Source organism: Polyodon spathula, chromosome 6, assembly GCF_017654505.1.
Source record: "Polyodon spathula isolate WHYD16114869_AA chromosome 6, ASM1765450v1, whole genome shotgun sequence".
In the NCBI taxonomy this organism is placed as follows: Eukaryota; Metazoa; Chordata; class Actinopteri; order Acipenseriformes; family Polyodontidae; genus Polyodon; species Polyodon spathula.
Genome location: NC_054539.1, coordinates 62,858,007 through 62,930,095, shown reverse-complemented (window position 1 = coordinate 62,930,095; position 72,089 = coordinate 62,858,007). Strand labels below are relative to the sequence as shown.

At 36.6% G+C, this 72,089-nt stretch overlaps 2 protein-coding genes across 14 annotated transcripts in view; both read right to left on the bottom strand.

The window, feature by feature from the left end:
• The window catches only part of LOC121317446 (putative GPI-anchored protein pfl2), an 18,961-nt gene extending 7,578 nt beyond the window's left edge, over positions 1 to 11,383 (bottom strand). The window contains exons 1-2 of one of the 2 annotated variants that reach the window (XM_041253398.1): positions 11,160 to 11,383; positions 5,198 to 5,248 (exon numbers count right to left, since the gene is read on the bottom strand). In XM_041253398.1, coding sequence (XP_041109332.1) covers positions 5,198 to 5,248; positions 11,160 to 11,225 — 117 coding nt within the window. In that variant the 5' untranslated portion in view covers positions 11,226 to 11,383. The remainder of the gene's footprint in view (positions 1 to 5,197; positions 5,249 to 11,159) is intronic. The other variant, XM_041253399.1, reaches the window with a different exon arrangement.
• A 13,487-nt stretch (positions 11,384 to 24,870) lies between these two features.
• Positions 24,871 to 64,971, bottom strand: LOC121317441 (pumilio homolog 2). 12 transcript variants are annotated; one of them, XM_041253378.1, is made up of 23 exons: positions 64,753 to 64,971; positions 62,113 to 62,500; positions 56,615 to 56,683; positions 55,185 to 55,290; positions 54,624 to 54,811; positions 52,487 to 52,644; positions 50,131 to 50,401; positions 49,055 to 49,148; positions 47,881 to 48,006; positions 47,316 to 47,470; positions 46,174 to 46,309; positions 45,527 to 45,607; positions 43,113 to 43,256; positions 42,031 to 42,384; positions 40,551 to 40,787; positions 34,816 to 35,083; positions 34,321 to 34,450; positions 33,706 to 33,840; positions 31,719 to 31,856; positions 29,988 to 30,113; positions 28,312 to 28,433; positions 27,729 to 27,936; positions 24,871 to 26,741 (listed from the first exon to the last, which is right to left on the bottom strand). In XM_041253378.1, the coding sequence occupies exons 2-23, from the start codon at positions 62,485 to 62,487 to the stop codon at positions 26,610 to 26,612; spliced, it is 3,753 nt and encodes a 1,250-aa protein (XP_041109312.1). In that variant the 5' UTR covers positions 62,488 to 62,500; positions 64,753 to 64,971; the 3' UTR covers positions 24,871 to 26,609. The 12 variants fall into 12 exon arrangements, with proteins under 12 accessions (XP_041109312.1, XP_041109315.1, XP_041109314.1 ...); XM_041253381.1 differs by having other exon boundaries at positions 27,744 to 27,936; XM_041253380.1 differs by having other exon boundaries at positions 33,712 to 33,840.
• Positions 64,972 to 72,089: the final 7,118 nt, after the last annotated feature.

Genomic DNA, 72,089 nt, shown 5'->3' with positions numbered 1-72,089 from the left:
ACAAAATTCTGAGGGCGGCAAAATTGATTTTTTTTTTTTTTCTGGTTAACAGAATTAAAATGTAGACTATAGTATATGAAAAGGCCAATTACAATTTTGAACATGTCTGAAGGAAGACGATGGCTTTCAGTGGAGGAATATCGGAAAATAAAATCTGAAAAAGAAGCTTTTGAATCAAAGCCAAAAAGGATCTCCTGAAATGTGTTGAATATCATGTCAATCAGAAAACAGCAGAGATTCTGTCGACCTCCAAAGGGATCAGGTAAGAAACCCCAAAGTCAGGATAAAGTTAAAGATGATAACTTAAGTAGTAATGTGGGTGAAAACATAAAGTTACAGCTTAGATGCTTCTGTTTTAAAGGATCCTGCAAAATGGTTGAAAAGTGGACTGTAAATTTACAAACTGTTTGTGCAAAAAGAGCAAATGTGTGAAATTAATGGGGATGTTTTATGGTGTGATGAAAGAACACCTCAGAAGAATTACATCACACGAGATCCATGAACATTACTTGGGTAGACATATGCAAAATCATCCAGTTATTGGCAACACAGATTACAGAAATTGTACTGTCAATGCCCAAAATATCACTGAGTAGCATTTTGCTTTTGGATTGCGCACCTGACAAGTATTAAAAAATAAATAAAAATGACTCTGATATTTAGATTTCTGTCAGTGATCAAAACTTGAGTTAATGTGGCTGGAAGTGTAAACTGCAAGAAAATGTTTTGGAATTTCTGGAATTACATTCAAGTGGGGCTGGAATGACTTACTTCTGCAGAAACTTGGAGCGCTGGGACTTGACATTGCAGATATGAACAGGACAGGGTTATGACAACGGAGCCCAACATGAAAGCTAAAAACAGCGGAGTACAAAAAAAAAAAAGATACAAAACCTGAATCCGCAACCTTTTTTTTTTTTAGCGTGCAATTCTCATTCACTTAACTTTGTGCTAAATGATGCAGCCACTTCTTGTGGGGTTGAGTTTTTCAGCCCGATTCAAAACATTTATAAATTTCTCATCTTCCACAAATCGTTGGGATGTTTTAAAAGAACACAAAAAAAGTCTTAGTGAAACCACTCAGTGAAATGAGATGGGAAAGTTGAGTTGAAGCAGTGAAGGTGTCAGCTTTGGGAAGTGTACAATGCCCTGCTCTCAATTGCACAGGACAGTACCTTCACTGGAAGCAGCGGTGTCAAATCACGGGTGATAGCAAAATTTAATCACAGGTAAAATGCTGAACTTCACATTTTTGTGCAACCTAAAGGATTTGGTAAGATATACTCTGAAATTAATACAACGAGCAAAAGCTCCAGGCAGCTAACTTCAACCTCTCTCATGAAATTGAGCAGCTGGAGACAACAAAAATGTATCTCCAGAATTATCAAACAGACAAGGGCTTTGGAGAGGCACTGATAAATGCAAGGGAGTTAGCAGAGGAACTTCACATTTGATGCCTGCTTTCCACCAGAGCTACACATTCGATCGCGTCAGAAAAAGAAACGCTTCCACTACGAGGCAGAAGATCAGCCTATCAATTACCTCACACAGAGATTCAAGAATCAGTCAAAGAATGTTTTTCACAGCTTCCGGAACACAGCAACGAACTTTAAATCCTGTACAACATCCAAGGTCCTATTGCAAGTGACTCTGCAACAGCAGCTGAAGCATAGTTCATCACCTAGTTTCCGTAAGTCATTTTGGATAAAAGCATCTGCTAAATGACTAATTAATAATCTTGCCTATGATTCAAAACAATGGTAACTCTCACCAGATGTTCTATTGATGTGACAATCAAATGATTCAAGCAACCAGGAAATCAAGAATACTGTACAATGTATGGCCAAGTGTAATAAAACAAAAGTGTGTTCTAGAAAGTTCTAGAAATGCGTTCGAGTTCATCTTTGCCCTTGCCCTATAATAACCCCATATCTTATATAACTTGTTTTTGTCACCTTTATATAACTTGTTTTGGTTAGAATGTTCTAGGGAAAGGAATAGTTTATTCAGAGGGCCGAGCCTCGAGGGAGTGATCTGGCCAATGCAAAAGCCTAACTTGGTAAGTTATAAAGGACGGGGTTCTCCTCTGCTCTGATGAGAGTCAGCCGTGAGGATTAGCGCGCAGTCCTGCTCGGTAATTTCTTGGAGACAGCTGCTTTCTCTTACCAGGGTCGAAGGGCTCTCCCGATCCGCTTGGAAGGGTAAGAATTAGTTCAGTTGCGTCTCATGGATTGTATTGATCTGCGATTAATATAATCTTTGTATGTAACCTTGTTGGGTTGTGTCCCGTTAGGGATATCGTTATTCGCAGTATAGCATCTGTGTATGTAACTGCATGTGTGTGTGTGTGTGTGTGTGTGAAATAATAAAGGACCTTTTAAAATTACTCTGTGAAGTAATTGTCTTATTTACTTCCACATCAACTTCCTTTTAAATTTAAAGTAATTAAATTTCACACAACACCAAGCTAAACAGTTACTTAGAGCAGTGACAGGCAACTGAAATGAATTGAAGCAGCACATGTGTGGCCCTCAACATCCAAGGGGCACATCCAAAAGCCAGAAACTACCAATTAAAATACATAAATCAAATAAAATTCACTGACTGAAATACAAGCAATGATACGAGTTCAATTGAATAACAAATATAACTAGAACTGCCAGGCAGTTTTACGGCTCCCAAGCCCCAGTATCAGTACCCGTCTAAGCGTGTTTGGTTCTCAATGTGCCAAGTTTAAAATCAGCAACTTCAACTGTTCCACAGAAGATTTTGAAAGTTTTTTTTTCAAAAATGCATCAGGCAGCCAACTTGATGCAGGTTTGGATGATGATGATGATGATATATGCCAAGTTTCAGATCAATCAGTTCACCGGTTCCCAAGAAGATGATTTCGAAAGGTTTTATCGAAAAATGCGTCACGGCGCTAATTGCAAGGACGCAGCAGCAAATTTTTTTCAGCATCTGACAGCCAATGTATCCAGTTTTGGGAAGAAAAAAAAAAATTAACAATAGGCTTCCCAGCCTTTGGTTTGGAAGCCTAATTAAAAATAATAAATGTGCAGTTCCTACCATTAATGTGACTTTTGGGAGATCATAGTTTCCACCAGCTTTTTGGAGTCCAGGTTGCTCAGCAGAGAGATTTTCCAGTCAGTCTTTTGCTAATTTTTCGCTTATTTATTCCACTGCCCTCACCACTTTTTGAACCAGCTGGTGCGATTGACTCCGACACTATTTCCACTTACTCGTCACAAATGTATCCATTTTAAACTCTCTTTGCGATCACTAACTCAAACTTTCTCTTCCCAATTCCACTGTAGTAAAAGTGTCGCGCAAATTAAACTTACTATCAATAACCATCTCCTAGCAACGCAGCAGTCATTCTCACAGCGAGACCTGACTATTGAAACTTGCATTTTTAAAAGATAACCAATGTTTTTTTCTAAAATATAGTGAAAATGTTATTTTTGTGATATTGCTTGCAATGCTTTTAAAAGGGGCCCGAGTAAAGCAAAGACACCACTTTGTATGATGTTCTTAAATTTTAATAATCTGATTGGTTTCATCAGTCCAGGATATTTTTTCTGTTAAAATGTGTGATTAATAAAGCAGATTGCTGGAGCAGTGCTCTTTTAGTTATGTTTTTATCATTTCTTCTTACCGCTGTTCATTATACACTCCCGTGTGTTGACAAGCGTGTCTTAAAATCTTGATTTTTTAAATGTATTTATTTTTTTTTTTTACAGTGGTTTGGTATAATAAAGCTAGATTGCCACAATCACATAGATTCAAAGAGACTCCCCCTCCCCCTGCATAATTATCCTAGGACTAGTGCAGAATCACATGAAAATGGGAGAATTTTCTTCCACTGAAAATGTTACAATGTTTCATTCCTGCTTACCATCAACAACTTGTTTTTCTACACAGATCTGTTCCACGGCTCTGTATTAGAATTCCAACACTCTATTATTATTTTTTTTATAGTACAAGTTTGGCAAGGTAGCGAGGACTGTTACAGCACCCCCAGCGGGTGCTATAATGGCCAGTATTTACCTGGGAATATGAGTCACATTATTATCCTTGTGATACATTCCTTTACAAATCTGCACACGTATCGATCTGTTATGCCCTCTGCCCACATCTACCCACAGATATTTCGAAAGTTGTTTAAAGACAGTATTCTGGCTACTGTTTGTGTTTAAGGGATGATCTGCAGAAACAAGAGAGTACATTGAATCTCCTTCTCTGGCACCCAAGGAATGTGCTCTCATCAAGACTGGAATTATCCTGATGACAGAAATAAAGCCCTCTATCATCACAGGTGAAGTTAGCTTGCTGGACCTCAAGTCATGCTCCGCGCAGTCTGGAAGGCAATTAAGCAACTTCCTGTAAAATTCAAATAATAGCCTCATAGGAATCCGACAAGGAAATGGGAATCAGACAAAACATGTGCTGCCTTCACAGCACATTTCATATACACAAGTATTTTTAATCTCCTAATGGTATGCAACACATTTCATTAAGTCTTGAAGCACAAAAGTTGATTTTAAAATATAAAAAATATATATATATATATATATATATATATATATATATATATATATATATATATATTGTATAAAATTATATCGTTATCGATATACTTCAAGCATTTGTCAAAATATTCTTTGTCAACAGTTTTTTATATATATGAATTTGTAAACAGTTTTTAAAGAAACGGGTTAAACAATATAATCTGCTCTAAATTTCAGCAATACATATTTTACTAAAAAAAAAAAAAAAAAAAAAAAAAAAAATCCACAAAGAAAGGCTATAACCATGCCTGGCTTTATCTCTGTGCTACTTTTCAGAAAGCCGAGCGTATTTTATTAGGTCATTCCCTTTCTGTCCTCAGGCCAGCACCTGTTGAGACCTGATACAACAATATCAATTAGATTTTTGTTGGCATTTATTGCAAGGTGTGCTTGAGCACAAGTCCTCTGGTGTTATGTTTACCAAGTCTTAATTTGCGAGATTTCTTAGCTACCTAAGCAAACACAATCAAGGAGAACCAGCTCACTTACAGCATTAAGACTTCTGTAAAATGTGGACAAACACCTGGCATCTGAGTCATTTTTGCATCTGAGTCAGCAATGTCACAGTTCAAAATCTGCCGTCAATAACCTAGATAATAATCCTCCCCTACACACACAAAGCCTACCTTAGAAGCCTGGACTGCACTTGAACGCCTAGGGCCTGTCTTATCTTGGTGCTGTTTAAGTTAGAAACACAAAATTAGGAACCCTGTTCCTGGAGACGACCATATAATCGTGGGATAGTTATTTATTTTCCCCAGTGCCATTACATTGGGGTTCTATCACCACTTGTTTGACTCAGATATCCTGTGCTATAAGGATGTTAACTTGCCACTGCTAAGTTATCATGAAGCACCATTTAATTATAGTGGGTTTTTTTTTTATTTCTTTTTTTAGGAATGCATGCCATTTCATTTTTTTCTTTCAAAAACACTTAATGTTACTTACATGGAACATCTGCACACAACAGAATTATAAAGTCTAAAAATTACTAATATTTTAAATATTTTTTAATAACATATATTGGAAGATATATTTGACTGAAATATTTCAGATATACATTGTTTGACCATTGTACATTGAATTTGACCCAACAGCTATGACACTGTCCTGGCTTTTTGAAGCTAACTGAAAAAACTTCAGGCTTCAATCTCAGCTGTGGTTCATGATGACACAAAGGTTTTATTCTAGAAAGATGACAAAGCTTGAGAAAGAATTATTTAGGCGTTCAACCATCAATTTACCATTAAACACAGGAAGATATAATTTGAGTTGGTCTTAATTCTAGTTCTGTACATATTCCATGAGGTTCAAAGAGTGTGCTTGTTCCCAATACCTGTGAACACAAAGGTGATGTGGTCATTTTTGTAGTCTCTCACATTTGTAACTGATCGCTAGTCTCACCATGCTGGATAGAATTAATGGTCTGAGCTCCAGTTTGAACCAAGACATTTCAGTAAAAACAGCTGGACCTCCAACCACTGCGTTCATCAAGCCCCCTTGAAATGATACCACACAGTGTATCACTACAGAAATATGTGTGCTACCACACCAGGCGATCTGTCATTTTAAAGGAAGCAGTGGTAAACAGTTTTAAATTCAGATTTGAAAGAGTTACCTCAAATTACTAGTCTTACTAGTTAATTCGTATGGTTTTGCTGGGTAAGTACACATGTTATGACACAAAAAGAAGACTAAACAACCTTTTAACAGAGACTAAAAAAGATAAATAAAAAAATGTTAAGACAGATTGTCATAACACATCCATGATGCAAGCTGCCAGGTCTACTGTCTGGGAGAAAAAACATAAAGTACAAACTAAAGTATAACTGAGGCTGAAATTAATCTCATTCGTTCAGCTTCAGGTCACTGACTCTGTAACTGATAGAAAACAACATTAATATATTAATTTCTTTTTATTCCTCAACACAACTACAGTACAGTAAACAGTAGGTCCTAACTTGAAGCAAATGCATGTCAAATGGTACGTAATGGTATAAAATTACCAAGAAATAACCTAGTACATGATGGAAGTCAAATGACTAAAATTAAAAAGTAGACATTTCCTGCATAGTCACTGACCAAACACATCAACGGAGGTACACTGTGATTAATACACACAGACCTCTGATTCCTGAGAGTGGGGTGTGTGACAGATTACTAAAGCAATTCAACCCCAAGTAAAGACAACATTAATTAATGGGGTCCACCAAGTATGTTGTAGTCAACTGTAATCGTGAGATGTATTGTGTAAACTGCCACAATTTCCTATGTAGGGTTTACCACAACTACACACTGTCCGTGTTCCTGTCTGGGTCTCAAAAGCATGATGATTCAATATTAGTCATTCAAATAAATCAACTATCAGAGAGAAATCATCCTTTTTCTATGCAGGAACAAAAGTCTGGTCCATTATGGCCTTCGTTCAGTATTTTCATTAGCATTAAAAATTTTAATTTTTGTAATTGTACGTTGCTAGCTACAGCTACTTTGGGCTTAATCATCTCTGGTGTGTTTTTTTTAAACTCATAGTAAAACCAAGAATGGATCAAACTGCTATGCAATGGGAGTCTTATTTCTATCACTGCACTGTTTGTTATCGCATTTATTGACACATGTATTAACATTACTACATATAATAAATATACAGTAAAATGAGGTCCTACAAAAAAGTAACAAAAAACTGGTTTATAACTTTAGAAAAAGGGGGGGACAGCAACCCTGGTCTTGTAGCGCCACAGACACTTCTGCTTTTTGTTTTATCCAAGCCCTAACTGATTCAATGATTGGCTTAATTAGTTGGGATTACCATGTGTTCCAGGTATTTACAATTGATGATTAAGAGATACCTACAAAACCTACAAGATCGTGGCACTCTAGGACCAGGGTTGCCTACCCCTGGTATAGGTTATTAAAATAGGACACTCTAGTCTACAAGTGCTGATGTTGCCCAACCCTGGAATTGTGAAGATACAGCCAACAGTTGAAAGGTCACAGTCTTGCATTGCTTTTTAGAATGAGGAACTCAAAGGCAGTACTCGGCATGCGAGAATTAAACTGCAAAAAAATGTACATTAAAAATATATGGATGTCAAGTCTCAAGGTTTACCCGTGAAACTCACGGTTTTTCACAATTTTTCAGAGTCTCACGTTTGTGCATAAAAGTTTGTTATTGTTTGTGAGGCTGTGAAACCCTTTATTCCCGACACAGCGATAAATTCAATACAACTGTCCAAGTGTATTATTTCATTTTAGGGGAGTGGGAGTCACCATGATGAGGTGTACATTACAATTTTATATTCCTGTAGCTGCTACGCAAACTCCCCTTGTTGTCTCAAACTGACAGTTTGTCTGCACGAGCCTTCTGTTTTTGTACACAACACATCATTACTCGGACAGAGTTGAAGGAGAGGCTTTCAGACTGTCATTGTCTTGTTCACGAAGAAATTACCACAGAAATGGACATCAATGAGAATTTAATTATTAAAGTCAAAAAATATAATGTTCTTTATGATGCCAGTGTCAGTGGTTACAAAGACAATATAAAGAAAGATGCCATATGATAAGAAATAACAGAACAATTGGAAATTGATGGTATTTCACCTTAATTTTAATCTATGTGACCAGGAGTGCCACACACTGGTTTTGTACTTTTGTAAAATTATGCTTCTTTGTTTTAATAATGTTGACCAATAATAAAATAGATTAAAGAAATTCTTAGTATTTACAAAGAAATGTAGATGTATTCTTTTTGAAAAATTGACATGTTAAACCAGATCACATATAAACATTCACTGTTAAATATCATTTTTAATGTGTGGTGTACCCAGACTATTTCTTAGTTTTATTTATTTTATTTCATCTCCACAAGAGGAGCAAAAGCAGACAGTATTTTCTTTTCATGACTAGCTACAGTTGTGTTATTTTTGTTTTATGTACTCGTGCTGTATTTGTGGTTTGCTTCACTCCCAGCGTGCATAGCCCTTAGGTCTAGGTCAGTGGCATAGCAGTCAACAACGTACAAAAATCTTGACCAGTCACCAGCACACACCCGCCCCCAAACAAAATCTAGTGGTCTAGGTTAAGGTTCTTCAGCAGGGGTCTCACTGCTATGAACACTTTGAGGTTGACATGTCTCAAAATACCAATTCATATTCACCAGAAGTTTCAGTGATAAGGTAGATACTCATGCAGCAATGGTCAGAATATTTCACATGCAATTGGATTTCTGACTTCACGCAAGTGTTGCAGCAAAAAAAAAATATATATATACTTTACATTAAGTATTTTAATAGGCACTGCTTTTTGAAGCCACATTCTCATCTGTGTGTAATGGCAATATATATATATATATATAGTTATTCGTATATATAATATATGTATATATCATATATATTATATAATATATATATATATATATATATTATTATATATCACAGTTTTAATCCTAACTTGTTGCATCTTATTTTATACTGTATTTTAGTAGTATAATTTGCACTTACTGTAAACTATACTGTATTTAAATACTGTTTTGCATTGTAACCTTGTATTGCCCTGTAACACCTATAAGTCATATTGGATGAAGGTATCTGCCAAAAAAATAAATAAATTTTGAGTACATGCTCGGAAACATAAAACAATAACTACGTGGCTTATCTACAAAATTTAATACAGCTTTATACTGCAAAGAATGTGCTAATAACAGCTTGTCTGAACAATTTAGGAGTTATATTATATACCAAGATGCTATTACTTGAGTATTTAAGTTTTAACCAGACCCCACAATAAAACAGGCATTCTTTCCTGTGTACTGAAGCCTTTTAAAATGAAGCCTTTGTATTAAAAAAAGAAAGAAAGAAAAAGGCACAGTAAACAGCCTGATCAGCCAAAACAAAAGATTTGTGCCACTTTATACACCGTCACTAAACTAGACGATTTTAAACTGGGAAAAATTAGTGTCTGGAATGTCAGCTAATAATCAACTCCCTAACTTCAGAAATCTGGAAAAGGCAGTTGGTCAGATAGTTGTTTCTGTGGTTGTTGCATTCAGACACCCATTTCAATGTGTGTAAGTTACAGCAGGGATGAAAAAAAGGCTCCCATTCCAAAGCAGTCTGATCCATTCCTTATTTTACTTTGGGTTTAACAAGACACTCCTGAGCTTTTTACCAACACACTGTGGCTAATCAAGCTTGTATTAAAATATGCCTTGGGTGAACTCCTCTGCAATAGGAGTCTTATTTCCATCCCTGAACTCAGTATTATTGGGGAGGGAATTTGGTGGCTAATCCTCCAGATATCACGGTCAGGTATCTCAACCACTGCTTTTCTGGCTTAGAGCTCTCCCTTCTACCAAATACCTTTCACAACCACCCTGACTGCCTTGCTTGAGACCCTAGAATGAATAGACTTAAGGTTAGAAGACTGTATGGCAAACATACTACTGCACAGAGTGCCATTAGTAAGCCTTTTCCTTGTAAAATAACAATGACTGCAGTTCTGTCAAGACAGGTTTTTATTTCACTGAAATCATGCATGACAGATTACAAACTCAAGACCCTGTCATTCTTTTAATTTACCTCTGCAACCTCAGTTTTTCACAATACTGCAAGTTCAACCACCTCGTACCCCGTTGCTCATTGTGTCAGTATCCTCACACACTATATAGATACAGATGTTGTTCATTTAACACACACACACACATAACTGGGATTCATAAATAAGGGCAGTTATCATGAAAAGTGCTACGGAAATCAAAGAACTATGGGTTTAGGACAGAATTTTTTTTTATTTATTTAATTATTTTTTTTCCCTTGACAAACAGTCTACTTCTTGTGGCACAACTGGGCAGTTTGACTTATCCATATCTAGATATTTATTATCCCCATACTTTCTGCCAAACTGTCACATCGCGATAAACACAGCTGCAGTCATGATTTTTATTTTATTTTATTTTAAACTCTAATATCGTCATGTATGCACTATCTTTAAAGTAAAGAGTAGTAATGTCTACCATGCGGCAGTGATGAAAGCAATAGAATTATCTGGCTTACTCACTGTTCTCCACCTTTCTAATATCAACTGACATCATAATCATCATCATAATACTACTACTAAACCATAAGTAAACACAATAAACACACAAAGCATGTATGTTTGTAAAAGGTGTTTTGACATGCTCAAACTTTTGTCACCAAAACTCTCACGCTTGTTTCAATGTCTTAACGATTTAATTGTCTTGGCAAATTAAAAATGTTTTTACAGTGCTGTACTGTGCAGGTTGTATTTACTCTACTCCATCTTTACTTCGGTTACTTTTATTTCTTAAACCTGCTGCGCATATTACTATATAATACAGAATACCACCACTGCGAGTATTTCAGTATTAACACATACACTACTAAATTCACTTTAACCCCTCTGTGATAAAGAACATAAGTAAACGTGGTTTCGCCCTTTGTTGAAAAACACGTGAACTTCAAATCTTGGCTTTATTTTAAACCATTTCCTGTTTTACAAAATTATAGGCTACATATTTAAAAAAAAAAAAAAAAGTTCGACAAAGACACAAAACAAGACAAAACTCACCGAAAGTGCAACAGAAATCCACAAGCCGATACAGTAAAAGAGTATTGTGGTGCGCGACATCCTCATTATGCTTTATTTTGTTTAAAGGCTTTATTTTCTCGAAGTGGAAACTGAATGTGTATTCTTTTCTGAAACAGCAGCAACCAAATGTTTTCCCTTCTTGCCAACCTAGTCAACACACTTTATGTGGAGACTGGGTCTATCTTGCCGTTACTAAAAAAATTACCTCAGTCGACTCTGCCTCTTTATGGGTGTCCACACCCGATTGCCTAAGGTGAGTTTATGTTCAATAGCCACCTAAGACTAAATATGGGTACATCCGCTTTCACTGGGAACTATAGGGAAACAGCAGCTTGAGAACCACTTAACATAACAGTGACATCCAAATATACTTAAATAAAACGTTGTTTCTTAAAAAAAAAAATTAAAAAAAATAAAAATAAAAAAAATAAAAGCTTTTCAGAGTAGTCATACAATTTTAGTATGAATTTATAATGTGTTTTTAGCCGCATTTAAGGATATTTGACATTCTGTACATTTATATTATCGGTGTAACGTACATTTTTGCTACTTCATGAACATTTGCTACCGGTGTAGTGTTATTTTCAGGTATGCGCTAAAAAGTGGTACCCAGCACACTGCTAGTGCATGCCTGGGGGGAGTAATCATTAGTTGTAGTGATTGAGATTAAAATGATTAAAAATGAGCAGCATACAATATTGTTGAGCTAGTTTTTCCTGCCTCTATTTCTTCAAATAGGTTTATTTGTAGCTTTTATTGTTGTGGACTATTTTGCTGTCACTGTAGTTGCTGTTCTGTCTCGATGGCATCGCCATTCGTTTACAAAAAGGGAAACGCAGGAATGAACAGAAATGCTGCACTCTGACTGAAACACTTTACAGCATGTTGATGCAGAGTCGTTATCGGCATGAGATGAGATAAGATGTCGGTGTGGTTAGTTGTGCGTACCATGTGAAAGATTTCTGAGAGCGCGCCTGGATAAAAACATTTTTTTTATTTTTAACTGGCGAGCGAGCGAGTGTCGGACATTGCAAAATAATGCGGCAGGGGCGGTGCTATGATACGCTATAATTCCAGATATTCTATGGTGTGACTGGCGCTAAACTGTATGATTATTCTGTGTCAACGAATTCAGGACAAATGCTGTCCCGGGGGCATTAAGCCCGGGACCGGGACGATCCTTACATTTCGGGACTGTCCCATCGAATTAGGGACAGGAGGTCACCCTAAATGTATAGTGTGCAAGGGTATTGTTTTTTGAAGTTTGGCTAAATATAAACTTTTTCATGTTTTGTTTCCCTTTTTCTTCATTTTCAGTGCTTGCTTTGTAGAAGGACTTTAAAAAAAAAAAAAAAAAAAGCATCGATATTCTCTTTTTGATGATCCATGCTTTCCATTGTGACCAGGAGCATCTAACAGAAATTGAAGATGTGTGTTTCTGGAAATTCTGCCTTTAGCTGTTTCACGTCCCTTTATAACTGTATTATTGTGCAATGGTGATTGTGCCTTAATCTTCAAACCAGTCTTTGATCCCAGTATGTTGGTGGATACTAACCCTTTAAACTCATTTAAAAATGTCCATAATCCCGGTAAGACCAGCTGAGGATAGGCAGATAGATACCAATGAAGCTGAACTCTCTTGGCATCATATACTGTTCTGGTAACAAGAGACTATTAGCTATCAAGCTGAGGTTGTTCATATTTGTTCACCTGAGTTGGTACATCATGGGTCGCATTGGTGAGGTGACCTCAAATTAGGCATTAGGAAAATGTACCTAAAAATTGGGCAGCCAAAACTAATAAACTAAATACTAATGTATACTAACTTAGATCAGCAAGTATATCACTAATGTAAATTCTCAATTAAAATGTGATCTATGTGTGCTGTAGGATTTTTAGAAGTTTTTACTTTAAATTCCTAAAACAGACATTAAATAAATAAATAAATAAAACTTATGCAATTATTGTTAATAGGGCCTACCAAACTTTTTGCCTGATGCACAACAACACTGGCAAAATACATACCATTAAGCCAACATGTTTACTGTTGAAATAAAAACTGAATACATAAATGTAACTTTGTGCTCTACTTTGTTTTATTATATTCTTCTTATTATTATGATTTATGGTATATAACGACGAGAAGCCGGTATTGGTGTTTTATTATTGTACCACGGAACGAGCAAGGTGCCGTCCTCCATGTTAGTGTGTTGTATTGTTTTATTTTATAATTACCTCGCGGGAATGCGTGACTGATCAGCTACTGAGTATTTAATGAGCTGACAGTCACGCATCCTTATTAAACCTGTGCAAAATGTGACCGAATGATAGTAAGATAATTGTTAGCCAGTTAGGCCCTCGGTCTCTACTACAAAGATCTGCAGTTTAGCTGCACACGAGGATGGTGTTCGAGAGTGAAGAACAAGTGTGGAGTTAAGAAGTAAAAAGATTATAAAAAGAAATAGCAATTGCTACGCGTAGCGGCTTATAAACCAGCTTGTTTTATTAGGTTGAATGTGCAATCTCTACAGTTTACAGACAACTGTAAGGATTTTGTATGGAGTAACTGGCTTTTAATAACTCAGAGTGTAGCTGTGACCATGGAGGGATGATAAAACCTTTATTTCTGCTTAATAAGCTAATTTGAGCCTATGTGCAAACCATAATCAAACCAATTAAAACTTGTTCTAAAATCATTTACTTTTGTTAAGAGTGACTGCTATAACTTGAGGCAAGTGTTACAGAATGCATAATAACATACTATACAATTGGAACATGTAGGCTTTTTCTAATAAACACACACCTTGTGTGGGGCAGTGAACACATTGTTCCAGTTAAATGGCACAAGCTCTTATTTTTTCATCAACCTTTGTTCCTTTTCATTATGCAACCTGTTACTTATGTTTCCCATTTAAATGGTGAAAGAAGTGAGAAATAATTTAAACTGTCTGTAAACATGGTGTGATTTTCCTCTGTTTAATGTAAGCTGTGAATCAATGCAGGATTAATGAACTCTTCAAATTAAGATGTACATAGCTGGTGCACATCAGTAGTTTGCAATCGCCAGCCTTGTCGTTCGACCTTGTAATGCGTTCGCAATAGTGTGTTATGCAAAATGAATACATCTGTGGGTATTATATGAGAGAATATCACAAGATGTAATGGAATTCTGTGCAGTTGTCTATAGAGAAAAGGAATTGCTCCCAATGTGTTACAAATAGTTGATTGGGCATGCACATATTATTTTAATACTTATTCAGCGTATAGTGATCATTTTTGTAATTATATCTCCAGTTTTTAAAAGATTCTGATCTGCATAATAGAACTGGTAATGTAATGAGCATGGGGATATTAAAAGGAAATGGATAAAGTTTAATATACAGATTAGTTAGACCCGATCTCCCTTTCCTAAAACCACGCTGACTGTCTCCCAGGACACTGTTACCATATAGGCCATTTTCCACAATAAACTAAAACAATAAAGTGAACTGAGAGATAAGCAACCAATTTATGTAGCTTTTACACACGCTTTGGCTGTGTTAATGAGTTTGTCAGAGCTCTGTGCTTTGCTGGACAGCCACTGTTTATTGCAGAGGTATGTATCGGTGACTTTGTGCGACAGTACTGTCTGTTCATCAACTAAAACACTGCCTAACACCGACAATCTTAATGGTTAATTTTTGACAGAAAACGGTGATGCTTGGTAAGCTTACGTGGCACGCATGGCTTCATGTGCAGCAGGTATTAGGACCCCTAGTCCCACATAATTCATTCTGCATAGAATTTGAGTGAGGGGCACAGATGGAGGCCTAATACTTGTTGCAGAGGGAATTCATTTAGTTGTAAAGGCGGTGTTTAAGTGTATAGGTATTAGGGCTCATAGGCCCACATAGTCCGTTCTGCAAAGTGTATTCTAATTAATTACATACATGATAATTGGAGGGGGGGGTTAATGTGCTCTGGTAGTTTCAGTATCATTGCATCACGTGGCTGGATGCACAGGACTGCATCACCACATGTTGTGCATAACCAACATGAATTTGGTACTATCCCTGATATATTATGTATCTGCTTCATGAATGACGCTGAGTGTTTTTTTGTTTTTTTTTTGTATAGCATGCCCACTTTCGCTGTGTATCCCAAGCGGATGTGAGTAAAAGGCTCATTTTTTTTCCCCAAACCAACACTTGGTGCAACATAATCTGAAACTATATTGCAAAAAATAACCCCATATACATAACATGCACAATAAAAAAAAAAAAAAAAATCTTGTTCCATTACTTAAATGAGAAATGTGTACTGTAATGATATATTTTAAGATGCAACATCTATGACTAAGAACATTTCTAGGTTTTGTACAATCTAAATGGTGAAACGCCAATTTCAGATTAGTCAACCCGGCATTGGTATTGTTCAGTCTTGAAGAGTATGTTAATTAAACATGGCTAGGCAAAGGTAGGCATGCAGCTGCCAAAACCAGCAAAAAGGCACGGAAGTGATCCACAAGGAAATGAGAGCATGAAGCATATGTGAAAGCTACATTAAATCAAAGTCAGTCTAAAAACAAAACTGTTATGCCTCTTTCTTAATTAAAAGATCCGGTACGGTTTTATTTACAAATTAACCCCTGAATTAAGAGCTCTTGCATGCATCATAGTTATTTTTTTAGCTAGTTCTGTTTCATTAGATAATTTTTTTCCATAGAATAAGCAAACTTAGAACTATGGTAAATCCAGTTATACCTTGGTGTCACAACATTCTTTATTTGTCCTGCTTTTCAATTTTGTGAAACATCACTTCTCTCATTTGTTTAGGTCTGCTCTACATCCGGTGACTCACTGATACTGTCCAGACTCTTTTTGATGATTAGATAGTGACCTAATTTTTCTCACATGAACTCCGACAATATTTTGTCGAGTGGTGGGCAGACTTCACTCTTCTAATTCATTCCATTGCAGGACTTTGTTCTAACCGAGTTCTTCATTATTTAATTGACTGATGAAGATCAATTAAATATTTAAGGACCAGGCTGAAACAGCTGAAAGGTTCTGCAATTGAATGGACTGGAAGAGCTACAGTTTGGGAAAAAAAAAAAAAAAACACAGACTTATTCAGCTATAAAATGTAATATTTTATTATATCTTATATCCCACTGAGATAATTCACAGATGAATTTTTAGAGCATTTTACAGCACAAGGAATCCTGCTGGATTGGATCCATCCCTAATTTTTATCCTGGGATAACAATCAATCAAGGGTGATTCCCTGATGCTGTGAAACGCTATAAACACAGGTTGATCAAATAAACCCTAGTTTTTACCTCAGAAATTATGATCAGATATGTGACATTGTAATAAAATATGAATTTCCTGGATGCTATTTTAAGCCTACGCGGTTAACCTGAGACATTTTAGAGCATTTTACAGCACAAGGAATCCCGCTGGATTGCATCCGTCCTTAATTTTTTGGGGAGCAATCCTGGGATAACAATCAATCAAGGGTGATTCCCTGATACTGTGAAACGCTCTAAACATAGGTTGATCAAATAAACCCCTTAGTTTTTACCTCAGAAATTATGATCAGATATGTGACATTGTAATAAAATATGAATTTCCTGGATGCTATTTTAAGCCTACGTGGTTAACCTGAGACATGTATGGATTTAAAGGATCGTTATAATCTGTATTCTTCTTTCAGGGCATGTAGATAAAAATGGTTAGTTAGACCACTGGATTATATCTAAATCAACACTAAAAGTTATTTGGTACCAGATAGTTTGTAGAAAAAAAACAGGAGAAACCTAGCCCAATAGAATATGCCCTGCGATAATGTTGGCTAACAGGAGGTAAGTACTGTATTACTTTTAAGATCCTTATTTTTCTGGCACTAAAGCACAGGGAAACTGAAACCCATTGTGTTAAGCAATTGGCTGATATATACTGTACCTCTGAACAGAATGAAAATATTCTAAAATGCAAAGGAACATTTTATCTAATATTATGAGTTATTATTATAGATTATTGTTAGTTGAGAATTCATGCATGCCTATTTTGCTAGAAAATATTGGCCTGCTTTTTTTTCTTATTCTTGTTTATCCTTTGTATGATGCATGTTGTGTGAAATCTTATCTCCCAAATGCATATCTTTACATCAGTAAGTTGTGGCATTGCAAAAGAGCCCATATGCTTCTATTCCAGTTATCCAACCTAGAACAGATAAGTTACTTGATAAATGCTGAAAGTTTTTTCTAACCAAACAAAAAAAATATAATGAGATTATTTTATGTTGTTTATTTAAATACAAAAGTTTAGTTAACAGTTTTGTTTAAATATACATTTTTTTGAATACCCGAGGTTGCAAATTTGCAGGACCTGTGTGGTTTCGTACAGTGCTGTGACACTATATACAGAAATATAAGTCATCTCAGTCAGGAAATGCAGTGCTCTGACAGGCTTATTTTTTTTACACAACAACATGTGTATCTGATTTTAAATGTAGTTTGGCAATCTTCCTGTGACCACTGGCATCACATATCTGCAACATGGAGAGATCGATCTCATTCTGTGACAGCGCAGTAGAGCAAGACAACAAAGCCGATCTACATGGAAGATCTTGTCACAGCACACTGACTAGACTATATACTAAATACAAATAAGTAGCTTTTTCTTTGCAACATGCAAATTCAATATAAAATATTACAAGAAAATAAGAAATGTAGCAAACTTGAATTTGAACTGTGATGTAATTATCCAAATACTGAGAAGACAAGAGTGCTTGCACGTTTTGAGTGATCAATAATAAAAACACATTCAGTGTGTTGACATTGTGCTTATTCAAACCTTGCAATAAAATGAGGTTAATCAGCTTGACAAGATGGAGAAAGTTTAGCTGCGTGACTTGTAAGCACAACATAACCCTAACCATAATCAGTCGATTTGATTGGCTGTTTGGCTGGGTTCTGACTTTATACTGATATCCATTGCATGAGAGTAGGTGTTAAAACTTCATGCTGATATTGGACTCCTGTGACAGGGTGCAGCCTGTCTTTGTGTTTTGTGGTGTTTAAAGGGATGTGAGTCTGCTATGTGGATCTGAGTTAATCCGTTTGTGTGAGGAGTGTGTGAAAGATGCTGCAGCTGGTGAGGTGCGACTTGCCCAATTAGCTGCAGCACCTGAATAAAAGGGAATGTTTGTGAGAGTGAGTGGGTTGTTGGTGTGTATTTTGTGTTTAGAATGTGTTGTTAATAGTGTTTTGTGTTTGTTCTTTTTATTTGGCCATCATGCCTTTTGTTTTGTGTATTTTGTTTAAAGTCTTTTATTTTCCCTGCCCTTTTTGACTCTGAGTCTCCTTACCATGACCAGCCTGTCGCAACTCCATACACGATAATTGCATACCGATATTCCTGTTAAAGTGAAGCACATTTCTTATGAAAGTGCACATGCAGTAGATTCCTGTGAATTGCATATCATGTGTGCCTGTGACAGAGATAGAATGATTCTTGGTGATAAATCTTCCTCCTGAACTGTAAGGTTGCAGTATAAAGGGAACAGAGTGCCCTGGACTCGGTGGCCTGACAATTCTGTCAGGGTTAGGTGGAAGTCGGCTGTCTAGAAAGAGGGCACAGCTGCGGTACATTGAGTCATTGCTCCAGAGGGAAAGTGATGTGGCAACTGCTGATTGCAGGAGAAACGATTGCACTCGCTAACCAAGGGGGCATGACTGAAGGCACCAATAGGGGAAGTGACTAGGTGATTTGTTCCCCTGCAGTCCTCCATGCCAGCCCAGAGGACCTCAGCCCTTCCCTGGGACTCTAGCTGTCAGGTATGGAGACCCTCCTCTTCCAAGCCCCCATCAGTAGTGAAGATGACCGCGCCAGCCACTACCTCGCCTGGCTCAACCCCAGCTCCACTGTTGCCACGGTGACCGCAGTCTGGCACCAGAAGTGTGAGGGGCTTTGCTCGGAGCAACAGGCCCAGCTGTGGGAGCTGTTACTGACCTACCTCCATAGCTTTGCTACCAACGACGTTGGCCAGACACACATGGTCCAGCATTCCATCGACACAGGAGAGGCAATTGCCCATCAACCTACCTGGGACGGGACCCAGCACAGACTGACCCAGCAACCCCTGACAGTTCCCTTCTGCTCCGCCAGTCCCTCAGATTCTATCCTGGTTACTGACAGCCCTTTGCCTGGGGACTCCACACCCATAGACTTCGTCAGACCCCAGCGGAAGCGAGAAACATAATAATAAAAGGGTTTATTATTTTGGTGGTGAGTTACGGCCCCTAACAGGAATTAGCTTGGAAGTTGGAAGTTATTCATGATATTTCCATACTGTCCCAGTTTAAGGACTTAACAATCTGGCTACCTCAAATAAAATAATTAATAATAATTGTGATAATTAATGATGTGTTTGCATTATAACAGCACTACTTAAAATGCATATATATATATATATATATATATATATATATATATATATATATATATATATATATATATATATATAGTAAGATGGCAGGGAGGGGGTTAAAATCCTTCCCTGCAGAAAACATGTAAGAATGCACATTTGGGTGTTAATGGGTTAATTGTTTTATTCCCCTGCACCTGGTGTTAATTGTAAATTGGAGCCAGGTGCAGGGTATTTAAATAATGCAGCCAGTTTGTTTGGGGCTGCTGAGGAGTAGAAACAGAAAGTGTGCTCTGGTTCCAAGCAGTCAGAGAAGGTACTGAGATAAACTGTGTGATTTTGTGTTGTTGGTGTACCGGTAAACAGCTTAGATGTCGGGGGTGTTAGTTAGGGTGATCCTGACTGCATAGTTAGTGCTCCAGTGGGAGCTAGGTGTTTATTTTGTGTTTTGTTTGTTTCCTTTTTGTGTTTATTAAAAATAGCGCGCAAGCGCTTTAAATTCCATTTCTGATGTCCTGGGTCTGTCTTAAAGGGGCAACGAACCGTGTGAGTGGCGTGGATCTTTCACTATATATATATATATATATATATATATATATATATATATATATATATTAGAAGCCGCCTTCATTCTTCACGTTATCCGCTGGAGAAGTCTTAGTTAATTGGAGGTTTCACTTTTAAATAAAAATCTGCAAAAACATACTTAAAGGCAAGTACATTCATAGGAAACAAAATCCCAAAACCAGAAACTCTAGACATAATTTAAATACCGATATTAAGATATCTATATAGGCCTAAACTCTTATCTGCCACAAATGAAAGGAGAGGAGGGGGGGTTGGGGGCATATACATACAGATACTCGACATACGTAAATAGACGCAATTTAAGCATACAGCATGTGGAGATGAACGAAATGGCCATTTATACACCCAGTTTCATCTGTGTATTGACCTATTCACGGAGCCCAATTTGTGTGTTCTCGGGAACCAGCTTCACCGCAAGGCCCTATGATATGTATAAGGCTTATAAAATGTGTATTTTAAGTACTCTATCCCGATTGGTCAAAATAGGTCACATGGGGGTGTTGATATTACAGCATATCACCATGGGTTTGCACTTTTTTCAAAAACGGGCAAATCACTGGTAGATATCCATACCTCTAGAATTTAAAAACAAAAGGCACTGTATCTTGTCATTATAACCCAGCTCGGCTTTTGGTTCGGGTGTATTTCTTTATGCAATTATGGATGGAATATTTTTAACATATTAAAATCAAAAGTAATACATGAATAGTTTTAAATCTTTATTTTAACACAGGCTTGACCCACCTCATAGAGCTCACGTTCCTTTCATCTATCTGGAAATCTGAAGGCTAAATGGCAGGTCACAAATATCAATTTACTGGGGTTCTTTGCTAAAATACCCATTTCTGATATGTAAAAAGATTATTTTTGCATTTGTAATTTTATTTGAACATGTTTGTTTAGGTTGGGGGTTCCCAGATTGCAACAGCAAAACTGTGCTCTTCCCATGGTTTTCCCTGAAAAATGCTTTTTTTGTTTCCTTTTATAAGGTCTAATGGCAATGCTTTAAATTGATACAGCCTGTTGGTAGTAAAATGTAATGCCCAGAGAAACATGGCTGTTAGTGTCAATAACAAGCTGCTTCTGGGGCATTGATACGTGCATTCTGTACTTGCGTCTATCACCCAGGTCAATCCTGCTTTATCAAAAGCTGTGTGAAATCACGTAGCCAACCCACATGACACAGGGTCCTGACCCAGGTAGAGCATTCCATGTGAAAGGGGCTCAAGGTTGTGGCCACCATATACCCTGTTGAACTTCCTGCACACTGTTCAACAGAAGTCCTATTATCATTTTCTGTCACATGGTTACACTTTTACAAACATGAACATTTGGTCCTAAAATATCCATTACATACAGATCACATTTAATTCTCACAATTTTCCTCACCGCTTTTGTCCTAGGTGTGGTACTTTTGAGCACATTTAAGAAAACATGCCTGCACTTGCCCTTCGATCAAGAATTTCCATTAATTATGTTCCTTAAGGCATATTCCTGTGCATCCCATACACCCACCACATGACTAATATTTGAAAGCTAGGTCATTTTATTGTCAAAACTACTATTACAGAAACCCTAGATTCTTGAGTATCTATGACCCAGTTAGCTTCTAAACCCAATGTATATCTTTAGCCAAACAGACAGAGGGTCCCCTTACTAAATGCAATTAAATGATTTAATATGAATGGGCAAAAGGCCAGCTGCACTAATCTGTGCCATTGGGAGAACAGTGATTCAAATTTTCTAATTTTGGATAAAATGATGGTATAACATTAACTAAATAAACACAATATACACCAGTATTATAAGTTATAATAAACACAGTATACACCAGTATTATAAGTTATAACCCAAATATGTTTGTCAAACGTTTCTGAAAAAGGAAAATGCTTGGTTTTGTTTCACACACTTAAAGTTTAATGAGCATAAGTAATCCAGTATTGTTAAAGGAGCAGGAAAAAGTAGGCACATTTCAGTTCTGTCCAAATAATTTTAAGTTATTAAGCTGACAGTGAGTATTTTCTAAGGCAGATTTCAGTACTCCACTTTCTAAATGCTCTAATCATCGTTTTAAAGATAACAGTGCCCTCTGTTGGTGTCAAAAAACATCCACTGAATTGCAGACACATGCAACACAGTACTATAACATTTTGAAATATAGTTCTTTTTTTCCCCAGAAGCAAAACATTTCTTTTTTTTAAGGGGTCTAGATAATGATACTGAAAGAAAGGGTGATGCTGTCAAGTAGTAAATTTGATGAAAAAGACTGCACTTCTAAAATGTTTTTTAAACAATAGTAATCCTCAAGTCAAACTGTAGACATTAAGCACTCAATACAAGGTCTGTTATTCTGTTAACAGCATCACATTCCAACCAAGACCCATATATGTTTATCAGCAGATGAAGGTGTAACCTTATGAAGATGTTGCAATTAATTGTCAACATGTGTATTGCAGGCTACAGGCCAGATTTACAAAGTTTTTGCCCGAGACGCACAATTTACCCAACCTTGATGTGGGTTCTATAGCAGCTCTTAAATGAACACTTGGTGAAAGTACATAGTTTTGAAACATTAGCATAGGAGCAAAGTTTGCACCTTTCACAAAACCTTAAAATAAATAAATAAATAAAACACTAATACTGTATTTTAATAGTATAAGAACATAAGAAAGTTTACAAATGAGAGGCAGCCATTCGGCCCATCTTGCTCATTTGGTTGTTAGTAGCTTATTGATCCCAGAATCTCATCAAGCAGCTTCTTGAAGGATCCCAGGGTGTCAGCTTCAACAACATTACTGGGGAGTTGATTCCAAACCCTCATGATTCTCTGTGTAAAAAAGTGCCTCCTATTTTCTGTTCTGAATGCCCCTTTATCTAATCTCCATTTGTGACCCCTGGTGCTTGTTTCTTTTTTCAGGTCGAAAAAGTCACTTGGGTCGACACTGTCAATACCTTTTAGAATTTTGAATGCTTGAATTAGGTTGCCGCATAGTCTTCTTTGTTCAAGACTGAACAGATTCAATTCTTTTAGCCTGTCTGCATATGACATGCCTTTTAAACATGGAATAATTCACCTTCTTTGCACTCTTTCTAGGCAGCAATATCTTTTTCATAGCGAGGTGACCAGAAATGAACACAATAGTCAAGGTCTTACTATTGAATTCCAGGCATCAATAGACCAAATAACCTCCAACACACTGTATTTTATCATTTAAATTACTTTTAATATAGTTCTTTGGTTATCTGGTTAAGACACCTAACTGATCTAATAATTTTTTTACCCATCACTTCCATGTTGCAAGGTGTGCGTGTGCTTTTCAAATGTACACTTTATACTGTACATGACAATAACCAACACTTTGTTATGACAGCATGAATTATACTGATATCCTTAATACGGCTACCACTTCATCTATCTTTGAAATAAAATTTAAAAAGCATTATTAAAAAGTTGTATCTATTTGAACCTATACAAGTTCGATTCAGTGAGTACCCTCACTATTACGTAGACAGTGGAGAAAGTATCGGTCATCTTCATGGAGAGTATGTTTGGAAAGAAACTGATTGGGATTAATACAGTTAAAGTAATGTGGGTTTAGTATTTACTGAGAATTTGAACTGTTTGTATAACTTTCCTCCCTGAAACACTGCATGTAGTAAACTATGCTAGGTACGCACAGAGGTGTGCAGTTTTTTGTCTAGTGATTAATATTGTGTGTACTTTTAGAGCAAAAGCCATAATAGGCATTGATCCTACAGAAAACACAGACAATGTTTATTTCATACAATGTTATTCACATTTCTTTTCTTCTTTTGTTTATACAGCATATACAAATAACTGAATGACAATACTCCATCAGAACTGCCAAGGAGTCTGGTGGCAGACTTGATCAAAACAGAAGAGACAAATAAACTGGTCCAGAAACCATCAGTCTCTTAAAGGAAACATCAGCAGAAAGCTTAGTGGTTTTGTCACAATTTAACACAATTATCCCCCCTCCCCCCAAAAATATATTCCTGATCAGTACCACCATGACTCCTGTGCTGCCAACTGAAAAACAGAGCGCTTCACTCTCACAGAATTACATCGTCTCCCCCTCCCCTCCCTTTAAGAGCAAATAATTGCCATGAAAAATAGGGCTGTGCTGCTTCACAAAACAAGAAACAATGCGGAGTACAAAATAGCCAAGAAAATGCAAAAAACTGGACTTACTGCATCTTTTGTTCTAGGAAGGTGAATACTAACAAAAAATAAAGTCTGAACTATGAAAACAATATCCCGTTTGCTACGGGAAGCTGCATGATCAGCCAGACCTGTAATATATCCAAGACGAAAGGGTTAAAGCTGAACGAGGTCCTAAAATTACACTTAAGGCAAAAGGATTAATAACTACGTTTACTATTTTCAAAAAACTTTTTTTTAAATTCATAAACTAAATGAATATAATTTTGTCTGAACAGCACTAACAAAACAACTTTTTACCTTGTTAATGCCAAGGACATCATACCCAAGGGCTTACGGACCAAAAGACTCTGATCACATTCAGAAGTTTGCAAGTTTGTCATCTACACACACACACACACACACACACAAAAAGCTAACTACCAAAAGTCAGCGAAATACAAAACACTCTTACATCTTTCAGAAACTGAATATACAAAGAATGTTTTCAAAATATATCCAGAGGCATAGATTACAAGGGTTGTTTAATTATACATATCTGGTCACAATTCTGCCTGCAAAAACAACAAAACAATGCTGTCTGTAAATGTACATAAGGCCGCCTATAAATGTACATCATCTTTGTTAGTGTTACAACCTCGTATGTTCATATGAATATAACCGACTATCATACATACTTTCACTTGCAAGTCTGCAGATATTTCCAAAATACAGTTCTATTCTGTACAAAGATAAAATCCTGTCGCACAAGATGGAGAATACTGGTTTCTGTGGTAACTAAATGCCTGTCTAGTCCTTTCAATTCTAAGCGCAATGTACTAAAAGAAGTTTATACTTTGTCAAAATGACCATATTGACAGTATATTTCAACAGCTACAGGTATAAACAAAAACTACTTTTTCTAACAATAGATAAAAGAATGTTGTTTTGTATTTTTAAAGTCATATAAAGATAGAATTAAAAAAAGAAATCAATCTTGATCCAAAGTAATAAATGTACATTATACAACACTATATGCCAGGTCAAGGTGTAAGGTTGTGAATACACAAAAATGCAAAGTTTTGCTTTTTTTTTTTTTTTTTTTTTGCAAAAGGGTAAAAGACATTACATTTACAGCATCAAGGTTTACAAATATACAACTGTACAACCAAAGTGTCACTACTGAGTTAGCAAGTCTTGTGATTAACATTGAAAAAAAGATTTTTTATTATTATAAAATTCAAACTGTAAACTAACACCTATATAGTTAATTAGACTTATACACTACATATTTATATGAAGCAAAAAACAAGCTATTAGAGTATTCATGCATGCTTTATAAGGAGTCAAAGTTTACCCTTTGAAGGCCCCCTGTTAATTATCAGCTCTGCCCAAGACCACAGCTCATGTTTTAAAGCCAAAAAATAAACCACCAACACCATCACAAACTTTCTTACAAACCAATAAAGAAAGAGAAATTGTCAGCTCTTTTTCACTGCTAAACATACTGGAAAGTTGCTTTAAAAATACCCTCCATATTTTTTAGACTGTTACTTTATGTATGGAAGTACCATCATGATTCCTCCCCCCACTCCACATCCACCTTGTGCAACGGTTAAATATATACAATGCTTCTATACATCAAAAGGATTTGTTTGAGGAAGAAATGCAGGGCAGTGGTCATCTCAAAACACTGAAGATTGAAATTTCATATGAAGCGATGGAAGTTACATTTTAAAAAACTTGCAAAGTTTCTTTATTTTTTTTTTTTTGTAAAAAGTTACAAAATGTGAACTACCAAAATACAACTTAACCTTTTCTTCTGTATGCACAATTTCCATTTTACCCGCTAGTAATCTCTAAAGTTATTTACAATAGAGATGCACATAAATGAAGAACTTTTTTGTTGTGCTGTAATGCCGGCAGACTTATCAAGTCACGTGCTGGTGTACTGTACGAACACAACATTTATTTTTTCTTAAAAACTACCCACATTTTTACAGTTAATTTACAAGGTAAAAATTTACAAAATATGTGACAACTAGTTTGATACAATTACATCATATACACGCATTCTGTGCTTTACCCAGCATAGCAATCTGATAAATCGCTGGAAGTGTAGCTATATATACCGGAAAATGACAAGCTTACAACAGGAAGGAAGTAATCAAAGCATTCTTAGGTTAAGTTGGCTTTTTGGTAATTCAACTTAATTTCTTGAAAGCATCAAACAGCTGAAGGGGCTGTATCAATTTCTTCTGCATATTCTACATCAGTCCATTAGTTGGTCCTCCAATTGGCCCCAAGTCAGTGCTGTTTTTCATGTAATACTTCTCCAGTTTGGCCAAGATGTGTTTTCCATATGTGTACTTGCGCAACGTTGCAATGTGAGGACGTATCTGAAAATAAGGGGCATGGTTAGTTTTTTTCCCCCTAAATCTAATATTTTACCACAAATCAAAATAGCATTTTTAGCAAAATAGCATATTACATCGGTACAATGAGCTATTGAATGAGCAAATCGGAACAGCATATAAGAGATCAAATATGAAGCAAAATGAAAATAATTACATCTGTAACATAGTGCCCTGCTAAACTACAATGTAAACTGTAAAAACTGCTGTAAATAGTTCTTCAGCTACAACATAAATCAGTCCTAAGAAATAAAAAAAACACAAAAAAAACCTCACAAAAAGCATTTGCAGCATAGCAAGAAATCAAGCATGAAAATACTTCCAATATCAATTATGAAAGAAAAGGTTTAACTGTTTATTCCCAAAAGATATGTCTAAGATATCATTTAAAACCGTGCATTGTAATACCTTTAAGGAATGACCAAGACCCCTTATTTATGGTGTTTATAGTAACAAAACAAAAGTAAAAAAAACTAAAATTCAGTGGAAATCGCATTTCCCAGTTTTACAAATACATATTAGGGGTAAAACTAGGAGACAGAAAAGCAGCTGAAATGCTTCTATTCTGTGTTTATGCGAATTGACAGTTATCTTGATCTAGTGATACAGTATGTTAGACAGCAGCAACTCAGTATTTTCAGATACTTACGGGTCAAATTCAGAGTGAAAATTAAATGCAACCAACACCTTTAACAAGATTTTTTTGTTCTCATCACACAGGGGAAATATATTTTAAAAAAAGTGTTTTGTATTCAGAAAACGCAATAAAATTGAAAACATGCAGACTCAAATGGTATTTTAGACGACATACTGGTTGCCAAGAACATTGCAACATCTCAAAACTATGATTTAATTACAATGTTCTTGCTCCCAGCCAGTGGTTAATGAATGTTCAACCTGCAAATTAATAGCACACTGTATTATTCATTGTAAATAAAAAAAAATAAAAAAGAATAAATAAAAAGTACATACATAATTAATCCCTACCTTGTGCATGATTATCTTGCGCTGGGCCGGCTCTGCCATGTCAATCATCTTCTGCACTACATAGTTGGCATATTGGTCCTTCATCATGGTGTACAAGGCACTGTGGGGGCCATCGTTCTGACAGCAAACCTCGTCGATCAGCAGAGCCCTCTCCGAGCGGGACGAGTGGGTCACACACTTCTCCACCACATTGCTGACCAAAGAATTCACAACCGTTAGAGCAGCGAAACAACGAAACTTCAAAATGAACTGCTTTTATTGTTATTTTTTTTATTGTATTCAGTTATTGGAATGCCAGTTTCATTTAATTTTTTTGCTATGTTAATTAACTGAATAAAAAACAAAGATGGTGTTGCTATGATTTGTATATTCTAGGTTCATAATTTCACTGACTAAATTTACTATCAGGCAATCAATATATCTGACTAAATGTATTACAGTAGTCATGAACTGTACCAATGTCATTTACATAAATATTAAATATATTTATCCAGTAACACCTTACTAAGTATGCATAAAGGAACAGAATATACATATGCAGGATGCAATAAATACATTTTTTGTTCACCTGGCAAATTTGTGTTGGCTCAAGGCCAAAACTTTCCCTCTGATCTCAGCAACTATTTTACTTTTATCTTCAGGGCGCCCATGCTCAAGAACATGCTGAATGACATAATTGCCATATTGATCCTGTTGAGTAGAAGAGCTTTATGAAAATCGACAAGTAGCAAAAAGAACATGCTATAACTCAATTGAAACTCTGTTTCACACAAAAATGCATGCACACAAGGTACACAAAACAAACACAATCCGAAGATTTTAGGCATAAGTAATGGAAAATTAAATTACTGTGGGGTCTATTTAATTGATATTAACAGCAACAGACCTAAATACCACTATCACTTCCATGACAAAAAACAAAAACTCAGTGGTACTATTTCAATCCACTGCAGTATAGAATATACCCCACTGTGTTTAAAATGACACATTTAAGAACACCTTTGCCTTGTGAGAAAAGTTGGAGAACTAATCCTCCATATGCTTAGAGAACATACTTGTTCTGACCTTGTAAAGGGCATCACTTCACATTATATAAAAAGGTTTGGATGTTGTCTCCAATGAATCTCTTTGATATTTCTAGATAAGATATAAGGTATGTTTTTAAAACAAATTGTATTTGCCTCTTCATTAAAACACATGTTCCGGCACTATATTCCATTAGAAATCGACATTATAGGGACAACAATACCAGTATTTTCTTTTTATATTTATTTTTTTCTTTAAGAAAAAAAAGACAAGTAACTGTATACTCTGTCTAAATTACACATTTCTATATCTACATTCATGAAACAACAATGTAAAGGAAATACAAACATACATGAAAATAAAATTTAAGCTTAACCACAATAAATGTAGCAAATGCCTCAGGGAATAAAACCAAATTCATTTTACAATACTTTTCCTTAAGAGTTAAGCTAGTGAAGGAAAATCTTCAGCATAAAGCTCCCTCCTAATGCTCTGATTGAATGACTCCTGAAGAAACAAATTCAGAAACTGTGTCGACGTAGGAGGGATCTTTAGTTTGTGCACAGGATAAATTATGCCCCACCGAACTTGAGAAAACATATTGTAAAGTCTTTTTTTTTTTTTTTGGTTTTTCATAAGTGGCAAGTGACCCGAGATGGTTAAAACTGTGGAACAGGTTTACCTAATGTTTCATATAGAGAGCAGCTATTGCACCAACAGCACTCAGCTACCGTAAGACACTTGCGTTAGAGCAGGGGTTCTCAAACTCGGTCCTGAGGACCCTCTGTGTCTTAACTAGACCCTTAATTGAACTAATAATTTGCTTAATTAGACCATTTAACTGGTTTTCAGCTGTTAAATAGTTGCAGTTCAAGTTACTTATAAAATGTTATAGCTAACTTAAAATATGCAACCGTTCAAGATCTTATTTTTTTTTTTTTTTTTTTTTTTTCTTTTTTTCTTTTTCTTCTTTTTACGTTTTTTCTTTTATTTTTTTTTTTTTTTTTATCTTTTGTTTATAGGCTACTAAAATATTCAACTGTTTAAGAGCCCCCCCCAAGTAAAAAGGTCTAATTAAGCAAACTATCAGTTCAATTAAGGGTCTAAAGTAACTGAGAGCTCGGTTGGAATGAAAACCAGCAGCCACAGAGGGTCCCCCAGGACTGAGTTTGAGAAGCCCTGGATTAGAGTGTTAGTCAGTCAGTGGTTTGGGCTCACCTGCACAAGTTGCTCTGTGTGATGATGGAGCTCCTCCAGGATAGGCATGGTCTGCTCTGGGGTACAGTGTTCCAGGATGCGCTGAATCACTCGACAACCATAAGGGTGAGTCGAAAGCACAAACACCTTAAAGGGCAGAGCAAGCAAAACACTTTAAACATATTGCCCTGTAATGTAGCACATAATAACAACATTTGAGGTCTTGAAAGCTTGTGAATAATTATTTAGTTAGTCCAATAAAAGGCAAAGGTGCTAATGATCATCAATTCAATATGTAGGTTGAAACACAATCATTAACTGAAACAGAAACAGCTGTGTAGGAGGAATAAAACTGGGTGAGGAACAGCCAAACTCAGCTAACAAGGTGAGGTTGCTGAAGACAGTTTACTGTCAAAAGTCGTACACCATGTCAGGACTGAGCACAGCAACAAGACACACTGCAGTTATACTGCATCAGCAAGGTCTCTCCCAGGCAGAAATTTCAAGGCAGACAGGGGTTTCCAGATGTGCTGTCCAAGCTCTTTTGAAGAAGCACAAAGAAACGGGCAACGTTGAGGACCGTAGACGCAGTGGTCGGCCAAGAAAACTTACTGCAGCAGATGAAAGACACATCATGCTTACTTCCCTTCGCAATCGGAAAACGTCCAGCAATGCCATCAGCTCAGAATTGGCAGAAAACAGTGGGACCCTGGTACACCCATCTACTGTCCGGAGAAGTCTGGTCAGAAGTGGCCATACCTCCGACGTGGAAACAAGGCCAAGCGACTCAACTATGCACGAAAACACAGGGACTGGGGTGCAGAAAAATGGCAGCAGGTGCTGTGGACTGATGAGTCAAAATTTGAAATATTTGGCTGTAGCAGAAGGCAGTTTGTTCGCCGAAGGGCTGGAGAGCGGTACACAAATGAGTGTCTGCAGGCAACAGTGAAGCATGGTAGAGGTTCCTTGAAGTTTGGGGCTGCATTTCTGCAAACGGAGTTGGGGATTTGGTCAGAATTAATGGTCTCCTCAATGCTGAGAAGTATAGGCAGATACTTATAGATCATGCAATACCATCAGGGAGGCATCTGATGGGCCCCAAATTTATTCTGCAGCATGACAACGACCCCAAACATACAGCGAAAGTCATTAAGAACTATCTTCAGCGTAAAGAACAAGGAGTCCTGGAAGTGATGGTATGGCCCCCACAGAGCCCTGATCTCAACATCAAGTCTGTCTGGGATTACATGAAGAAAGAGAAGCAACTGAGGCTGCCTAAATCCACAGAAGAACTGTGGTTAGTTCTCCAAGATGTTTGGGCCAACCTACCTGCAGAGTTCCTTCAAAAACTGTGTGCAAGTGTACCTAGAAGAACTGATGCTGTTTTGAAGGCAAAGGGTGGTCACATCAAATACTGATTTGATGTAGATTTTTCTTCTGTTCACTCACTTTGCATTTTGTTAATTGATAAATATAATCTATTAACATGTCTATTTTTGAAAGCATTCTTACTTTACAGCATTTTTTCACACCTGCCTAGAAACTTTTGCATAGTACTGTGTGTGTGTGTGTGTATATGTATATATTATATATATATATATATATATATATATATATATATATATATATATATATATATATATATATATATATATATATCCAGCAATAAATGTGACTGACAAACATTAGAAACATGCACACTTAGTACCTTGCCCCTCCACATGAAACCCATGAAATAAATCACTTATGTACCTGGCCCTTAAAAGCATCAATGATGAACTGTAGAGCCTGAGGCTGCACACATTCAATACACTTCTGTACCACGTGGTTTCCATTCTGGTCTTTTACACACTTTAGGACATGTCCATCCAGCTCCCTGACCATATCACTCTGGAAGGGAACAAGACAGCCACAGGGAGTTAATGACAAGTAGAGAGACATTACAATTTGAGTAGGATTCAAAATGTGACCATCGTAAAAAGTGTAAATCACAGGTGTATTATACAAATGCAGGGGTGTGCAAATGGTACAGCCCGACGCAACAAGATTTGTGTGACGGATGACAAGTTTTGCTGTTATACTTTGTCCACCGGACAAGTAGTTTTTATTTATTTACTTGTCCTGTTCGTTCTGTTGCTAGAAAGACACTCCGGGTAGACAGCCATGCAAGTTTCCGAAAACTGAATTGCGGAATTCTAGCACCAAAGCACACACATTTTAAAAATGTGTTTACATCCCACCCCTATCACTTCTGATTGGCGAGCTGTGGAAGAAGCTGATCTTATACTGGTTATAAATAAATCAATAAATGGCTGGCAAGAGAGCCTCTGGCAAAGCACTGATCTTTTAAACTGAAGGTGTTATTTATGTTTTTTGTAAATTAGCGAATAAGTGGTACTGTTTTCTTAATACATGCACCTGACATGCATATGCTGCACTCAAGTAAAAAATAAAAAATTAAATTAAAAAAACACATACCACCACACCATAGTGGCTAAAGTATTAGCGGATTACAAAAAAATCATGGTCAATATGTTTGTTGGGATGTTTTAAAAAAAAGAAACAAAAAAAACCCCAAAAAAACAAAAACATGTAGTTTACTGTAAAGCATTTCAAGACAAAATTTCCGTGGCAAAAAATGTAATGCTTTTTTTTTTCTTCTTCTTTTGAGTTTAGTGTTGCAAACATTTTATTTTTTGCTATATTTAAAAAAAAAAAAAAATTACTAGATTTAACAGAAGCAATATTAGTTATTTATTGGACATGCACAATCCATCAATTTGTGAAACTCTTAAAACATGGACATTAACAAATATGTATGTAACTTAAATTATATGAAATTATATGCATATATATGAGATTATCGGTACAATATTCTTTTTTTATAACACACTGTAAATCTCATGGCAATGTGTTAATGTATTAATTTATGTATTTATCTTTCAGTGAGAGTAGTGCAGGGAAAGAATGCTGCCCTCCAAAAAAAAATATTGCAAGCATTTTGGTAGAAAAACAGTAAAAATGCAGAGAAACAAGTCGTTTAATCAGCAGTTAAAAAACTGAAGACTTAAAAAAAACAGAATTCCACAAAGCAGCAGTAATAGTTGGCAATGATTTTGTATCTGTGATGCAACAAATGAAAACATCTGTACATTACATGAATGGCATGATAGTATAGTTGTACTCTTAGTATGTTACTTAAATATACAATCAAATGTGTTACAAACTGCACTGAAAGGAACATTTCCTCAAGTATGTTATACATTTTTTGAGGTGAGGTGGGGTCAAAAGGAACCTTTTGTGTATTTTAAGAATTTAGTGAACCAGTCAAGCTACAAGGCTAGATTTGCCCCTGTTAATCACAAATTAATTGATTGATTGATTGTGTTCACTGTTAAAGAAAACCAAAATCTTACAACTTGTATTCTACATTTTTTGTGTGTGTTTTGCGCAACGGGTAGGGGGCAAGTAGATTTTTAAGGAGGACAAGTAGATTTTTCCAGCATTTTGTCCCTCGGACAACTAGTCATTTTTTTTTTTTTTTTTTTTATTTTTATTTGTTTTTAAAATCGCACACCCCTGTGCAAGTATCATAAATCAGCCCAACCAAATGTTTGGTAATAAATGACTTTAAGATGCCCATGATGGTGCTGATTGATGATACTCTAAATGACCAGTTATTGCTACATGAATGGCATGATCAGTAAATTAAAAAATATAAAAAGTTGCTCTAACTTACAATTACCTGATGGTCTGATGAAATGGATTCCAGAGCTTTCTGAATGACGCGGCAGCCATACATCTGTAGGGCCAATGGGAGGACATGGCCTCTGATTCTAGTAGCCAGGGCTAGTTTTTGATCCATGCTTCCGAACTACAGCAGATAAAATAAATCACAAGGTGGCTTGACTATTACAGTGTTTTTGAAGTTATTTATGGATCAGTCATTCATACGGACCATCACTGATTTCACAAATTTGCCAGCCATTGACACTGGATTCCATACAGGTAACAGTAAATGACGGCTCTAACTTGGTTTTCCACTGGGCAAATTTCCCATGTAATACATTTACTATGAAGGAGGGAATTGTTTCTACAATCTGCCGACAGTGGAAAATATAGGACATGTCTTAAAGGATCAAACAAGGTGAATGTGTTTGATTAGTGTAATCATTTTGCTTATGTCTTCAGTGGCAGAAGGAAACCAAAATCTAGGCTAAACACCCCCATAAAAAAAAAAAAAAAAAATATATATATATATATATATATATATATATATATATATATATATATATATATATATATATATATATATATATATATATATATATATATATATATATATAAAAATTACCTCAAAGAACTTCTGTATTACATAGTTTCCAAATACATCAGTCATCAACTGGTATGCGGCTTGAAGGATTTCACTAAAGACCATCTGACGTTCTGCAGGGGTGGCTCGCTCCAACTTCTGCTGGATAAACCTATTACAACCAAACAGGAAAGGAGACGCAGTTAGAAACTCCTTTTTATAAACTTACCAAAAAGAAACAGGAGCAACCGACTACGAGAAAGAACCACCAACTTGAAGCTTTCCTTGTGATAAAAAAAATAGCCCTGTTTGTGATGTTAACACCATCTAATGTAACGCTACTAGTTTATAAAGTGGAATGCTTTCATCAGTTGTACTATACAAAAACAACATAAAAGGTATGTTGTAATACAGTATAAAAATAAACATTCAGCAGAGGTAAATAGGGTTAAGTTCCATTCAATTAATGACAAATATGGAAATTCTCAGGTTTTCTCATTAATGCAAGAACAGATTGCCTATATACTCCAATTTTACCTTGAACCATGCTGGTCTTGAGAGAACTCCACTATATGGCCGATTAGATCTCTTAGCTGAAGGTTCGGGAAGCGATTGTTTCTGAAATCTTCCAACAGCCTGCTACGACCAGAAGGCATGATGTCAGATCTGCTGTAGCGAAGTCGTGATGGAGGGAAGAGCTGGCTGCTGGAGCTGAATAGACTGGATGTACTGGTGGCACTGCGGTACTTCGCTTCTGCCCCGGGTGCTGCAGAGATGTATCGGCCACTGCCATTTGTCAGTCCCCCTAAAGAATATCAAGAAAGGAGTTGGTTTTATTAATGTATTTAATCTGCACAAGTAGGGCCAAAGAGATGATATACAATCTAGAGGTCAAGTAGGAATTATAAAGTCAAAGCAGCCGTAGATTTCAAATATATATACAATTATATTTCTATGCACAATCTAATAACAGCTATGCAGCTCTTTAAAATAGGGTTAGAAATTAACAATTATGGTACTAGTCCTAACGTGACATTCCTGAGTCGGAATCAACAACAGCTGTTAGGGTCTCTAAAATATTTTACTTATTTATTTTTACTAAAAAAACAGAACACTTAACAATTAGATTTTTTTATTTATTGTATTAAAACAGATACAGTAAAACACTAATGCTCATTCCCAGATACATAGATTGGGTTTCTGCATCTGCCTTCCCCACATTCCAAACCCCAATAAAGTCACTGTTGACAGCATAGTTCATGTCACATATCACTGGCTCAGTAATAGAACTATCTGTAAAACCATCAAAATACGGTCATGCATGCTTTGCAAGGGTGTGAGCTGTTCAATAAGCACTTTTAGCTTTAAAAGCTTTTAAAAAAATATGCCTCGTTTGGCAGTCTTTGCCTTCAACAGTTTCACACAGTTATAATGATTACTTGATTGTTCATGTGTTTTAAAATCAAACTCTCTTAAAAAGGTAGACGACCTAGTCACAAATGTGCCACGCTGGCTTTTGTCATACTGGACACAAACCTTGCAATACATCTTATTTTCTGAAGGCGTAGATTTACTGCAGCCAGTCAAATTGTGAAAGCCAGGTTACTTGAAAAGTGCTCTGTCTCTTTTCTCTATCATATTCCTTGTGTTTGTGAATCTTAGCCTTTTTTTTCTTTTGTGGTGGTGGGTCACATTAGAAATGTGCAGTTCAACTGGAGAAACATTTAATTTGACGTGATTAGATTTGATAAACATATATATGTTAATATTTACAAGTTTCTTTTGCACTATGAAAGAAAGCTGGAAAAAATCACTATCGTCCCAGCCCTATTTTAAATACTTTAACATTTCACACGGATTAAAGACCGGCATACCAATAAGTTGTTGTATTCAAACAATTGGGCTTTCAAAAAATATGTACCTGAAAAATGAAACGTAACGCGAGGAAATGGACGTTTTTATAATGTTTTGAAGTCTAAAAAGTACATTTTGTTTATACTGAAAGCTCAGTTAAACAATGGCGATGAATAAATGAATTGCTTAAGTAATCACACAGACAAAAGTCAATGAAAACGCAACTCAAAATAGTGCAAAATTCGGCATTAGAAGGGGAGATGAAGGAAGTTTCAGTTCTAGAGTGACTGTTTCGTAAGCATTATGAAAGTTTGTTCACCACTGCTACACCCCGTTAGAAAACTGATTTTTCATGCTTTTTTTTAATATAAAACACAAGCCTGTGAATGTGAGAGTATGCTTTTTGAAAGCACTCACCTACAAGACTACTAAGACACAGAAATCAGCTAGTCATCAGTTTTAATTCGCCTCAGGCGAACAGGCAAGCATTAGTTTCTAACCCTGTTCAAGGGTCCAATGAATGCACAATTGGGCACTGTAACATCTAGCTTTGTGGAGCTTCAAGGTGTTGTTAGAACACTTGATACAGCAATCTGTGTATGGCAGCCAAAGTTTGAGCCTAACAAATAAGCAAACAGACATGGATAAACCCATTAAGTACCAAATAATTTATTTGAAAAAATTAAATCTTAACATAAGCTGTATTTATGTACCGTAAAAACTGTTGTTTAAGGATATAGAGCTGGATAAGGGCGTCTGCTATGAAATAAATAAGTCAATTTTCTAGGTATTTTTGCGGGGCCCATTAAAAGGGGGGAGCGACGTATGCATCGTGTGTTATATTAAACTACTGTACCGGTATTCACAATGCGATTACTACAGCCACAGTTATTATGGCTCTTAACTGTTAACAACACGTTTATTGCTATGTTGCTAGGTAGAAACACAAAACCTCCGATCTAAATAGTAGTTTTAATTTATTACTCTCGACCCAGACAGGTGTATGTGGAGGAAAAAAAATAGTGGCTAAAGTTACCAATATTAAAACCTCACAGCTATACTGCTTCACTGTTAACACAATAGCGATCAATCTCTGAATTTCCCGAGCCACTGATTTGTCAAGACATTGACTGAACCCACCCCTGGGATTCGTAGCAAACAGCTATTAGTTAGAAAGCACAGTAAACTTATAAGCCTTCCATTCGTTTGCACCAAAATGGTATAATAATGCGCTTGTCTGTCTTTGAGACTGGATGATGTAGGACAATCGGACAAAAAGCTAAAATGCTACACAGCAGGTATGAAATTGCACATAGTTGAATTTTCTGAAATGCATGGCAATTGCAATGCTGAAAACACAGTATGTGACTGGAGACGAAGCAGAGACAAACTGAAATATGGCAAAAAAAAAACAAGCTGATTGACGGAAGAACGTGTTCATGGTCCGATGTAGAAAACATAGTTTGAAACGAGTACTTTGAATGACTTCAGTACATACTGTAACTTGTTCTACGTGTCAGTGCATCACAGTGGCAGATTTGCAAAGTATGTGTATGGTTATGGTTCTGATTTAAAAAATGAACATATTTGCATAGCTGGAAATGTAATGCAAGTGTACTGCACTGTGTGCAACACTAAGATGTTTTGTTTACTGTTTATTAGATGGTGCAATGTTTAGTTTATTTATTTATTTTAAGCTTTTTTTTTTTTTTTTTTTTTTTTTAACTGATGCAAGCAGTACTGTTTAATACTTCTTAAATTTGAATACAACAAATTTGTAAAAGCCAATGCAGCTGGAACTATTGTACAAGTATGATTTTGGAAATAAATGTTCAGTAAAATATGTTCTTGAACTTGTTTGGGTACTTGATAAGCTGAAATAAAACAGGTTAAAGGGTACATAAGGACCTTTTTATTTTATTGTGTTACATGTTCCCATGTGTTGCTACAACTGTTTACATAAGGTGTGTGTAATGTTGTATTTCATTTTGATCACAACTTAAATTACATTCCCTGCCTGAAGATGGCTTCCCATGTACCCGCATGGACCTCTCAGAACTACATTTCCCATCATCATCCCCTCCAATATCTCAGTTACATATGTGAGCAGGAGGATGATGGGAAATGTAGTTCTGAGAGGTCCATGCAGGTACATGTGAAGCCACCTTGAAGCAGGGAATAATTTATCACCAGTCCAAAATTAGTGGTAAAAAAAAATTTTAAAATGGAATACATACCTTATGTAAATAGTTGTAGTAACACAATAAAATAAAAAGGTCCTATGTACCCTTTAATACAGATGTGATGTATAACTTGATTTTAAGCTTTTTAAAATCCATATAGTACCATTTGTAAGTGGTATAGACTGTGACTACTGGAATTCAGTACTGTATTAATTCTATCTACATTTTGATGTATTTTTACATTACGTTTAAATATACTTAAAACTATTTAGAAATTTTGAAAAACTAGCAGTTTAAAAATGAAAGATACAGTAAAATTATTAATGGAATAAAATGTTACAAACAAGGGTTATTTCATAACTAAACCTGTGTTTATCACGAAAAATAAATAAATAAATAAAATTGTAAAAAGGAATAAAATGTTACAAACAAGGGTTATTTCATAACTAAACCTGTGTTTATCACGAAAAATAAATAAATAAATAAAATTGTAAAAAGTATTTTAAACATAAAAAAGGTGTTTTCCTAAAACTGAAGCCTCAAAAATGGTGGGGGGGAGCGACTTTTACACCAGTGCGACCTAGACAACAATTTGTACGGTACTTTGATTCATTACATTTAGACAACTTTTGCAGTTACAAAATAAGAGCAAGTTATCATAATATAGTTAAAGACAACAAAAAATAACAGGTAGGATGCTTAGTGGATGGAATGCAACTGGATTTCACTGGATACATTACCTGAGCTGGAGTTGCTGAAAACTACGGGTTGAAAGTAAAGAGAGACTGATTAACAATATCTATAAGTAGAGCTAATGGACTTGTGTTAAACTGTAGCAAAACTGCCCTGTGGATAAAACCTATACATTAACCTAGAAATAGCTGATATTGCCATGGGCAGTTGTTGAATAAAACAAGGCTTTGCAGCTAATAAACAAGAACATTGTTCACTGAAGCAAAAAAAATAATAATTGGAATGTGAAAATCTAGTTACTTCACTTCTTTATTGATCTTAAGAGCATCCCATAACAAACGACTAAGATCACATTAAGACCTCGCTCACTGTTACAAACTACAAGCTTTATTCAGAGCAAAGTTGAAGAGGACAGCAACAGTTAAATTCAATGTAATGTTTTAAAAGTACAACATATGCAATAAGAATGGCACACATTGCAATAAGGCTACAAAAACGTGTGTGTATGTATATGTGTGTGTGTGTGCGTATATTTTTTATATATATATATATATATATATATAGATATATATATATAGGTATATATAGATATAGATATATACACACACACACACACAAAAACAAACAATAGAGTCAATTATCCAAATTAATTGGAACCAATACTAGTTTGCATAATCGATTTGTATGGATAATCTAACAGGTATTAACAACAATTACTGTACCTTTAATGTATAGAATAAAGTTAACACACACAAGTACTTACAGTAGTACATAAGTACCTACTGATGATATAGCTAGTGACATATTCTATCACATTAAGTATACTAAATAACAAAGCATTAAAATAAATGCAATTCAGTAAAACTTTAACACCTACAGTTAAGGTAATGAAATACTAACTATACGTACCATATACTAAACTTTGAAAAACAAAGAATACAATTTTGTACAACTCTGACATTACAGAACTTTAGGAATCAGTAAACTTAAAAAAAAAAAAAAATCAGTAAAATGTTTCTATATTTGACACCTGTTAAGGCACTGTAATAATGTGCAATTAAAATGAATTAAATAAAAGTTCTAGCTGCTCAATAACAGACAGGATCTCTAGCCCTTACTGAGAAAATAGAAGAAAAATCAAGAATGAGGTGACTGTTACTTTGCTTAATGACAAACACTTAAAAGCAGACAATGTTTCATCTAAGGTTTTGGTGGTCTACAACTTTCATTTGCCTCAGTTTGCTGGTCCTTTTATTGGCAGCTAAATCTCGTAGCCATTTTAGCAGCAGAATCTGTGTGTGTAATACACCACATGCAATTCATCACGTGATTACAGTGTGTTTGGTTTATCAAAGATCGGATAATTGACTCTACTGTTTTATTTATTTATACACACACACACACACACACACATATATATATATATATATATATATATATATATAATATAATATATATATGGCTAGCATAGAGATGACTAATTCTATTTGAAATTTGGTCTGGTAAAAACATTTGGCCAAACAGCAATAACATAAATCTTACCCAGATGCAAGCTAGATGAAGACCCGTGAGATGAGAGAGATGGTGGTGGTGTCAAGGAGTGTGCTGGAGTCTGAGTGGGTAGAGGCATGCCGATCGGACTTGGAGAGGACGAGAATCCCAAGCTGTTGTAAAACGGCTGCCCTATCGGAGCTAGGCCGCTGTTGGATCTCTTGTACAAATCAGAACTGGCAGACAAGGAATCTCTCCTGGAGGCACTGCTATTGGCAGAACTGCCAACTTTCAAAAAAATAAAAATAATGTTACAAGTAGCAAAGACACTTTAACAACTAGAAGCATGGGGTTTTGAGAAGAAAAACAATGTGTGAAAAATAATTATCACTGATACGTTCAGTGATTAAAACAAAGTGGCGGTCAATGAAAAGGTTAATGTTTATTGGACAACGCCTTGAAGAATCATAGAAAATAGATGTACACCAAGTACTAAGAGCTTTGTAAAATTTCTGTCAAAAAATCTCTTCTTTGATCAAATGTTCCCTGGAGAACCATGGAATAAAGCTGTGTACCAATAAAGACAATATCTCAGTGTTAAGTGTTGATCACCCTGAACCTAAAAAGTAACATCACATGATTGCAGTCATGTTAGGTCACAGGAGATTGATGAGATACAAGCAGTTGAAATAGTTATACCTAGTACAGGACACAAGAGGACTGGCACCTTACATTTAAGGTAATTCAAGAAAACATGTTAAATGCAAGCAGTTGGTGAACATTAACCACTAATTCATATGACAGAGCAAAATACACCATTTCTTGTAGTTTAACAATCTTAATAAAAAACAAAATCATATTTCTGTTGAACATTTTGGCAACACAGCAGATGATGGTCAAGATAAAGGTGCTGGATTCACATATGAGAAACTACAAAAGAACAGATAAAGAATAAAAGTATAGTAAAGTATAAAAAATATGCAACAGCGGTCGACTGATAGAGGCCAATATTTAGCTCTTTTTAGAAATATTGGTATCAGCCTAAACAAATATTGATCTAATAAACTGCTTGAAACGAAACATCAGCAGACGGTTTACTTTTCTCTGTGCATCAACACTGCAAGAAAGATTGGGAGTTGATATTGCCACAAGTCTTCTTCATGAGATCAAATAGTAGTATAGTATAATAATAGTCGACTGCGTTCAAAGAGGCTTCACAGGCAAAAAGGTAAGAAAAAATAATGAGAATGCATTGTTTAGCAAGAATATGCTCCTTCTGCCACATGACATAAAAGTAAATGTATAAAAAATTTTCAAAGATTGTTTGCTAAAAACTACCAGAAATATTGTACATTGGTCTGCCATATGAATTAATTGTTCATTTTCAGTAAATGCTTTTATTTAACACGTTTGCTTAAAGAAGGATCTTATATTAAGTGTAGGGTGCCAATATTTTTGTCTGTATCGAAGCTCCACTTGCAGGGACGCTTATTAAGTTAACATTGTAGTGGATTTAGGAATTTTACCACACCTGATGATCCAAAGCCACCCAATGCTGAGCCAATAGCTGCTCCAAGGGAATTGCTACTTCCAAAGCCAAGCGAGGTGTTTCCAGGCTGGCCGGGACCATGGGAGAAGAGGGAACTGCTCTGGGAGATGTTGGTTAGAGAATTGTTGCCATAGAATGAGTTGGACTGCATGTTACTGTTGGGCTGTTGCTGTTGCTGGTGTTGTTGTTGTTGTTGTTGTTGTTGTTGTTGATGGTGCTGCTGCTGCTGCTGCTGCTGCTGCTGCTGCTGCTGCTGCTGAGAGTTGATGGGGCGGAAGAGACCATTGGCAGCTCCACCAAGATTATTTGTGGTTCCAGATGCTGATGCTGCAGCAGCTGCAAGAGGAGAAATATATTAAGTCAGAAATTACAAAAAATTGATTAAAACCTATAGGGCAGGCTCTTAAAACAATTACCCAATAGTTTCATCATATCAGACAAGCGTTTCTGTACATTTCTTAAAAGGTTTAAAGTTTATTATTGAAGGTGTTAAGCTTTAACACATTGGGAATGTGTGTAACCATCATAAGAAGCCCTCTATTGGGTACTTTTTTAAAATTTTTTTAAATCCAATTACAAAAGTATAGCAAAAACATTTTGAAAGTTTAATCATAAATAGATCAACTTATGCTTTCTCCAAGAAAAAAATGTCTGTTTTTCATCACAGAATTTAATACAGTGCTCCAAACAATGAAGGAATGTTGAGATGTGTATTTTTAAGCGTTAACAAAATAATGTGTTGAAACAATGCCTAACACATCCCTCTTGTGACATTCAAACAAAGTGTGAGGTGTCATGTGCAGGAAACATCAAAACATTACTTAAATACTGGGAAAGGGATCCTAATTGTCCATCCTCAACACACTGTTGTGGTGTGTGATCCAGGCACACTAATACAGGCCATATTGCAAATAAATGTGTCAGACTGCCTGCGTACAATACACATGCTTAATAAAACACATCTCAGAATAACCCTTAATTGTTTGAGGTAGTGTGGTTTTACTTTAATCTGGACATATACTAAACGTTTCAAAACTACACTGCCCAACTTGTCTATGACTAACCCGCTTGAGCAGCTGCTGGGCTGATTAATACAGGTGTGGAAGCCATCAGCCTAACAGGTCCACTTAATCCAGGCCGTGCTCCAGGGCCAACCACCAAGGCACCTGTCTGATCGTAATAGGCAGCTGGGGCCAACACCTGATAACCTAAGAAAAAAAAAATAATATTAAAAGTTAAGTGCCAGTACATTATATAGTATTCTTTATTAAGGAATATTCTTTCAAACTTAAATGATTAAATTCAAATTTGATGTCTAGAAGTCCGTCCCCCCCCCCCCCCCCCCCAAAAAAAAGTGCTTCATTTAAAAAGAAGTTGCAAAAGGCAGCTTTTAATATACAGCATTAAGTTACCGACTAGGCATGGCCTAAACGGTGTAGAAAGACAATTTATGTAATGTGTGCTTGAGTTTTATTTGATTAATTTATTGCAATTTCATAATGTTACATACTTTTGTACTGGATATTTAAAACAAAAAAAATCATTTTATAAAGGCAATATTTTTGTTTAGCATTCAAGATAGGGATGCATTTGCAAACAATGATAAATAATTGTTATTGAAACAAGCTGTAAAAAAAAAAAATTAAAAATATCGCTAAGACACACTATAGAAATATATTTCGCTAAGAGACACCACAGAAATATATTTTTTGCAATGAACAGCTACCATAACTGACAAGCAGTAACACTTTGAACAAAAAAAGGGTTTTGATGGGAAAGTAAATGATACTGTACAGGGACGATAAGACTGCATAGCAGTTTCACCAATTCCAGGTTTTACTAAGAGCTTAATTATTAACCCTTAAAAAAGTGTGTCTTATTAACCCTTTATTCAGCACTTATCAGGCACGTCAGGTACAATTTATTTTCACACACATTGTTTAAAATATATTTTTTCAGAGTAAAACAGGTTTAAAAAGGCAATCGCAAAAGTACACAGTACTCCAGCCAAGCCCCACCCCTTGTTTGCTGTATTTTTTACATACTACTTTATAGACGTGCATACTGATAAATCCTCTCCTGATCACTCGTTTTATCACAAAACTCCTCAATAATGTGATCCAAGTCATTATTTTATTACATCCCAAAAAGCTCTACAAATGTCATTGATATTCTTTGAGTGCTGGATGCACTCTGTCTCACTCGGCCATTGAAAAAGTTCTCTGTATTTTCCAGAGAAAAAACGACTAGAGACCGGTGCTTTATGTCTTTTTGATGATGTCGGACAGTGTCCGACATCGCACTGGAAAGGGAAAATTGTAATATCGGACCTGGTCCGACATAGGATCGCAAACGGTTAAAAACTCACAAGACGACCAGGAATGGATTAAACTTCTATGGAATGGGAGTCTTATTTCCATCACTGCAGTAACAGAAACCCATTTGAGAGTGTGCAACCACAGAAACATTTATGTGACCAACCGTCATTTCCAGATCTAGTGAAATTAGCTGTAGTATTTTGCTTATACAAACAGTGTGCCTAAATGCATAAGTTTGCTTTCCCCAAATCCTAAATACAGCATTCTCTCAAATCATACAGACTGTACTCTGTTACCAGACAGGCTGTGTCATGTCATTGGCAGGCCTTCCCTGACAATTAAATAAAATGCAGATAACCACACAATGCTTACACATGCACTGTCTATGAAGGCTGTCTATATTGATGCTACTTTTGTTCACAAAATATATATTGTTTTTTTTAAATGTCTTTAAATGTATTAAAGACATTTGAATTAGGCAGCTTAACTTAAATTTAAATCTTTGAAATCTTGAAAAAGGTCAGATCTATCAATGTAAAGCAAAAAAAACCCTCTGAATGGCACAAAGTATCCAATTGGCTTGGCCAAGTCTTATCAATTCAATGTAAAACTAGGGGCATACTTAAATGTGTTCTCTTGAAATAAGAGTAACAAGAGGTTTTGCTACACATTTCACTTGAGAAAATAAGTTCTTATGGTTATTAGTTTGACAATATATGAACTGTATTCATCCACGACAGTTTCCATTAAATGCTGAATGTTCATGTTGTGCAGTATTAAGTGCGTTACCTGGTTAGGTAGGCATGATGGTGGGTGATGACTGGTAGTGGGTTCTGTTCACGAAGCTTATTTCCTGGGTAAAATCAGGTTTTTAAAACGGCTTCCATTATTTTCGGGCAGCAGGCACCCGACCAAGCCCATAAATCGAGTAATGATTTTCAGTATGTTCTTGGCCTATGAGGTTCTACTTACAATATGTAGATACTGCTGTAGTTCTTCCAACAAGTTAGAGTACATAACAGGAAAAATATAACTGAATAAGCAAAAAATAAAAACTAAATAAAATCAGTCCATGTGCGATTTGGTGTGATATGCATGGCATCTTAGAAATTTGGTAGCAAATGGTTCCTAAATTAGTAAATGTTTTAGTTTTTAAATACCTTGTTGTTTTCTTAGATTCCAACCTGCTATTTGATAGCCATATACATTTTGTTGCAACATCTGTGGCATCAAGGCTTGGTCTGTGCCAAAGGAATAGAAAGTCAAAGTGCCTTAATTATACAGGTGGGGAACAAGTGGGTTTTACCCTAGGATTTCCCCTAGTGGATTTTAATTTTGTTCATACTAGAACTTGCAGGTGAATCTTTATGTGTGCTTAAATTAACCCTTTGCTATGAGTGCATTGCATGGATTGATCTGTTTAAAGACTTCCTGCTCTCCTACCAAAAGAACATGAATGCCCACAATGCACAGTGAAGACAGAAGTGGACCTCTCACTTTTGTAAAGACTAAACATGCCAAGACACTCACTTTGTATACCCTTTTTGTTTGCAAAGATATCTTAAAGTAGAATTCACGAGTAGACCACAAATTACAGTGCAAGATATGTTTTTGCAATCCATGAAGGCCATCCTTTATAAAACAGCTTAGATTGTAAATGGTATTTAAATAGTACATCTTTTCATATTGATGCAGTACAAATAAATAAAAAAAACTATTTTCTGAATGCTTCCATCATACCGACAACCCCAACATTCATGAAACAGCAGATCTGTATCAGCTCTCCTAAATGCTCTGGACAACAAACCTGGTATCCCTGTGGCAAGTCCTTGGCTGAAGGCTAGCGCTGGATTTGCTGCTGCTGCTGCCAACGATTCTGCCTGTTGGTTCTGCTGACCTTGGTTTGGAGTCAGAGGTCGCTGATTGTTTCCTGTACGCATAATCTTAAAAAAACAACAAAAAAAAACAGGGAACATGAATCCACAAGGAAAACAATAAAATATAGCACATGTCATTCAAGTATTAGAGTCATTGTGGTAGCCTAACGAGATTCCCAATAATACATTTTACTTTGGTCCCAGCAGACAGCAGACAATAGAGACACTGAAATAATAAATTACATGCATTGCATTTAAACTGCATTTTATGAATTGAGCTACATTGTTTATATACTCCCATGCCCACTGCTTCTCTTCCCTAACCCCTGTGGTGCAGCCAGCTACCAGAGAACTTCAAGACTGCTCCAAATCTCTCACTGCCTTCCGTGGTCTCAAGACCCACCAGTGTCCCGCCCCTAAATATATATATTAATAAAATTAAAAAATTAAAAAAGGGCAGCTGGCTCTTTGAGCTAATATATATATATGATGTTTTATTATTATGTGTCTTACTGTTTGCAGTGCAGATGTAAAGTCGCAGCCATTCTTTGTTATTGTTTTGTATTTTTGATTTTAACACCTTGCGAGGATGCGTGACTGATCAGCTACTGATTATTTAATTAGCCGACAGTCACAAATCCTTATTAAACTCGAGCGGACTACGGCCGAGGGGTAAAAAGATAATTAATTAATAACTAGTTAACCCCTCGGCCAGAATATAAAAGCCAGCAGCTGTCTTTGTTCAGGGTGAAGGGTTCAGAGAGGAGAACGAGTGTGGAGAGGAGGTAATAGAAAAACTAGTGTAAACAATTGCTATACATGCTGGCTAAAAACCCCTATGATACTTGTTTGTTTCTGTTTGTTTGGGGTTTTGAGTTTGTTTACATCTTTTGTTTGTTTTATTATTTAATAAACATACTGAGCGTCGTAGCGGCTCAGTTTCGCCCTATTACTTCCGGAGTTGAGTCTGTGTTTCTGGTCTGACGTCACCACTGCAAGCCATCCTGTTCACACAGTACTACAGGTCTGTGTCTTTAAAATAAACAAACATGTTCAACTAGTTTTACTTTACCTGTTGTTGTCCCTGCCCCTGGTTAGTGGTCTGCTGGTTAGCTGAGTTATTAGCAGCTGCTGCGGCTGCTGCTGCTGCTGCTTGCTGCTGGAACAAATTGGCAGGATACACCCCCCATGGAACACCATAATACTGAGGCGGGACAACAGTAGGACCTGAAAATTAAATAGTATTTAGAATAACGCTTGGCTTTCATAACACTTCTTCATTTACATGTTCCATGTATGCAGCAGCGTTATTCTTTGTCAGCTTCTTATTTCCCCACCCCCACTAGCAACCACTGGGATACAAGGATTTGTTTTAGCATCAAATATCTTGCACACTGATCATATGCAAGTGGTTAACATAAATATTTAAGACAACACTTTTTGTATACATAGAAAATACACAGAAAGTGGAATGATTGTTCTGAATTATACAACAAAAAAACCACGATTAGTAAATTACTGTCAAGATGCATGACAATCAGAGTGTGTAGTGATTAGTTATGTATAGTAGATGAAGGAGCTTTGTAGTTCCCGAGTTGGTTATCTTTGGCAGCTGCAATGCATAACATACAGCATACCTGCAAGAGTGGCGGCTGCTGCAAGTCCTGCTGCGGTGTAGGGGTCAGTGCCCGGAGGAGCCGCGCTGATTATATATGGGTTTGGCATAAAGGCAGCTGGAGCAAGGCCTGCTGAAAATACACCAGCTGTCAACAAAAAGCAAAGGTTTTACAATATTTACAATCACTGCAGACAATACCGTAATTAATTTGCACAAGTTGTCGTTAACTAAGCAACATTCAGGTGGCGTACGATAGCTACCACAGGTTGCTTCATTCTGGCTAAAATGTTTATCACAAAAATGTTACAATAAGGATTAATGTATTCTCAGGACATGTTTCTAACCAATTGACAACTGGGTACATTTGTTTTATTAATTTCAAGTTAAAAAAAAAAAAAAAAAAACAGCTGCAGTAGTTTTAAGTGTGCAGTTAACGTTTTGGAGTACATTATCTGATCACTTTCAATAGGGCCGTGGCAAGGTGGAAGCCCTGCTGGTGTAAATAGTGTTGGTGTTGTGTTTTTTACTTGTTTGGCAGGGATAGGGTTAATTCCATCTCTGCCAAATCCTTATGCAGAATGAGGCTGGAGCTTAACTGAGGATCAATGAAGCCCAGCCACATGCTATAAAAGCAGGATAAACCTTTGTTTGGGGATAGGAGTTTGGGAGAATGGTTATATGTGTTTCCGTGAAGGCAACTGCTAAGCCTCAAACAAGGTGTTTATTTACAGAATTTTGTTGAAGTGTTTGTTTAAATTTTTTATTTTGTCCCTTGTTTCTTTGATTACTTTGTTTTGTGCAAAATAAACATGTGCAACAGTGCCTTTAAACCGCAGCTTCTGACTCTGGGTTTGCTTTCCTGCCACTAACCATCCAGGACCTTAACGCTACCCTGCTACAAGGGCGTTTTCACAATAACCTTAATGCAAAATGTAAACATCCAAAACCAGAACTGGACAAAGCTGTAGTTTATTCCATGTTCTTACTAGAACAAAATCATCTTTAAATCTGGTATTACATATTTAATGAAAGGTACGTCTCCAACTTGTATATGGAGTTGAACATTATGAAGATGTGCTCTATAATGCAAATGTGTTACTGTAAAACCTTACTTTTAGACAAGTACATTTTTACAAGGTAATGACCCGATATGAGAAATCTGCCTTTGCTTCAGTTTCACACTAACATCTCACCTAGATGTTGCTGCTGAGCTGCAGCCAGTGCATACTGCTGCTGTTGTGCTGCAGTCAACTGCTGAACAGTCAGTGCATTGGGCCGTTGGAAAAGCTGGAAAAAAATGAAACCCACATCAACCATAAACATATTAAACTCTTTTGCGAACAACACATTTTCATGGGTTTGCTGCAGAGTTGTGCAATTTAGATAAGCTGCTGGGTAATTTAAAGCAAAGTCCTTTCTGCTGCAGTGCGCCTCAATCACGTTAAGTTGTACATAATTTAATGTCTTAATCGTCATCCATAGTTTAGCAGCGATACATTTTATACACCAAGTATGGTTATATCCTTACAAGCTGTTAACACATGTTAAGAATACCACCAAGATTTCCTTTTTCCATCTGTGCCCGACTAAGATCCTCCCTTACAGCTGCTGATGCAGAGAAATCCATGTGTTCATTACCTCTCGCAATGATTACTGCAAAAGACTATTAGCAAGGGTCTCTGGTAAGATCCTGCAGAGACTCCAGAACACAGCGGCCAGGGTTTTAACTAGAACCCCACTCTCTGCTCACATCACCCCTATATTAGCATCCCTTCACTGGCTCCTAGTAAGGCAAAGATTTGATTTTAAGATTTTTACTCACATACAAAGCCCTGAATAATCTAGCACCAGCCTACTTAAAATAACTTTTAATTTTCCATGCCCCTGTACGTGCTTTAAGATGTTGGACCAAAAATTGCTGGTTGTTCCAAAGACGAGCATGGACTTTGGAACATGCTTCCCCTCACAATAAGGGAAACTCCGTCCCCAGATATTTTTTAAATCTCTTTTAAAAACAGATCTTTTTACTATGGCTTTTTAAATTGCTTTTAGTTCTGTGTGTGTTTTTTCTGTTTATATTTTTATTCTTGTAATTTTCTTTTAGTGCTGTTTTCTTGCTGCTTTTATTACATTGTCATTTATGTATGTAAAGTGCTTTGTGATCCCCAAAGGGCGCTATATAAAATCAATTATTATTATTATTATTATTATTATTATTATTAATACAGACTGCTGCCAATACAACTCTGAAACTATTTCAAGAACAAACCTGTTGCTGAGAATTGTAGTCAAAAAGTCCTACAGGAGCTCCAGAGGAGTCAATTTGCACTTGGCTACCCGTGTAATCGAACTGTAAAGACTCAATTCCGACTTGTTCCATGGAGTCCATGTTTTGTGTCTCTGGGTTCTGGAACTCCTCCAATGGTGGCTTATTGGATGCAGGGATGGGATGGTGGCCGATCACTTCAGAACTGTTTTGGTTGGGACCCAGGCGATCTGCCACTTCCGTGGGAGATGCCTGGCGGCTGCCAGGAGTCCGGCTAGAAGAAAAAGACATCTTACTTGCATATCCACAAAGCAGTGTCAAGTTTCTGCATCTTTGTTACCAGTGGTGGCAAAGGTTAGTCAAAATGCTTGGAACAAAGAGGCTAGAATTTCACTACATGGCTATCTATTAAAATATTTTCCTAAAGAAACATAAAGTTGACTATAAAAAGCAAAAAAAAGTCTTTGATATTGACCATGTTTGTGGTTCCTCAGTTCTATATAAAAGGCCATTATGACTGTTGATTTACTGTTTAAGAGAATTATAACTGTTGCTCATCTGTTGCTTGTCACCTCCAACTAAACTTACAAAGCAACCTATATCTATCTATTAATCAGTATATGGTGCCTATCAAAATGTTCACCTTTTGTTGCCTTATAGTCTATGCATTAAAAATGTTTTTTTTTTTTTTTATCTACACATCCTACCCCACAAGTTCCAAGTGAAAAAAAGTTCACTAGAAATGTATAGAAAATGAACTAAAAATAAAACGTGAAATATCTTGGTTGGTTAAGTGTCCAACCCCCTTGTAATAGCAATCCTAAATTAGCTCAGGTGTAACCAATCGCCTTCAAAATCACACACCAAGTTAAGAGGTCTCCAGCTGTGTTAAATTGTAGTGATTAACATGATTTCAGGATATATTCAGTAGTTCCTGTAGGTTCCCTCTGCTGGGTAGTGCATTTCAAAGCAAAGAACGAACCATGAGCACCAAGGTGCTTTCAAAAGAACTCCGGGACAAAGTTGTTGAAAGGCACAGATCAGGAGATGGGTATAAAAAAAAATCAAAGGCCTTGAATATCCCTTGAATGGCCCAGTCAGAGCCCCAACCTAAATCCAATCGCAAATTTGTGGCATGACTTGAAAATTGCCGTCCATCAACGCTCCCCAAGGAACTTGACAGAGATTGAACAGTTTTGTAAAGAATGGTCAAATATTGCCAAATCTAGGTGTGCAAAGTTGGTAGAGACCTATCTCAGATTCATAGCTGTAATTGCTGCCAAAGGTGCTTCCACCAAGTGTTAACTAAGGGGGTGGAGACTTATCCAATTATAATATTTCAGTTTTGTATTTTTAATATATAATTTTTTTCTCAATAAAAATGTGTTTCCCCCTTAACAGTATGGAGAATGGTGTGCAGATAAGTGGAAAAAAGTCCTCATTTAAATGCATGAAACTCTGAGGCACCGGCACAACAAAATGTGAAAAAAGTTTAAGGCGGTGAGACTAATGCACACTGCTGTGAAAATGTATCTGCCCCCTGTCTGCTTTTTTGCATTTTTCGCATTGAATTTGGTCAGATCTTTTTGTAGTATAGTAGTAGAGTACAGAAGGAGTCCGAGAAAAAAATGACAAAGTTTGGTGCTTCTTTCATTTGTTTGGTGTGCAAGGTAATCAAACATGCAATCTTCAGGTGTGAAAAAGTTATTGCCCCCCCCCCCCCCCCCCCCCCTGTTAACTCAACCCAATTAAAGGGATAATTAGGGTCAGCTGTTTGAATACTTTGGTTAACAATCAGGCCTGACCCTAATTATCCCTTTAGTTGGGTTGGGTTAACTGGGGGGGGGGGATAACTTTTTCACACCTGAAGAGTGCATATTTGATTACCTTGCACACCAAACAAATGAAAGAAGCACCAAACTTTGGTGTCATATTTTTTCTCTCTGATTCCCTCTATACGCCACTACAACCCACAAAAAGATCTGACCAAATTCAATGCAAAAAATGGGCAAAAATGCAGAAAATCAGACGGGGCAAATACATTTTCACGACACTGTATGTGTGTGTGTATATATATATATATATATATATATATATATATATATATATATATATATATATATATATATATATATACACACACACACATATATATGTGATATATGTACATATATACTTACATATATATATATATATATATATTATATATATATATATATATATATATATATATATATATATATTATATATATAACCATGTTAACACAAATTTTGTGTTTTCCTTGTGATTACCAAAAACAGACACTCCTTTCCTTTAAATGAAAACAGACTTAACAGGGTAGTCACACCCCCTACTTACTTAAATTCAGTATCCATTCCATTTGGCAGTCCCCGTCCATTTGCTTTAGGAACATCTTCATCTCCTTGTTTCATCTCTCTGCTTTTTTCCTCATAAGGTGATGAATTGCCTTTTTGGTCACCCTTCTCACTGCCATCTGTCTCGGCATCTCCAGCTCCCTGGCAATTACATGGGATACAAACCACACTCAGTCAGCCAGTGTCAATGCAGTCAATTATACAAAACAAACAATAGATTGAAAGTTATCACATTACAATTTTAAAAATATATATATTTACTTTTCTTAAAACCATGAAAATATGCTTTAATATTAATTGGTCCAAACATTTAAAGCAAACTTTCATTGGCCTTTACAGCTAATTAACAAAGTGTCCTCCAAAAGGATGTAAATATTTTCAATTACATCATACTGTGGTAAAAATGTTATATTACATAAGGCAACCCACATGTTAAGGTGGAAAAAGCACTTTGATCTAAATGTTAAAAACATACTATACATAAGGCCCTGTGAAAATCATGGAAATTTTCTTTCAAATTCCCGGCAGTGTCACGGGTAAAGTATTGTATTTTGTGGAATGTGCATGGAAATATGTTAAATTGGGTATAGATTATTACTTTTTTTAAAAACAAATATACAGATAAATGCACTGACATCATCAAAATCAACCGCAAAGTTATTCAAGCACTTTAAAATAGCTTATGAAACGGTGTTGTAATTAACAGCCTGTAGGTAAAGTGTATCTGCGGACAGCTTTCAGTTCTGGTACGGTATGCATGTTCACCATTTAGGTCTTGCAAAACAAATACAATGTGTAACCCATACTGATCCTGGGCGTCAGCCGACTCGTCAGCGCGTGACCGCTGACAAGCAACCAGACTGTTTTACCAATTCCATAATCTCCTGCTTGTGATACCGGCAACTTCAAGGAAGTATTCACGTCTCAGCTGAAATTATGAAGGAATCACTCCACCATTTGCTACACTTAGTCTGAAGAATTTTTGTAACTTTTGGTTGTCCAGTTTTTCAAAAGGGATATTTAGGTAGACAAACACCTCTGTCAGGTCAAAATGTAATGTTTTTCGTGCTTCACAGTTTTAAGTGGACTTTTGGAACATGGACGTCACCGTTTTTTGTTTCTTTGCATGTGAAGCAGTCGCAGCACTGCTGTGGATATCCGCCTTTCTCTTTCGGTGTATACTTGAATCTAAATGCCTGTCAACAGCCGAGTTTCGGTAGTGATCTACAGTAAAGTTGCAGGACATACAGAAGAGCTTCCCTCCATCACTGCACAGCACTGTGTGTGGCGAATAGTACATGCAGGTATATAGCAGAGCTGTACAGTTTCATTAATGTGATTTTTTTTGTATGAAAGCCAAATAATTATGAAATAATTTATTTCTTAAAAATATTGTGAAAATTGCAGTACTGGGCTAATTTCACGATTTCCACGCAGTCCGTGAAATCGGAATTTACACAGGGCCTTAATGGTAAGGCAAGTTCCTTATATAGAATTAGATAAGACCCAATTTACAGTTTACCAGAATGACTAGTATAGCAAATAAATTAAAGTAACTACAAGCTACTCAAATTGCCCTAAAATCTGACAGGAACAATAATTAGTGAGTACTGATAAACACTGTGAAAAGCACCAATAAAAAGAAATAAAACACAAGAACACACACATTTATCTGCCAATTCTTTCAACCCGGTAAGTACGTGAAAGAGCTCTTTATTGAGGTCACGTTTCTCCCAATTGCGCTTTGAGGCATCTCTGAACAGTGACCTTCTTCCCGATGACGCCTACAGGCATCAGCACGCTAGTGCCGTTATTAAAAATAATAATAGAAACTAAATGGTATAGAATGTTTTAATGACAAGAGTCTGACCAATAGGCGAGGGTTTGACACGAGTCAGGACTATGCAGTTGGAATGTTTCTTTAGCTATGTTGCGGTAAAAAGGATGTGTTCTGCATTGCACTACACGTTAGAATCTTGGAAATTAGAAACTGGAAGATCCATTTAAATGGTATGGGCAGCAACGTTACCATTCTAAATCCACGTTGCCGGGCTAAATTAGTTTAGTCAAAATTACAAATTTTGCAGTACCAACACAAAAGCTGTTGGTTGGTGACTTACAAACGGCCCTTTCCTGTAGCGAGGATCCAGTTTGTCCCCTGGCGAGGAGCTAAGGACATATTCCACCATGCTGATTCCGAGGCCCCCACTTTCAGACCGAGGAGAAAGGACAGAGTTCACTTCACTGCTGACATGGAATCCCTGACCAGGCCGCCTCTGTACCATGATGGGCTGTGATACTGAATGATCTGTTTCCAAGAGACAAATATCTTCATAAATGTGGTCTTTCAAATTTCTCCAAAACAGACTATGAACACAGTGGTTTTGGCAGACAACATCCTCTGCTACAGACGTCCTAATATTTTCTAATTTACCTAATCTGTTAATGCTCCCCCCATCTTTTGTTTGTATTATTGGGCCACTCCATGCAAAATGTAATGTTGGTTACACTGGATATGCCGTCAATATCACAAACATCTGTATAGTACACCCACCACAGGAAATGTCAATGAATTAATTATTAGGAATACCCAATTGTTAAAAGCAAACTTGATTCATTCATATTTATAAAAAATCATATGGGGAAGAAAGAAAACAAAAGAAAAAACCACACACACTTACGTGATGCTCCCCATGCATTCTCTCGCCATTCATCTCCCAAGAACATCCCTTTTTGTCCCTCTTTAGCAGACTCATCAGATTCCCAGAACTTTTTAGCAGGCAAGAGCTAGCGAGAGAATTTTAGAGCATAAAAAAATTAACAATAATTAATAAATTCTATACACACAATATGTTAGCTGCAGTAGATTTTTTATTAAGGACTGGAAAATTATTCAAATTTATGTTAGTTCATTTGTGCAATGCCAAAAACAAGATATTACTGTTCTACACTACTTCATACTCTCATCATTTTTGATAATACAGTACACATTATCATCGCTACCTTCCGTCGTCAATAAAAAGTGGATTAATCAGGCCTTGCAGTATATTGTATTCTGATGTGTGCGGTGCTGTGCAAGAAACCAAAATTGTTTCAGTGCTGTGCACAGTACTTCTGTCTTTGATAAGCACCAATTTTCAATGTTTTAACAAGTCTTTTCTATCAAAAGGTGATAGACTGTATCTTCTATCTCCACGTGAATAAGGAAGTATTATTTACGTTAATAGTTTTTACCCCCTAGTACTTTTTTCCAAGATTTAAATAGCCGGCAAATATTAAAGCCAGAACCAAGTAGCTCTATAATATTGTAAATATTCCATTACAAACTCTGTTGCTTTGTAGTGAAGCTGACACTGTGCATTCTTTTGATGTCCACTGGGAACTGTCAAAGACGGCCGGAGTGGGCGACGTCAGACCAGAGCCAGGAAATAAGCAACTGAGAGAAATGGAGTTTGGTGGAGCTGAGCGAATACTTTCGCTCAGCATTTAAATAAACAGAACAGAAAATAAAAAGGTTGTAACAAACAAAAATACAAGGACACGGCACATTCGCCAAAACAAGAGAGACAAATAAAACAGACTAACATTACACAAAACACGGTGAGCAGATATTTTACTTCTATTATTTATGATCACAATTATTACCTCCGTCTCCACTCACTGAACACACAACCCCGAGTATGTGAAAATATGCTGCTTCTATGCAGCTGTATCGAGACTTGACTGCTAATCAATCACTCAACTGGAGACGCGGTACAACTGCACGTGAATTAATAAAGTGCAATTCCCCGTGCTCACATACTACATTTTACTTGCATGTGAAGTGCTGTGCAATCATTGTGCCTAAATACAAATATACATTTTAAACACTTGTGTTACACAGACTTGTTTATATCCTGTGTACCAATGACTATACACCAACATTTAACACACCACACGCAACATATAACAGAAAATATCCACAGGGGCGGGCACTTCATCACAGGAACCAATAGAATATATATTTTTCGCATATAGTCTACACAGTACAAGGGTTGCAGGAGAACTACTTATCTTCACTATCTGAAATAAAACTGAAGTAAATGCTGAAAGCAATAATGTGGTAACATACCTCTCCCATTCCTCTAGATTCCAGTGCAAGAGCTTGAAAGTCATGATTCATTTCATCCACAGGTCGAACCTGTACAAAACACAAACCAGAAATTAGAACTGACGCATTACAATGACTGAATAGAACCGTCTGCGATTCTGGCTGCTAGCACGAACCAATCCAAAAAGAGACTGATGGTATAGAGGAGTTTACATTTCTGTTGTAATTTTATCTGTAGTCTCAGGGGTACTTGAATGAAATCTCACATGCCGTGATTGGCTGCCAGTAACAAAATATTAACAGCACAACGATCAGAACCTTGATACTACTGTATTTATTATTCCCTATAGGCAGAAAAAAATCAACTTTGAATTGCAATTATCTTATTGTAACAAGGCTACCCCCACTCCACCCTCTCCAATGCAAAAATATTCTTTACAGTGATTGAAAACTTGGGGCGAGGCTGCTAGAGTACATACTAATGCATGGTAGTCGCAATATAGACACTAAAACTAAATTATACTGTTTGCAAATTACTTTTTTTTTTTATATAAATGTGGGCTTCATGCAAAAAAAGTGTAGCTGTTTATTAATATAAGGGTCACTGTATAAATAATCGTATCTGTCAAGAAAAATATCACAGTTCACTGTGTAAATCGATGAATCTGCACACCCCTACTAGTATCTTATTTAATTTACAACCCAGCATATTAGGTCTTTACACCCTGGAGCATGAGTAACAATCCCTACCTAACCAGCACACCCAATGCTATGCTGCCTCTTGAATCTCCAGAGAATACCTGTGTTCCCTTGACTGTATGACTCACTCTGCACAAGATTAACCATGGAAATCATTTCCCAAAAATCAGACCTCTGCTGCACTTTCATTTTTGGCAAGCTAGTGGATCTTTGACACCCACCATCGTTTGAAATGACAGTATATCAGTATATCCGATTCAAATCTGTGACACTTTCCAGCATAACCATTCAAATAAATTTAGCAAAAACCTTCCTTCCTCATCTCCAAGTACAATTCTAACCCAAAGCACACATTTTTACTGAAGCTAGTTAAGTTTTAGCAGGGTAAACTGTACACAGTATACTGCTCTCCTACAGCAGTATAATAAGCCCACTCAAAACAAGCAGATCAGTCACCTAATATAATGTGTATACAGTATCAGTTCATTTTTATTTATTTTCCAGTATAAGACAATTAAACTAATACATTATTAAAATCATAAATCATTCAGCAAGTTACTTGGCGGTGAATAAGCTTCCCTTACAGTATTTAACAATTTTATCATTCAATACATAAGGACACAACAGTTGCGACGGTCCAACAAAGTCTAGTCCCTGACCAATTTTATCAAACAAAAAAGGTTGTTTTTTTAAAAAAAAAAAAAAAAAACACACCAGAGTACACCAAATTCTATTAGGAGACTCTTGTCGAACATTTTCACACTGGTGTTGGACTACCAGTACAAGGTTAAAACTATTGTATTAGCTTTATAAACAGATACAAGATAGTCGCTAACCAATAGTGACTGACAGATTTTGTCAAAGCCAAGTTAGTTATTTGAATAAGTCATAGGCTTTTGGGACACTTCAAACAGCATGTTCAACAAAATACATTCAGTATGTCAGGTGATCAACAGAAACAAGGCATAAATCACACCATGATGTTAAGAACTAGGCCAGTATCTTTAACTGATCTCTTTATAGAAATCTGTAAATTAACTCAGCCTTGGGCACATCACATTTCAGGGTCATGTACATCTAAAGAGACTGAACAAGCTGAAAGAAAATGCTAGCTGTAATTACAGCAACAAAATTGATAGTATTCTTCAAGTGGAATTTTGTTGCCTGACTAAGATTTTGCTTAAAAAATAAATAAATAAAATAAATAAATAAAAATCACCTGGGGAGTATTGTGCCTGCCATAGCCACTTTTTTAAAGGCTTTTGCAATTCAAATTTAAATATCTCTGCGTATATGAATATCTCGTGCATGTCTGTTCTTAAGAGTTGCTAAATATTTGAATTAAACACCCATACGGAGTTACAGCTGCAGAATTGTAAAAATGAATAAGTTACAAGCACTTGCTTCTGCAACCACCAGACCTGCAGTTTATGCTGCATACTGAAATTAATACAATATAGCCTAAACTTTAGTCTGGGCTTTGTAATAAAATCAAAGTCACTGTGAAAGAACGTACTATATAATCCTGTTGAATGCTGAAACACTAATGAAAGTCATTCTAGACATAATATTATTATTATTATTATTATTATTATACTAGCAGTTGTCACAAAATATACACATTGAATCGCAATACAGTGTGATATAGCTACGCTACTTTTTTCCTTGTCTGCCTGTCCTTTGAATAGAGTTAACACCAAAAGCTCAAGCCACGCGAGCTCCCCTGCACTCCACTACACTCCTCAGGCAAAACGACTGTACCACCCTGAGTGTGTACAGGTGTAAAAAAAGTAAAAATGTGCTTATTCTAAGCAACAAATCAGTGACCATTGGGACTGATACTAAACGAAAGCTAGACTGTTGCATTTTACAACGCAACTAAGTACGGTGTGGATATACTGCAACAAACGGCACGCTTTATTCTGTCAAAGGTGGTACTCGCAGGTGGCCTGTGGCTGCTTTTTATAATGTTTTCAACCTGGCAGCCATTAATACTTTGGTTTTGTACAAAGCAACACAATCACTCGGAGGGACTTCATTTTGCAGCTAGCCCTGGAGCTACGGCAGAAACATTTTTATAAAAGACACAAAAGCCTGCTGGCAAATGTCCCTCAACCTTCATCCAGTGCTGCGTCCACTGGCACACGGAATAAAAAAAAAACAATGCCAGGTTGCTAAATGCAATAGAGAACTTTTGATGTCTGCGCCCGCTGTGAAAAGGCAGTCTGTGGCAAATGCATTGGTAGAGTTGAAAAGCGTGTTTTCTGCGAAGATTGTAATTAGAAAGCAGTAATATAACTCTGAACAGACACAGAGCCTTTGAACTGTTTCACTCAATGCGCTTTCACGTTGCACAAGTTGTTATATTTGTTTTATGCTATTTTAACTAGTTATTTATGTTTTATAATTGGATATGTGCATACCGCTTTCAACACTTGACATGGGAAATAAGTTAGCCGTGAAACAAATTAGCGTGTGCCTTTTTGAGCCTTTCTGAGCACGTGCAAATTTTAGAATTTAAAAGGCAAGGTTAAGCCGTCTCCATTTTCTGTCTGTCAACTCTAATTCAGAAAATTGTTTTCACTTTTAAAAATGCTGGTCAGGATCGTTATTAAAGCTACTTTATATGTGGTTATAACACATTGTTATAATATAAATAACACTTTTTATTGTATCATGTTGTATTTTATTCAATAATAGCAGCTAACTAAGCTACTACAAAGACGTGATCGTGCGATTTATTTTTATGTGCAATTATATTTGTGTTAAATCATTATATCAACACTTTTTAAATAATATGACAATATCTATTATTTAACATTCCCAGTTTAAACCATCATCACAGTTGTCATTTTAAGTTTGTAATCACCGGATATTTACATTATAGTTTTCTTTGTACAAATATTACTGAAAGAGAAATAAATATGATATTCTGTATATTGGACACGATACATCAGAAACAATTAAGCATTAATTTTTATTTTTATGTGCAATTAGATTATTACAACTGTCAATTCACAAAGTCCAAAGACATGCTGTTCAGGTTGACTGGTTATTCTAAATTGCTCTCTGTGCGAGTGTTTCTGTGTGCGTGTGGTGCCCTACGATGGACTGGCGTCCCATCCAGGGTGTAGTTCTGCCTTGCGCCCTGAGTCTGTCATGTTAGGCTCCGGCTCACCGCGACCCTGTAAAGGACTAAGCGGTTAATGATAATGGACGGCTGAATGGATGGATGTTTACGTATATGTGCTCCTTCTGAAAAAAAGTTAAATTTTCAATGTAAATACAGTGTTTCTGCTCTGAAAATGTTGTGTATGATGTTCATAAATTAAAATATTAAGCTGTATCCCATTGTTTGTTTTTCCATTCATATCGAAGCAGTTTTAAAACGGAGCCGCACATATTGCGGGTGAGGCAATTGTATGTAGTGAAAAATCTCAGCGGTTCTAGTGACAACCCACTCCGAAATTTGAATGTTTGGTATTTCTACCAAGTTCACGCAGAAATTACTATATACACTCAATATACAAAAGACAATGAAACCTGTCTTATTAATTTCTCAAAATATTATTGGATTGTACAATTCATCTAGATTACATTCGGCACAACATTTATTTTTCCAAGTGGATTTTATTTTAACAGTTTGGTTTCAAGACAATTGGCCAGTGAATTTCCACTTTCGAGAGGTGATAAAATGTGTTAAGCCATACTGTGCCAGAACATAAATCAGTAACTGTGAGGCTATACAAAACTTTCAAAGGTTTAAAAACCACAGACTCGTGGACCCCATTCCCTAATCTTCCCATAGATGGATGGTGCTTTTTAAACTTGAAACTATGATTTTGTACCGAATGTCTGTTTATGTTTAGTACAATGTTTGTTTGTATATTGGAACTACAACTAAAGTAAAGGACTCCTGAGACACACCTCAAACAGGTAACAACTTAACGTAAAGCTTGTGTGAATACGTGAATTTCAATATATTACGTTATTTAGTAATACTTGACCCTATAGAAGGAACTTAAAGGCAAAAATATTCATTAATATATTAACTGATTGTGTATTAGATCATTGTTTGAAGAGTACATTTAATTTTATAAACATTTCAATATATACTCTGGTGAGTACATTTTTTTAGTTTGTTTTTTTACTTTGTTGTTAAGTCTTTGCGATGTTAAAACTATTTGCTTATTCAGGGTTTCTTTGCCTTTGCTCAGAAAATACTAAGCAGGGCTGTCAGCATTTTAAAATGTTTAAACAATCATAAAAATTTACCAAAATGCACATCCCTAGAATACCTATTATTTGTAACTTAATAACTTTTTTTTTTTTTTTATCAACTCAGTTGTTTTTTACATCCAGCCTGTTTTCAATAAAACCGGATTTAAAGTTTAAAACCAGAAAACCGGTTACTGGCTCATATTTAACAAATGTAAACATTTCACAGGGTGCCTTTGAATTACATTAAATCCAAACTACAGAATATTTCACTGCTTATGCCTTGTGGAGTTTTATTAAATTAAGTCAGAGTCACTCTAGGTCCTGTGACCAATATACTAGGAAGGCATTTCCTCCATTTGTGACTAACTACCATGAAACAAGTGTGAGGGAGTAGTTAGTTCCAAGATAGATAGGTGCATGAAAAAGAGCTTGGCAACTCATGCCTATACAGACAACGTGTCTAAAGTTTATAGCAATTCTCCATGTGGGAAAGACCAAGACAAATAACAGTATTACCAAATATCATTGTACGGGGTTGAACAACTACCCTTGCACCACCTAAGCTGGAATCACACATCCACATAACTTATTGTGCTTACCTGGTCTACGTGGATGCTATCTCCCGTGGGCCAACGGTGCTTGCTGGAATAGCTTCCAAGCTGCTCCCCTGCTTGCCGTTGAAAAAAGTAGCCAACTGTAGCATCGTCCTGTGAGCGTCCACTGAGAGGTGGCTGAGCACCAGGTGCACCTGTTACTGCAGTTTGGAGGGCGTGTGGATTGGAGCTACCACCAAGTGCTTGTGGAGGGGGGCCCACCAGACCTGGTCCTCCCCCAGCACCAACAGCAGTCCCCACTATAGGGACCCCAAGTCCGCTTACACCGACATCCTGAGCACCATTTGCGTGCATCATTGCTCCGCGGGTTTCCTGCCAGGCCACTTCATTCATGCCTAGGACAACACATGGAATGCTCATTCCACGTAAAAACCTGCAGAACAAGAGGAAACAACAAACTGAAATATAATTCATTTTTTTCAAACATGGAGCCCTTAATTCTGCGTTTATGCATTTGATAAAGTAGTTTTCCCACTGAAAGCTACTGTTGCTAAACATCCATGCTCTTGTAACCATACCACTTGCAAAAGTAGGAGTTTAAATAAAAAATGTCAAAAAATCTTTAAACACTGTATAGTTTAACTGGTAAGTTTAATTAAATATATTCCTGGAATAAAAATAGTATACCAATATATCAATGCAGCAATAGTGCTTAGATTAGGAACCATACAGCACTGAATGTCTGCATTTTGTGATACATATTCTATCACAACCTTGGTGGACTATATCATTATATCCCTACAGAGCGGGGTGTCTGCATCGGAAAGATTAAGGACTATGGTTACCCACGTCTTCAAGGAGTGGCAAATAACTGCTGAGCAACCAGTATGTGGTTTAAAGCGACTATTAAGTGACTTTGGTAAACAAAATATGCAGCAACTTGACAGGTGTCCAACACAACAAATATGAATAATTCCACCAATGATAATAAGATGCAACCCTTATACAACAGTACAGTACTAACGGGACTTGGCGAGTCAAATATTCACAGTCAACCGAGTACTCTAGGATGTTCTAGACCACCAACAACCCCCATTAACTTCTAATGTGTAATTTAACGTATTACAATTTAAACAGTTCACTAAATAAATATATTTAAAAAACACATAAGCGTGGCATGTGTACAAAGAGACAGACTGACAGGTCCCTCTATGATTAAAACAATTCCGGATAGGCGGTACTCAAAACTCCAAAGGCCAAAATATATGCACCCCCAGTCAGAGCAAATGAAAGCCATTACTATTTATACAAAGATCTGTCCAGATAAACCTCTATCACCCAGTATCATTCAAGAGGATAAAGCAAGTCTTAATCCCATGACCTTTTAATATGTTTTCAATTATTTGCACCACTGTAAAACAATGCTTAAAAAAACATTGCACATTTACTTAGATGGCGAATCTGGAATTCCCATTTAAGCACTGCAATACACTGGGATATGTAAAGCAGTAGTATGACAAATACATGACATCGTTTTAATTACTAAAAACAACTACTGACAAATAAATATAAATTAGTAAGGCCTACAGTTGCCACGACATAATGCATGAACAGAAGTCACAAAACAAGAAATTCATTTTTACCAATACCGACTGGTATTTTAACACGTACGTACCCAAAACAAAATTGCCCAGGACCTTTTGCAAACACATCTGAAATCCCCGATTCTGGAAATGCCACAAAATAGCGCCCTTGAGTAAAAATTACATTTAAATGATTACGAGGTGCTATTTCGCCACACTACACCTCAACACTGCTTGGTTGAGTTAATAAACAAGTGAAGTTGTTACAAATCAACCATAATAAATAGAACCGCCTACGGCCTAGCTAGCTCGTACTAACAGTTTTATTTGTAACTACAACTCAAAACAAAAATAGAAGAAAAAAAAAAAAAACACGGCAAACGATATTTCCACAAAAAGAAGAATTACTACAATCACTGGTGGGGAAAAAAATGTCTACCGCATAAACTACAGAACTAGTACTGTCGGTAACCCAGAGTGTTGTTTCCAAAAAATATCCCAATCTATATTATCGTCACTTCAGGTACTTATTTGCCTATACAGATCATCTTACCTTTACTAAAACACAACAATCAGAAACAGCAAAACAGCAAAAGCTCCTAAACGTAAGTAATAGGCATGCAGCGTAAAATATGAATTTGTCACAAGTTCCAAATAACAAAGAAAAAGGACTGAAAACAATATTTACACATCAGGCCTCTTACCTTCACTTCAATACCGTATTTAAAAACAAAATAAATTGTAATAAAAAGCATCAACAAAACATTTATAAAACAATGTACATTACTATTACTTGCTTTATTTTTCTTTAAAAAAAATCTAAAATAAAGACAGAGCTTTAGCTTTCAATATAACCCGCTGAGCAGCGCTGACAAAAACACACTCATTAAAAGCATCGGAGCCAGCCATTGCTGCTGGGTAACTACACTAACAACATGGCCCCCCTCCCGGTTCTAAACAGAGGGCCTTACCCGCCAAACAAAAGGAAATAAAAAATAAAATAACAAAATGTTCTTAACTCTCGGTCCCTGGCAATAACCGCGGGTTTAAATCCCTGAAGGTGTGTATTTTATCAAAGCCGGGGCATGGATGGGATACTCACAGGCCGTGCTGTCGGATGGCGATGGATTATTATTATATATACTGTATATATAATTTTTGTAGTTGTTTTGTTTTGTGGAGGTCGGTGTTTTAATGGTTTTGGTTTGTACGTGGTATGTAGAGTGGAAGTATCTCCCTACCCCCCTCCCCTTTCGAACTGAACAAGAGCGAGAGGAGTCCCAAGAACATGGCGATAGCTGGAGGAGGAGGAGGAGCGAACGGCAACTCTGCATCTCCTCCTCCTCCTCCGACCTGCGTGTTGCAGTTGTCACGATCAGACTGCGACTTTCCCCCTCATACAGTATACAGATACTTATTTTCTTGATTCTCTCAACGTTGTAATATATTACCGGTACACTCACTTTCTCGTGATCGTGGTACACAAACACAACAGCACGTGTAAGGCTGGTGTTTCATTTGTTTTGTGTTTGAGGGAGTATATTATCCCGTTATCGTTTTGGAGCAGACATTTTGGATAAATTGTTGAAATGCTTTCAGGCGAGGATGTAGTGTCTCATGTATTTTACATCAGAGTAATGTGATATTTTAGCAGAGGGGACGTCTTTATTATTTAATGTCTTCAGAAATGGGAGTCTTTAAAGGACAAGGGTGCTAAGACAGGTCATAGAAGGTTATATTGTCAGGGTTTAGGGATTGTCAACCTCTACCCTGTGGTTAAAGCAGTCTACAATTAATTACTTAAGTAATTAAACTTAATTTAGTACCACAGCAGCCCTGGTTATAAAAGGGAAAAGTTCAAATACCATGTCACCACACACACACTTTTTATACTAATTAATTTATGTTGTACTGTGTTTCACCAGCAACTCTGCATCTCCTCTGACCTGCACGCTGCAGCTGGAGACATACACAGGCTGACTTTTTCCCTCACACAATATATACATGTAGATTTTTTCCTTATTACTCACCTCTGACAGTTATCATCGGTACACTTTCTCCCAGTTTAATGTGACCTAAATATAAATATTTTTTAAATCTCTCTTTAGCACAGCTTTTTAGTATGCAAGGTGAGTAACTGGACCATAGTCTGAACCCCACTGCCGACAGGTGATCGTTCTTGTGAGCAGTGCAATAGGGGTAAACTCCCCAGACTTGTCATTAATGTTCTGATGCTTAATAGCATCCATGACTCTGGTACAGATAAAATAGGCAATTGCCTTGACAGCAAGGAAAGGGTTCGTTTATTGTCAGTTCTCCTGAATGGTGATTGGGCAAAAAAGTATGTGTGGGAGGGGGGGTTCACTTAAAAAATAGATTAAGAAAATTGGACATTTGTAAAAAATTATATAGCTGCATAATCTGGGAGTATATTGAGGCTGCTGTCTGTCACACTGACATTTTAATGTGTATCTAGATGACCGCTTGTCCAATTGTGATGAAACTTGCTAAGGGCTTTCTTAAACTGTTAATAACAATAACACTAACAATGGTTCCTCTTCCGGCTGTGGGCAAGCTGCCGCCTCATGCCCTTACAGGAGGCAAAAGAAACAACACTGCGTCTTCCCGAGCCAATCTGTGCTGCTCCGCCTCCCAATGGTCCTGCTAGATACAGACGACAATATCTGCCACGGTATTGTATTGACTTCTGCTGGACCTTTGGGAGCAGGCAGACAAAATCCAGGAGATCGAATATCCAGCTCTCTGCGATCTCCATGCTGTTGCTCTCTCTGGAAGACCTGTCTCCTTTTCAGCGATTCCCTGAACTGCCACCAAGTTTAAAAGGAAGTGTGATGGGGTGTTGGTTATCCGCTAACAGACAGGAAGGAGACATAGAGGTTGCAGTTGACATGCTGTACAGGCACACCAGATTTATTCACAGTAAACCAAAACCTTGGACCCTGCAGCAACAGTAGCACATGGGGGAATTAAAATAAATGAAAATGTAAAAACTAAACACAAAAGAGCACAGCTAAGAAACAAAAGTTGCCATAAACATGGCTGTGTGCTACTCCGTCTACAACAGGAGGTCTCGCTTACATGCCCTCTCATACTCTTATTAAAAATTCCAAAATGAACCTGTGTACTTTTCCTAGACAGAATAATGAAACACACTCTGACCCTGGTTAGACATGAGGTAGACCCGAGTTAGAACTAGAACTTGTTGGCTGATCACCACACAGAAAGGTATATTTTTCTCACTGTTTGTAAGGATTCCTTTGGACTAGTAGCCGCAAAGTGTATTTAGGAGCTCCCTTTTATAGCGAGATGCCCTGGCAGGACAGGACTGGCTACCTGGTGTGTTTGGTTGTGAGAAAACAAAATACAAATCAAACTATATACACATGTGCTGGCCCTCCGCTCTGCCACAACATAACAAAGATTTATATATTTTTAGATCTTTTTTTTCATAACAAAAATAGTCGTAAGAAACAAAAATTATATGGATTAATGCAATGCATGTTTTAAGCTAAAATGAAAACAGACCCGATACAGTAAAAATAATTGTACTGTCTGGAAAGTAATCATCAGACAATGCTCGTTTAATATGCCTCTGTAATGCATTTAAATGTGTCTTGTTCATTGATATGTATTAGAGGCAAACATGCCCTGTTGCTAATTTACATTTATTTAAATCTGTATAACTGTTACACTGCAGGCATACAGTGACTATGAATAGATGGTTTTCAAAGATTTACATACATTTGGTATTTAGAATTTGCCATCAATTTAAATTTGCTTCTACTTGCCTGATCCAGGTACTTCATGCCGTGAAACTGGGAGATCAAGAATATAGAAGGAGATATCTGTAACTCTCCTCATTTGGAGCATTCAGTAATTTCCCATACAATAAAGCTGGCTGAAACTGTAACTGTCTCATAACTGCACTGGTACCCCAAATAATATAACTTCCTGAGGGCAAGGAAAAGGCACACCGGAGCAACTGGCCAATGGTGGGGAATTAATGTTACTGAAATACTTGTAATAAACTTCATGCTGCACAGAATCGATTTCAGGTACTCATTTCTAAATTATTTCACAAGAGTACATCTTTTAAGAACTGCTTTTCTATATAGCCCTCCATATACAGTAGTGTTGCTACTTTAAAGAAACCAGGTTGGGGAGAACTGACTGTAATATGTAGCTTCTGAAAATGCTGATGACTGGGTTGCACACATAGCTGATGCACTGTGATGTTCCACAGGCATCCCTGCCACTCTGCCTAGTAGGCAGGGTGGAGAGAAAACATGGAGGGCACAGACCCAAATGAAATGTCACCGCTTAAATATACAAGATACTGTTTTTATTTTTCTCTATTCATTTTGATAATATTAACAATGACCCCCCCCCCCCCCAAAAAAAATAAATAAATAAATAAATAAATAAATAAATAAATAAAGTTAAATAAAATATTGGAGAGGGCCTTTATTGTCTGTACATTTTGAAGTTATTAGTTGAAAGATGACAGTAATAAAGACTTATGTCAACTGAAGGAATAATTAATGTGTAAATAGAATTTAGATAATGGTATGTAACATTCATAATAAGCTCCACATTATGGCATAATGTTTTCAAACATTAGAGAACATGTTGGCAATGGAAATTAATGAATAAGATCAGAGCTTTGTCTTTTACATTTACATGGAACATGCAGTCAAGTGGTTCTTTCAGTGAGCTGCTCTGAGCGGCCCATTTACTTAATGCACCCTATTTGATTTTAGTGTAAATATATACTTTGTTATGTGACAGAATTCTAACCCAAACAACAGACCACAATTGTTTTTTGTGTTTTTTTAAGTTTTCTTCCAGGTGAACCTGCCCAATGCTTTCATGATCGTCATCGCCCTGATCACCATATGGTACTTGCCTGGTAAACATTAAATACCTGGCAGTCATGACCCCTACAAAACTGATGTCATCAAGTGCTGTGGCTGTGACGTGGGGTTAGAACAATTCAATGCAGTGCATGTCATTTGTCTAAAGAGGCAATACAACAAATGGGGCGCATAATCCTGCCATCTAGGGTGATTACTGTGAATTACTTAGATTTTCTCTTGTTTGAATAGGGGGTGTTAAGAGCAATACTTTAACATTTTCAACCCTGTGTTACTGGGAAATAGTTTATTTAATAAACCTTGGTTTTAAAATTTATCTTGTGATTCATTAAAACATTGTCACATGACAGGCTATAGTCTCAACTATAGTTGTACACAACAATCTGTAGTCATAGCGATGAAACATTTTGTTGATACAGGGCTAGTTTCATAGACCCAAATTAGCCCTAATCTTGGACTGCCTTACCTAAGGTAACATTAGGTAATCCAAGATTAGTGCTAATTGTGGTCTGTGAAACCTTAGGATAGAGTCCTCCATATAATTCTCAATATAATCCCCTGTCAGATACTATATCTTCCTCGGGAACAATAGTTTTCCACTATATGCCTCAACTCCAGTCCATGTTCGTATATTATTGGGATTTTTTATTCTTATGGTGGACACATTACAGTACATACCTGTACATAGCTGTGTTGAATAAACATATACTGTATATATTTTTGTATCTCAGGCAACTGTGTGTGGTTGTGATACACCAGTATTAACATACCTAGTTTTATCATATACAGTATTATCGTTCCCTCAACAGAAACAAAGTCCTTGGTAGCTGGACATGGTTGATGTCAGGCTGCTGCCCTCTCCTCCTTTGTGTCCCTCAATGGTGCTTTCTTCAGTGGTGGTCGTGTATGCTACGTGGCAGCTCGGGAAGGTCACATGATAAGAATGGAAACAGATGTCAGGGGTTATCATTAACACAACTTATGAATACTCTTTTGTTCTACCCTAGAGGTAATTTTGGACTTTCAGGTGACCACCCGGACCTTCTCCATTGAGTGTACAGGAAACAGCACAACAGGTAAGTAAGTTTCAACAATTTTAGCTCACACAGGTAAATATTTCATGGACAAATTTCACAAATAGACAAGGAAACACTAAAAGTCCTAAAACCCTACAAAACCTAGAAAGCAAATCCTCATTTCTCACTGTCCCGTGTAGCATACTCAGTCTCTCCTCTTCTTCAGCAGGTATGTATGAAAAAAAAAAAGTATAACAATATCACCTGGGCCCTGTAAACAGTTCGCTGTATGCTCTGTCCTGTTTATATCACTGGTATGGAGACAGTAATCAACATAATGGCCACGGCCTGTTGCGTCTCCTCTAGGCCCTGGTGGAAACAGTCTCCAATATCTTGTGATGCCTTCGCACCCTCACAGACAGCAAGCTGTAGTTCCTGTAGAAAAGAGTATATGAATAGCACTTATTCCCACTCCAAGCTGCACTCTATCTGATTTCAAACCCACCCTGCTTTCGGCCACCCACCTTCTGACACGGCCGTGGTACTTAACTTAACTTCGAGTAGGGCCTAGCTGCTTGGGTGTGTGTTGTGCTGCTGGTATTCCATCTCCTGGTTCAACTGCACCAGCGATGTCAACAGTGCAGGTGCCTTTGAAACAGAGCCAAAACACATAGGTCATTTTGGCACGTTCCAGTGTCAGTGCATGAGTACCTGTGTCTTTTGGACCCCCTGTGTACTCAGCTGGTACTTGGAGGTCATGCAACCACACTTTTAGATGTAGATGAACAATAATCCTCATTCAACATTCTCAACATGCAGCATTGTACTGTTGACTTATCTTGTACTTGAATATCCATAATACTTCCCTATCTATCATATTTAAGCGGTCCTCCCTCAACTCTGAACCCTTTTGTCAGACTTCAGCTCTCTGCAACTCAGTTTGTGTGCTGTTGTTGTTGTGTGTTGTTGTGTTGTGTTGTGTGTTGTTGTTGTTGCTCCACAAAATGGACGACTTCCTGGCCGTCCAGTCTCCAGGTACACAAAAATCTATTTCTTCTCACTTACAATATGTGGACCTATTTAAAAATTTGTAAGTAACATGGAACAATTTTTGAACTTTCACTCAGAAAATATAGCATCACCCCCAGCTCAGGTTTTCTCTATGGGCTAAGACAGACTTCTGATTGACAGAATTACTGTAGCTGTTACATTTAATTTACCCACTACAAGCCCAAAAGGTATTCTAGGTTTTTTACCAAGTAAACATTGCATTTTGAAACTCTTGTCAGATTAAGAATACTACAGTATTTCTTCTTTGTATTCATAAAGTATATTTCTAGTTTATTGAGTACAATTCCAGATTTAGATATTTATCTCACTGTTAGATTTTTTTTATTTTTTATTTAAATACATGGGTCTCATCTGACCAAAGTCGTTTTAAAGGGGAGTCCCTTCTAGACAAAGTTTGAAAACTTCCCATCTAGGTTAAATACAAAGTGGTTTGTAGCTATAGTGTAAGAACATAAAAGCATAAGAAATGTTACAAACGAGAGGCGGTCATTCGGCCCATCTTGCTCGTTTGGTTATTAGTAACTTATTGATCCCAGAATCTCATCAAGAAGCTTCTTGAAGGATCCCAGAGTGTCAGCTTCATCAACATTACTGGGGAGTTGGTTCCAGACTTCCACAATTCTCTATACTTGCTATAGTATCTGTTAAATAAATTAATTATGATTCCAATAGTTTCAAAGTTTCTGTTTATTTCACCTAATACACTTTTACAGAAAAGTATGGGTGATCTTATATTTTATCTGTGCCAAGTACAACTGTTTTGTAAGTGTTTCCCATACCTTCTGGAAGCTTTGATTGCCTGTTAATGAGGTGCAAACGCTGGAGTTAACATGCAGGGCTACCGAGCTAATGGAGGCTTGCCATGGCCTGTTTCTCCTTGATTAACATTAATGAGATGATCTTCTGCAGTGCCTACTTTATTAGACCTACTGCAAGTTCATATTTCAGTAATAAGACATAGGTTGTCAGTACTTCTGTTAATATGTGATATGTGTGTTTTATTGCAATTATGTCACATCCTTAGAGCCTAAATTGTCTGGCATATAGTTATACAACCCCCAGTCTCAGATCCAGGCTGCTAGTCTGATAACGACAAAATACAATGCATATAAATGGATCAGGGGGCTCTTGGGGTGCAGTATAATGAAGATGCATTTTACTTCTGCTTTTCTTTTGATGTGATTTTGTATACCTTTGCTGGGGGAATAAGAAAGGTATACTCTTCTGTGTTGTCTCTGTGATGCTTTAGTTCTAACTTATGTCAATGAGGTCTCAGGCAGGTTTAAAGGAATTATAAACCAATTCAGCTTGTGGTAGTTTGCAACGTGCAACTCCCATATACATTCTGAACTGAACAGAGCAAGCCTGAAGCATTTATAGTGCATCTGGTTCTCTACCAAAATAATGAGCTTGCTGTATCTCAGAAGCAATTCTTGTTTTGCATTGCATTAAATAGG

Coding starts and splice junctions, on each gene's coding strand:
- LOC121317441 (XM_041253378.1), bottom strand. CDS start 62,487: ATGAGCATTCCATGTGTTGTCCTAGGCATGAATGAAGTGGCCTGGCAG. Junction 42,385..43,112: donor CCCAGCAGCTGCTCAAGCGG/GTTAGTCATAGA, acceptor CTCCTCTTGCAG/CTGCTGCAGCATCAGCATCT. Junction 31,857..33,705: donor CATCAGACCATCAGGTAATT/GTAAGTTAGAGC, acceptor GTTCCCTTCCAG/AGTGATATGGTCAGGGAGCT.